Source organism: Hoplias malabaricus, chromosome 16 (assembly GCF_029633855.1).
Source record: "Hoplias malabaricus isolate fHopMal1 chromosome 16, fHopMal1.hap1, whole genome shotgun sequence".
Lineage (NCBI taxonomy): Eukaryota > Metazoa > Chordata > Actinopteri > Characiformes > Erythrinidae > Hoplias > Hoplias malabaricus.
The window spans coordinates 10,753,583-10,816,413 of record NC_089815.1 but is presented as its reverse complement, the minus strand read 5'-3'; the positions used below and the strand labels follow the sequence as shown (position 1 = coordinate 10,816,413).

The window sequence follows — 62,831 nt, the reverse complement described above, 5'->3', positions numbered from 1 at the left end:
CAACTCAAAAAGTGTCCATAGGCGTGAATATGTGAGTGTGTGTGTCATTTGTGAAGGACTGCCGCCCCCTCCAGGGTATGTTTCTGCCTTGCGCCCAGTAAGGGTAGGCTCCGGACCCACCGTGACCCTGAACTGGATAAGCGGTTACAGACAATGTGTGAATGAATCCATCTATTTCTCTGCATAGTTTTTGGTCCCCTTTCACCCTGTTCTTCAATGGTCAGAAACTTCACAGGATCACCACAGGACTGCTATGATTTGGGTGGTGGATCATTCTCATGCTGCAGTGACACTGAGGTGGCGTGTTAGTGCGTTTGTATTGTTAGGAGTGGATCAAACACAGCAGTGCTGCTGGAGTTTTTAAATACTGTCCACTCACTTAGACAGACCTTCCTTGTTGGTCTAAAATCTAAAAAGTTTGATCTAAAATCTAAGACAGTAGCTCACCTGTTGCTGCACAGTTGTCCTCTAGTCCTTCATCAGTGGTCACTGGATGCTGCCCTGCTGTGTCTGATCTACTTGACCAGCAAAACACGCACTAACACACAGCTACCACATCAATCACTGCAGCGCTGAGAATGATCCACCACAAAAATCATACTTGTGCTGTGGTGGTAGGGGTTCCTGCCCATTGAAGAGCAGGGTGAAAGGGGCAAACAAAGCATGCAGAACAACAGATGGACTGCAGTTTGAACCGAATTGTCATGTGGGGGAACATTGCGTCATATCCCGGGGAAAAGGAGGTTTTTGTGGGATTACTTGAGAGCGGAGCAGGCGTATAGTGATGAAATATACGATTTAAGTAAAAGCTCAGCGGCTGAACGAAGCACCACCTCAAAACAACCTGAATAATCACTCAGTGAAGCGACATTTCGGTAGCTGCAGGTAGGTGACAATGGTAATGGTAACCTCCATATGTATTATTATGAATACGTGTTCTACTTTTAATGTTAACATTGAACGGTTTATAATAAGTTCTAATAACTTAAGGATTCGTAAAGGTTTGTTTGGTTGGCTGGATATATTTAGACTGTTGTCAGAACAGTTGTGACAGTCTAAAAACTCCAGTAGCTCTGATTTGTCTGATCCACGCTGTAGATACTGTTATTTTCAGAGATTTCTTGTCCAGTGCGAATCCACTGTAAACATTACTGATGTTTTATGGAAAAATCATATTACACCAGGCCCACACGTAAAACTAATTCCGTCCGAATAGGGCTATAGGGTGTGTTTACACTTGGTCCGGTTCCCTTCAGTTCGGTTCCTTTGGTGCGGACCAAAAAATAAACTGAAACATTGTTACATTTTAGTCCTGGTTTTGTTCCAGTTCACACTGACATAAAAATAATAAAAAATCTAAAAATTAAGTCTAAAAAATACTACAAAGTACATACTTTGTAAAAAAGTATGTAAAAGTGCCTTTTGATTTGCGAATCGTCTGCGGGGCTTAAATGTGACATTCACGATTTTAATAAAAGAGTCTAAAAGAGTTAGTGAAACCCCAATGTAAATAGGTAAAAAGCAGGGTTTCATTCATTCATGGCAGAGAAAAGGCCATTGTTTATTGTTTATTTTGCTATTTAGGATTACTTAAGGTGGAAATGTCTCCAAAGTCCGGGGACAGCTACAGTGGGGTGCTACAAAACTAAACTTGAGCTACAAAGGAGTTCCTCAAACATATCGTTCCGCCTTAAAAGACACGGGGCCTAAAGTAAACAAACCAGAGTTTCCCCACGGCCGTAGGTGTCTCCTTTAACGTAGTGTGTTTCCCTGGAGTTAGTTTAACGAACCGGAAACTCAGCGAGGGGTAATAAAATGAATAAAGGATTCAAAACAGCGTCAGGAATTCCTCTACTGCACGTACCATACCGCAGAGTCCACTACAGAGAGAAGAGTTCATGTGGTTGGTCCTCGGCTCATTGTTTTTAACGCGCTCTGTTCCCCAGCCGTAAGAATATTGTTACATCTTGGGACATCACGTTGGCGTTTGGTTCCTATTGTGTTCACACTTGAAATAAACCGCACCATAGTTCATTTAGAAACTTGGTGTACATCATATTTCGAAAGCGAGTGTTCATAAGGAATCGCCCCAGGGTTTGTTTTAAAATGAATTGACAAAACTGAACAGTGTACGTGTATCATTCTCATAGCCCTTAGTTCTGAAAGATTATACAGACAATGTTTACGTCGCTATTTCTTTCATATGAACAAGTTTTTATTTCTGTTGTCCACTCTGTAACTTCTACAAATTATCCATGTTGATTTAAAAAGCGGGTTTTCAGTTGTGAAAGACTGTGGTTTTGGTTCAGTTTGGTATGTTAGCATGAAGTCCAAGCAGATCTTGATAACATATTTAACCTGGACATATTCTGACAGCTGATGAATGGTTTTATAAATCAGATCATGGCATGATCAGATCTCTCTCCAGCTGTTTGACTATGTTGTCCACATCTCGTAAATCTATCACCGCACACAGGATTTATCAGTTGTGCTTTGTGCTTCACAGAAAAGAAAAAAATAATGATTAGGTGAAGACTGCATTCTTCCATTTATCCCATATCAAAGAAGCCTAGTGCTATATTATGGAAGCAGGTCAGTGTCAAAATTAAAATGAAAATTCAATACATAAAATAGCCATGTAATCGAAGATTTGAATTAAAATTTCCCTCTCCAAATTCAATAAATTTCAATGGCATTTGCCGCAATAGTATTGCATATTTATTTACACAAGATGTGAATTTGAATTCTCTCATGCCATTTTAGTCTCAGAATGGAAATGAAAATGCAATAAATACATTGTCAATCAACTCATTAGTGTGGGGCTTCAGCTTGAAATGAGCCTGAGAATAGGGTACTTAAGCTTTTACAGCTGTGTTTACACTGCATAACATATAATAGAACAATAAATCTACATCTGACGCTCGGTGTGTATTCACACATGTCTCAAGGATAAACTTTATAGTTTGCTTTATCAGACTGTTTCTAATCTCAGTAAGGGCACTACAGCTCCACATTCTTTCAGGCACAAAACAATGAGTTAGGACACAAGCTCTGTAGCAAGAAGGGAGCTTGAGAGGGCAGCTTTATTTTTTCCTGTCCAGTTCTAGGTTTGCGTTCTGTTAATTTTTCATTTGTTTTAACTTTCATTTGACAGCTCCCTTCTTTTATGCGAGTGGATAATCTTATATATTTGGTAATCTACTTGAACTAAATGTTTGTTGGAACTGTAATTAAATAAAGGGATGTCGAGCTCTGACTTTTGTACATAGCTTAATGTAATTTGTAAATATTAAGAAAGTTGAAAATAAGTGAAATATTTACTTACGTAATCCTTACTACCAATCTCTGGATACATGAACATCTGGCCTTTCTTTAAAACGTCCAGCTGGTTCTGCCCTGTATTTCTAATTAAATTATTCTCAGAAGGAAATTATTTAATTATCATTTCTACTTTCAAGTCACGTCACTCCACATTGAGAAACACTGGAATAACAAGGCCGCTGTTAGTATTGGCCAGTGAAATATATACTCATTTTATATATATATATATACACACAAGTTTTTTTTTTTTTTCATAAGTGATCGGGGGATTTACTGTAGCATTCAGAGGGAAGCTCTTCAGGCATTGAGGACTAATAAAGCCCAGTCCATTCCTCAGTTTGGCCTTACTTCAAGAAAGAGGCATGCATCCAAGCGGAGGGGCCCTGGATAATTTCATTACTGCTGAAAAACATTTGGTGGACATCTCTCCCGGCTTTTTTCCCAAGAATTTACAACAAAGAAATAAAATGTAAACTAAACTCACCTCACTACTTTTATCACGCAAAGTTCACCCCAAGACTCAAAGGTGTTGAATGACTTGCTTTATTTCTCCTCCTCATAATTGAATTCCCATGAGTTGTTATCACAGATGTCTCTAAATTAGACATTAAAGATGTAAGGTATAAAATGACAACATTATGTCTCCCATATGAGACGAAGGTAAAGGTTTTCTGGGAGATGATCTTAAAATTGCTGTTGACATGTTCCTACACGAAAATTCAAACCAGTGTTAGTGTCCTTCCTTCAAGTATGGCAAAAATAAATATATATATATAAAGATATGGAGCTATTATGAAGCCCTTACTGAGAATAAAAATTAGAAAAATTTATCTTCTGGAAACACTTAATCCTAAAGAGTGTGGTGGTACACCCTGGAGACGGTGCCAGTCCATCACAGGGCATTACACACACACACCACAACAATGTGTGTTTCTGCGATTGTGAGAGGAAACTGGAGCACACGGAGGAAATGCAGAGAGAACAAGCTAAACTACTCACAGCTACCCAAGGCAAGGACCTCTCACACAAACACACATTTAAATATGTACACATTTGTATGTATTACATTTTATACAGAGAGAAAATGAGTTGTTGAGGCTGTATGTAAGCACAAGGTACTTTGTCCTAACTGTGCACTGAATTAAGCTAACATCTAAATTTGGTTTTTTAAAACCCAGCGCCCAAGACACTAATAAAACTCCCAGTAAACCAAAGAATTGTTCATACTTAATATCATTTACAATGTGCCATTTCTGGCAAAAACAAACTAAATCAGGTAAATAACATTTCTACCTAATCACTACATTTCAGTCTTGGCTGGAAAAATTTGGCACTTTCAAAACCGATGAAGTCAGCTCTGATACCATCTAAGGTGGTCATCTTTCTTAGAGTTATCTTTCTCCCGCTCTCAGTCTTGGCAAATTGAGTTTTCCTGCGGAGGCACTGTAAATCTCATCCCACCAGATACTTCCTCCCTCATCTTCACTGACGGCTTCCTGATGACACTTAAATCAGATCAGTGCTTGGGCCGGGTCGGGAGGAAAATTCCCCCAATACCTGTAGGATTACTCCCCTGATTGCCTTCGTAAACATTGGGGGATAAAGACAGGGTCCCCATGAGGCCGTCCTTAACACAGACGTGATGTACTAACGCCAGTGTTTAAATCTCTTTTTTGTACTCTGGAGATGCGGCTGGCCTCATTCTTACACTCCCTCAGCTTCTGAAACTCATTTGTAAAGACTTTTTAAAAGGGGTCATATTTTGCAGCAATTTAATGGTAATTTTTCCCTTCATTCCTTTGTTCGTCCGTCCGTATAAATGCCTTGAAGAACATTCAGCAGGGATTAGATCCTGCACGAGATCCTGCTTTTTGAATTATTTCAGAGCTAAGTGTAGGCCAAGCAGGGTGGAATAAGTTGGAGTGTTAGACTGTTGAAGTCGCCTCATTTTCCATGTTTTAAAGGAGCACTAGGTAGTATTTTTACCTTGAAATCAAAAGAATTGGGATACTTTACTGGCCTGTAATAGGGAGTATAGAGCCTCTGTTGAGGCTATGCTGGCATTGGCACAGCAGAAACTGCACAATGTTACTTTTGGAGGAGGGTAGGAAACCATCCCACCCCCCGCCCACTTTGATTTCAGGATAATGTGTGTGTGTGTGTGTTTACATGCACTTAATATCCCAGTAACTGCACAAAATCAGATCTTGGGAGTAATCCATTCACCACTGATTGGACCCATTTTACTTGCAAATATGGTCCTTCTTGTTGGTGAGAAAAATTAAATATGTGCTGGAAACTGCTCTACACATTCTGTCGGGTTACGTTTGCATGAATCCGCAGTCTGAGAAATCAAATAAAAAACAAAATGTAAATCGAGGTATGATTACACGCCCTGAGAAAACAGATTACTGAGCTAAGAGTCCAGGATTTTAAACAAGTTTCTTACTCTTACTTTTAAACAGAAATCAGAGCATGCTGTTTACGAGACCATTGTATAATCAGATAACTCCAGAAATATTTGATCAAATTATTAAATTCATGTAAATGCACTCAGTGCTGTAAAAGTTAACTTAACTTTGCAACTATAGGGGGAGCCCCAGAGCAAAAATAAAATAAAAACAAATCTTACTTAGTGTACCTTTAAAGAAGAATCTACTCCATTTTACATTAAAATGTGTCTTCTTTAATGTTTAAGAGAGTGGTTTGATGTGAACTGCTCCTTTCTAGACACACAATCAAAACTGTCCAAGATATTAGTGAATATTAGGAAGCACATTTACTGTATACAGTATAATGCCACTAAAAGTTAAAATATACATCTTCAAAAACGAATTGAACTAATTCAAGAATAATCTATTAGTGATGTGTGTTCAATAGTGCTCACATGAATCTTATTCAATCACTCTATCAAAAAAAACACTAGGTTTAGACGCACTGGAGCAAATGCACTATGCCCATTGCCAGCAGGAGCTAAACAGGTATAAAGTCCCCTAAGATTGATCAGCAGAACAGTGGCACTTCACCCTCTGGAGTGATTGAGGGCCACACCTTCAGGATGAGAAAAATAACAACAATCGTATCTGACCTAGTGTAGAATCTTACTGCAGCACAAGGAGACAACCCCCTAATAATAACCTTGATTTTTAAACGACAGATATATTACTTCACAGTTTTTGCATCAATCCCTTATGAATACACTGACTGATGCATTGTTTTGTGATAGTGATAGTTTTGCTTAAATCTCTGTGACACAGGATTTTCTTTAAAAAAAAAACAATAATGGTGAAATTTCCCTTTTTGCAAAATCAGTGTGGAGACCAAAATACATTCTGAACTGTTGCCGTGGACTGTGATGAGACCCATCAGGGCTTTCTCTGTACATGAAAATCTCTTCCTTTTTCTGCTGGTTATTTTCTTATTTTCCTTATCTTTCCTTGTTGACTTGGTCAGAGAGTTAAATGAAATGTCCACTATTTGTGATTAATACATATTTCTGCCCTGGATTCACTTTGCAGGTGCTTCCCAGCTGAATAATTGTTAATTTCATAATTAACAATTCTGCAAGTCTCATCAAATTGCAACAAATCTATTCTGTCATACGTGAAAAAGGAGGCTATTGGTTGGAATTGTTGCAACTTTGCTGCAGAAAAAGCATCTGCTTCTTTGAGAAGACGTTATTCTGTAAAGCCCATCTGCTTGAAGGTTGGCTGCTGTGTAAAATGTAAATAAAAACAGAATGAAATAAATCACATGCAAAACATTTAAAACCCATATTCCATTACAAATGGCACAAAGACAATATTTCAAATGTCGAAACTGAGAACTGTGTACACAAAGTTAAAACTCAAAAATGCAAACAAATAAACCATATATAAACAGGACCCAGACAAGCTGCCAGCCTCTGGGCCTGAGCTTATTTAAGATGGACTTGGTAAAGTGCAAAAAGAAAATAACTTCATCATTTACAAACATTGTCTTTGTACTATTTTAAACCAAATATAGGGTTTAAATGATTTGCATATCATTGCATTTTTTATTTAATTTACAATTTGCACAGCATCCCAACGTTTTATATTATGGGGTTTTAGATGTTATGGGTTTTTTAGATGTTAGGACATTGCAGTAGTAATTTAATGGCATTCTACCACAAGTCACTTAGTGCAGCTGGTGTTGGATGACTAATTCTGCATAACAAATTCCCAGGGATACAGTTCCACTGCTCAACACACCAGTGCTGGGGGCTTATACCATATTATTCCATGCTTGGAATGGGGCATGGTGACATTATACTCACATGCGGCTGCTGAAATGAAGTAGCTACATTCACTAAATAGAAGGGCTTCTGGAACTTTTTCGCACTATCCAGTTTAAAATGAATATAAGTCTGTAATACATCCAGCATGACTTTACATTTCATTATGCACCTGATCTGGTTGTGTATTGCTTTCCTGCCTTTTTATGCATGACTGATGGGGTGGAACTCGTTGCTGCCACTTTCTTTATGAAATTCCAATCTGTCAAAACAGATGTAGCCACGGGCACACAGTAAATAGCCGAAAATGTGCCACATACTTTTCGGTGCCCGGCACATTTAATCCTTTGTGTTCAAGAAGGCCTGCTAGTCCTCAGTCGCCAGAAAAGAAATCAGACCTAACAGGATAATAATGGGACACCACAAAGTGAACTCTGTCAAAGAACGAAAGGTCGAGAGGAGGAAAAAAAAGCCACCTGAGTGTAAAGAAAAAGTAATAAAATACTTTCTGACCAGTGTAGCCGCCCATGAAATTGAGGTTTTAGTGACTGAATGTTGCTCTATTCTTTTGGAACTGTACTGGTTGGAAAGAAGGAAAACTGATTGTTTCACTCCCCTTTCAAAAAACACAATCCTTACCATTAAAATGTGGCTGAAGCTTTTGGGGCACTTCTAGATTACATGTGGTTCTGGGGTGCACACAGAATTTAAAGGGGCAATGCTGTACCCTCTTCTTGCCAATAAGTCATAGGGGCGCAAATGTGCCTCTAGTAAAAAGCCTGTTAAACACTAACATTTTTGAATGATTTAAAACTAAAGTGTGCCTTTTGGATGAGAAATGAAGTTTGAATTATTTAAAAAAAATTAATTGAATGCATTCAATTTGTTTATGTGCACTTTTTAAAAATATATATATAAAAAAATCAAAACAGTATAAATCTCAATTTTCTTGCATTTTCCAAAACTGCGTGTTTTCTCTCTTCATAAAGGTGCTACACAGTGTTCTTTGAGCAATGCCATAGAAGGACAACATTTGGTTCCCTAAAAAAACATGTTTGTTTAAAAGAGGTGAGAGAGTGAAAAGCCTTTTAACGATTTTACAGTCCATCACTTGATCTTAAGGTTCTTTACCCATTTAAATGTTTTAGCAGAAAAATATATTTATGAAAAAATATGTTCTTCTGGATATACACATTGAGTACACCGAAAATATGAGAAGAATTTGTTATTAACCTTCTGCCGCTCCACATTTTTTATGACTTTGTCTAGACTTTGATGTGATTCTGTGATTCTGAAACAGCAGTATTTAAAATGAACATGCTCATGAGTTTTGTTGGGTGGTGTTACATGCCCTTAACATTATTTTCTGCGGAAACGTAATGTCTGACTGTTTGCTTTAATGGTGTTGAATTATGTATTTATTTGTAGATCAGTGGCTATAACCAAAATATATTTCTGTTAGCAATAATTACCATGTCTATTGTGTAGATGCCTGTCTTTAAATATTTACCAATGTCCATTAATCTGTGTAAAAATTGGGCCCCAACTGAAAGAGTTTGCTGCTCACCGTTTTGAAAAGCAACTGGGGCATTATGGGAAATGTAGTGTATATATTAAATGTGCCTGTATTAAATTTGCGCAACATATCTTGTAGTTCTGCTCAGCAATACTTGTTGTACCACTGTGATTTTAGTGGGGTACAACAACACAGCAATTGGGTCTAATAACGCCTCTGGCTTTTCTGAGCGCTTTGCAGTTTGAGGTCATGTATGAGCTGGGATACAGGAGATTGTCACAGCATTGACTGTACTAGATGCTGGACGGTGTCACTCTCGCCATAAGACAACCACATCTGAACTGAACTAAACACAACAAACTGCTTTCATTCATGACCTGTACTCTGCTCAAGTCTTATGTACAACAATGTCACTCAAAGTGGAATGTTCTGGCAGCTATTGTGTTAAAAAGTACACAGCGGTCGAAGATGAATCTTTGACTGGAATGTCATGACAACCGAACAAACTAAAACACTCCTGATTGAGAGGATTCGCTATAAAGACGAGAAAGCAGTGGTTTATAGGCTCTGGCCCTCTGTGTGGAGCACTTTACTATGGAAAACTTCTGTTGACCAGAACAATGCCTACTATTGCTTCTGGAGATGAAATCCTGCTTGTGCTCTGCTGTAGAATGACCTCCTGGCAACCCAGCTTTTCAGCTCCCTACATTGTGGGAGGAGAGAGGGGAGAGATCAGAGCATGTGGATGTGTACAAGCAAGTGACTGAGTCAGAGTGAGAGAGTGAGAAAGGGAGAGAGTCTTCTCCTCTTGCCCCTGCTGAATAGAACTTCAGCTGAGTCGTGCAGGAGCAACAGAGCAGCTTGTCTCCTCTACAGGACAGGGCACAAAACAAAACTCCAGCAGCAACTCCTGCAGTTCCACAGCAATGAATGACATCAAACTGGCCCTGCTGGGCAGCGAGGGAGCAGGAAAATCAGGTGAGTATATCATATAGTTTGCTCTTAATTCACACATATAGATATCTTATGGATACCTTATGAACAAAATTTTATTTTAATCATTTAATAGTTCAATAGTTTTCAGAGCAGGAACAGTTTGTTGGCTCATGCCAGATTACACTTGCCAAATGATGTGGTACACCATGCCCTCATTTGTTCGGTTCCACTGAATCTATACAGTAATGTGTGTCAACCTTCCTAAATGCAAAGAGGAATTATGTCTGCCTGGTGCACACCGTGAAAGCACTTTGTGTATTGGAGAAAGAGAGGGAGGCAGGGTGGTGGGGAGGGTAAGGGGGTGGAACGAGGTCACTGTTATTCAAATCACCTGAAAGGGAAATTTAAATTGATGGTTGTAACATGCAAGTAATTGCTAAAACTGATGAGGGATTATTGGGTTTTCTTTTTTTTTTTTTTTTTTTTCTTCCCCTTTCTGCAGAATAAGGACAGACTGAGCCCCTCTGGCTACATACCTGCGCCTGATGACTATTAAATAACCGGAAAATAATTAGACAGGGTCCCCTCTGACCAAAAAATTAAGAGGTAGCATTGGAGCACTTTTCTTTCTGGTGCTCTGCTGAAAAGAGACAGGGGATAAGATGAGGATAAAGGGAAATAGCATGGTATGTTTTGCTAGGTCTGAGAGGGATTTCAGTGGGGAAACGCACAGAACCGCAGCTGTATTCCTGACAGCTGTGGGGTATAGGCTAGTCGGCGGACGCGAAAATAGCCAAGTTCACGTGGCCACCGCAGCGGTGGGTCTGTTTCCGCATGGAAAGTCAAGCCCTGAGTAAGACAGGACAGCTTTATGGCTCTAAAATTTAATATAGACCAGGCAATGTGCTCACGATTTGGGGAATGGGCGGAAAACAATCTGAATCAAAACAAAACAGAACAAAAACCAAACAAAAAGCAACAGGCCAGATATACACCAGTACTCCACGTACACCCCGGCCAAGTCTTTAATGAGAACCTGGAATTCACCGTTTCCCCCCCTTTTTTTCCTCCCCTATCCTAAGGGTTCAAAACATTTCTGTACATCACGAGTTGAGATGATGGCTTTCAGTAAGAATCTCACTTCTCTTGTCTTTAGCGGTTTTGGTGAGATTCCTGACCAAGCGCTTCATTGGGGAATATGCCTCAAATGCAAGTAAGTACAGTAAAATTTCCCTCCAATGTTTAATGAGCTGACAATATGGCCAGAACCTTACTCATATGTTACACACATAATCCAGTGACTGTTTTAACTGCAGCCCTGCTGCAACTGGCATCACCCCAACAGTCTTAACTCACAGCACAAAGTCTCATTTTATGCCCTACTAATGGGGGACATGGTTACAAATTCTGCACAAGGCCCTCCATTACACCGAATGGAAAGGAGGAACAAATCTGACAGCTGACGTAATGTAAACACACACTTTTCAAAAAGTAGACACTTTATGAGGATTGCTTTTTTAAAGAGCCGCTCTCCTCGAGGCATGAGAATGTGTTGTCATGTGGAGGCACGATACTAATATACAACTTCCATCCATTCCATGTCTGGTCGGCCTTTTAAATATATTCATCTCTCCGTTCCATGTCTGCACTGGTGCCAAAGATTTTTTAACCACTGGTCTACAGCGTGCGTATCACATTACACGCACTTCTTCCTCTTTTTTCTCTGGAATGATGTTTGTGTTCCGTGTTTACAATTAACAGCCGTCTTTTTATACAGTACACGTGAATGTCGTAATTCTTGGAATTTCTTTCAACTTCGTTACAGACTCCTTATACCGTAAAAGGCTCTCCATTGATGGCAGACAGTTGAACTTGGAAGTCTTTGATCCCTGCTCACAGGTATAGTTAGTACTAGCTTCTCTGAAATCATCGTATCACAATACAGACACTGACATAGGGGTACAATCTTTGGGATGCCTCCATATGGGAAATGTATGTTATGTTCCGATCTGATTTATGATTCTTCCCCTCAAACTGCATATGCCCTGCACTTCCTTTGAAAGCTGAGCTTGACTCTACTTATACCCACTGCATCTGGGACCTCTTATTTAAGTCTTTGGGACTTGCTGGACTTGATTCACAAAGCCAAGGTTAAGACATGGTCACAGTCCTGCTTTGTAAATGTATTTGTGATCCGTATAAAGGGTGCAACATGTCTTTGCATCAGTTCAAACCCCTGCAAGGCAGATCTCTTGAAGTGACATCGGGAACCAAAGGGTGCTGTGAGCTTCAAACATGTTCAGAACTTCTCTATCATTGTTTTCCAGTCCAGCACTATTCACTAAAGAGAGTTAACTAACAAAAACCAAGACACAGCCATTTTTCCATTCAGTCAGGTATGTCTTCAGAGACATGAAATTTTATTTTGCCCCCCCCCCCCAAAAAAAGGCCCCATGTGCCCTTTCTCTTCCCGGCAGAGTGGAGAGAGCAGATGCATCCTGGAAGAGCCCATGGATTGGGCTGACGCTTTTGTGGTGGTGTACACCATCAGCGACTACATGTCCTTCCTCAGTGCCAAGAACATCCTGCATCAGATCAAAGAGAGCCGTAGGGAGACCTGCAAAGGGTGAGTAAAAGTCCCCACTGACCCCTGTTGACCTGACTGCTCATGCAGACTGGAATGGGAGGGCAAAGTTTTAATGAATTAATGAAGGCCATTTGTGGGAATGAAAGGGGAGGCAGTCTGGTTAGATCTGTGCAGACACAAGACAGCAAGAGACAGGCTCGCACATGCCACACTCTGGAAATAAACAGGACATGCATGTATTTGAATGTCTTTGATGAAAGTCAGAAAGGAGACACATTTTGTGCCCATTAGCTTAAATGTAGTAAATCATGACTCTAAATGGTCCGCTGGGTTTGAATAAATCCAATAAGCTTTTTCTTTTTCCTTTTTTTTCATACAAAGTCCCTTATTAGAGAGCTGTAAAAGTCAAAAAGGTTTGGGATTTCACTAGTTGCGTGTCATTTGAAAGTCATCAGGACACAGTGGTGACTAAGAGTATGAGGCTGGACAGCTGGATCCTATTAGTGCCCCCAAACAAGGCAATTGAGATCACATGGGTGGCTAGAACCTAGTCTTATCCAATGCCTTCCCTCAAAACACCACCATAAGGGTCCCAATGATTCCTCATAGGCTCTGGATCCACTGAGACCCTGAACCGAATGAAGCAGTTACAGAAGATGAATAAAAGAATATTGGAACCAAAAAGAATATTACAATAAACATTAGAACCAACACATTTATCGACCTTCCTCCAAAACCTGCATAGTACACTTTCTGTAGTGCTGAGGCCAGAGTAGTAATAACAGAGGCTCTGTTGCCCTTATTACAGGCAAGTGAAGCTTCATAATGATTTTGAGGCTATAATTTTAAAGTAAAAATATGCTAGGTTCTGAGAACCAAAAATACAGAATCCATAACCAATAAATGTCATTTTATAATTGAGAAAACTGTCATTACTATTGAGAGTTATAAAAACAGGTTTATAAAAAGAATATTTCCTTGAATAATCCGTTTTTGCTTCCATTCCACTTTTTCTCGGTTGCGCTTCTCTCAGTCTCGCTTTCGCCTCCAAGTTTCTTGCTTTTGACGGTGTCGGGATCTAGACAGTCATTGGCTGCTAAAGTTAAGCCCCACCTACCCAGCTGATTCTGCACACCCTAACCCTGATTGCAAAAGGACTCTAAGCCTCTCTGAGGAGCTGTGCATTACTAAAAGACATCATCGTTAAAAGTATTTGATATGTCTTACCTGTGTTTGCAGATCGGTCTTTTTCCAGTCAGGGTAAGATTGGCGCACTCTTGCTGACGTAGCGGGGTGTGCTATATCAGATGGGCGGGGCTTCACTTAAGCAGCCAATGACTGTCTAGATCCCGACCACCGTCAAAAGTCAAAAGCGAGAAACTTCTGGAAGAGAAAGCGAGACTGAGAGAAGCGCAACCGAGAAAAGGCGGAATGAAAGCGTATTCAAGAATATTAAACTGAAAATAGAGGATTATATACAGAAATATTCTGTTTGTAAACCTGTTTTTATAACTCTGAGTATTAATGACAGTTTTCTCAATTACAAAATGACATTTATTGGATATGGATTCTGTTTTTTTGGTTCTCAGAACTTTAGAACATATTTTGACGCCATACTTTACCTAGTGCTCCTTTAAGCAGCTCTTTGTCTAACAAACCTAATTGACCCTAAGGATTTTTTTTTTTTTTTTACATTTACTGTCTGTAACCGGTCACAGATGGAAAAAAAAAAGAACTAAAAGAACACAAACCTGTACTCACTCAGAGAACACTGTTTAATCATAATTTATCTCTTTTAATATCCAGTGTTTTGCGATCCTGCAGGTTTACAGAACATTGCATTTTATACCCATATTATGCACCTCTAGCCTGTGTTATAATGTCTGCTGTGTTGGCAGGTTCTTAACCTTGCCTTTCAGTTTAATACTGAACACTAATGGAATGTGTTCTGTGGTGGGCAGTTTTTCAAAAGCATACCAAAATATAAAGATCATCTTAAGTTCTGAGCGTTTACTGTACCACTTACTCTTTCATCAAATGAAAATGGTTGTTTTATGGTTGTTAGAAGACAAGAGTATTGATCTCATATCATTGGTTTGTATTTGATTTTTGGACAGTGAGACAGATGTACCCATTTGCCTGGTGGGGAATAAACAGGACCTGTGCCACAGTCGAAAGGTGAGCGAAGAAGAAGGACGGTCTCTAGCCCTGGAGCACAAGTGCATCTTCCAGGAGGTGTCTGCGGCCGAGAACTACCTGGACATCACGAACCTCTTCACTAAACTCATGCGTCATGTGATGGAACAGATGAAGTACAGATCAGACCGCAGACGCTACAGCGGTTCCAAATCCATGGCCAAGCTTATTAACAATGTCTTTGGAAAACGGAGGAAGTCTGTCTGAACGCAAACAAGACAGAATGGAAGACATAGTGGCTCGATCTTGACTGAATTGGGAATGTTTTTGTAGCTTGGATAAGTTCCACTAAACCTGATCTTTTCTGGATGTCTCTGTATGCGCAAATGGCAACTAAAGGTAATCAAATCTAGCCTGATTACTAGAGGATAGCAGCCAGTAGCATACTCTATTTAGGCATGATTCCTCCTACGTAAATTGCATAAAAGGCAGAAGGTTTGTATCGAGCACGGTAGCCAAATGGGCAAGCTGTCACGTATATAATCCCCGTTAACTTTTCCACCTGTCTAATGATGTTAAAGCACTGATTCTGGCCAGTGTTTTTAGAACATACCTTGGGAACAGTGAACTCAGAAAGTGTATCCACACACTTTGCTTTCATGTGCCTACGTGAAATCATTTTCATGCCCTCTTGTCTTTTAGTGAAAGCTGGAAAAGCCAAGAGCTCCAGGTAACCGAATCTTCCTCTGAAACCCTTTTCATCTGCAACATGTATGTACTTCAATCAGATTTCAAATATCATTACCGAAGATGGGGAATGTTTACAAAAGCTGGAGGTTTTTCCTCTTCACTTCAAAGTGCTGTGTGTATATTTTCTCTCTCTCTCTCCCTTTCTCTCCCTCTCCATCCCCTCACGCTCTAAAATCTCTCTGTGGTAAGGGTCTGGGTTTGCATCAAGCGATGCACAACTACGTCCTAGCAAATTTCATCTTTCTGGCTGAAGTAATGAGGTGAGAATTGTGCACAAATTGCCTCCCCAACAACAGCTTATGGCATTCGACTTCAAATAGATCTCCCTCGCGTTTCAGTTTGGCATTCTTAAGTTGTCTGGTACTCATTTTTGTGTTTCTACAATGGGTAAAACGACTTCTCTCAAGGTAGAACAAAAGTGGGCTTGAGCCTTTCTTATGTAGCTGAAATGCAATGTGTGTAGTATTAGCATTACAGATATATGTTTACTTATACCTGTAATACAAAATCAGTAGTGATCCTAATGTTCTTCGAAGACTGTTCAAAGAGTTTCTGCATGCAAATCCTTACTTTCTGATGAGTGATGAATGATTGTTCTTGATTTTTGTATGTAAAGTTGAAAGCATTAAACAATCATTGATACATCCACGGTGCTTCCCATTAATTATTATTATTATTATTATTATTATTTTATCCTTGAAACCACTGGTCCTAGAACTGATGGTCTAGTTTTCTTGACTGATAAAGTCCAATTTGCTGATTCACTATGAAGTTAATCTTTATAATCCACAGCACTGTTCAGTTGGCAGTTGCCAGAACTATAGTAATTAAGCCAAAGATGTTTGAAGTATACAAGGGCTTTAAAGACATTTGCATGCTCTGCTGCCACTCATCTGGAGATTGTTATCTTTTGTGGAGGGCAGAAACACTGGTCGACCTTGAGACTGTGTGGTTTTGGAATACTGTCGTGCAGAGATTTACTGCAGTTTGCTCCTTAATTGCATCCCATGGTTTTGAAATACAACCGCTCGGGCCTGTTCTCTGTACAAAAGCCAGTCATCTTATTATACTTTATCTGCTGCCTTGTAAAATTCAGCCACATGTTAAAAATAAATAACAGTTTTCATTCTTCACTCTTTCTCTCTCTCTCGGAAACACACACATGACCTATATATATTGGTCCTGTGCAAAATTCAGAGACCACCCTTTTTTCAATTACCCGTCCAAATGGTCATTAGTTCATATGCATACAGAGGGGAAATGACAAAGATAATACATGAAAATACATTGGCATCAAAACTGCCAATCAGATAAACAGAGCTGAAAAAAAAACATCAGACCAATTCACCCATGCGTCAACCACTGAATGTGTTTTGAATAATGCGGATCATGAGAAGAATAAAATTTGACTTGAAACTTCATTTTAAATAAAATATGTTTATGAGGGGATAATATGATTTAATTCAGAGCAGCATGTGTGAAATACAAAATAAATTCCAATGTGTCCAAATTGTTTGACATCTTTAAAAACATATTACTGTCAGTGCTAGTGTTTCAAGTTATTAAATCTCATTAATTCATTCATGTGTTTTATGTAACTGCTTCATCCTGTCCAGTCTTGCGGTGGGTCTGGAGACTACCTGGAACCACTGTGTGTAGGAAAATACCCTGGACATGGTGCCAGTCCATCACAAGATGTGCCACACACTCAATCAGTCTCTCACACATGTCTATGGACACTTCTACCAACATGTTTTGGACTGTGGGAGAAGACCCATGCAGACACAGGGAGAACACACCCAGCATCTGAACCCATAACCCCAGAACCTTGGAGCTTTGTGGCAGCAACACTACCTGTAGCTCCACATATTATTGAATTATTGAATCCCAACAAAACTAAATATTATGACACATGTTGTGATTTGCAAATACAACCATCACTAATGCTGTCTGTACCTGCAATGAATACATGCATGCTGTGGTTATGGAACAGCATTTATTGTGAATAGCACATGATTCCTGAAGTCCTATGTAATTTACTGCAACTACACTGAATCATGTTTTGCAGGTGTCGACCACCAGATGGAGACCAATACCAATGAACATTCACAACAGCAAGCATACACAAGCACATAAAGACAAGTTATTAAACTACATCCCAGTCATCAATTAACCCCCTAAAAACGCAACTCTTTTCATCACAATTGAATCTTTAGACGTTATTTTCAAGAAATAATAACATAATGTCTTAAAGCAGGCTCAGATGTGTCTTTACATCTTCGTCGTTTATATAAAAATCTGAATATAGTAATCTCCATCCACCAGTCTATCACCTGGATACAGATCGCAAGCCCCACCCTACTAGTCAGTGGCTGGATTGGGATTGGTTACTTAGGATTATGCTGTAAGAAATCTGGGTGGTCTGGATTTGTCTGTTAGACTGTGTCTGGAAATTTTTGATTTAGCTAGATTAATGCAACAAGGCTTCTTAAAATACAAAATAATATCTCATAAACGGTGACTTTATTTGGGAAAGCAAGTTTCATTTTTTAAATATTTTTAGATAATTTCAAGGGATTTTCGTGTTCTGCTATTGTTCATCTTGTTTAGCAAGTGTTTTCATATAGTTTCAGTGTTTAAAGAACTAAAAGACTGACATTGAGGTTGTGAGAGCTGTTGTTCGGACAGTTAGCCGCTGACCTGTGGGGAGTGCTCTTGTCCCTCAGCTGAGACCGTAGTTAAAGCCAAAGCTTTTGTTTGCCTTGAGGGAGAAAACTTGGGAGAGAGTCGGCGGAGTGACAGAAACTTGGCGCAGGGGGCATTTCGATGACCAGTGAGAAGTGCAGTGGAAGAACACATCCGTACATATGTTATGGGAGGTAAATATATGGTTATCAAAAATGGAAAATAAGGTTTTGTCGTGTAACTTCTTTATGGTTTCAGTTCTCAGCGGCTAGCGCTGGAGCCTGAGTCGAAGCGCGATAAGGCTGTTGTCATGGCAACACACGCTTGAGCGGTAGTGTGGCTAAGCTAGCAAGCTATTTTTTAACCAGTTAAAAAAGACCGACTACAAGAAGTCACCAATAAGTCTTTAACGCTGGGTAAAGTCAAGGTAGAAGTCCACTCTCGGGTTTATCGATGCGTATCTATAAAACTAGATGTATCTGAAGTTTTAGCTAGGCGGAGTGACTCACCTTTAATCTCAATTACACTAGTGATATCTACTTAAAGCAGAGCTGGCAAAAGGCTTTTACGTGTCTGAGCAATTGAATCGACCTTTTAAAAATATAATGAGGATTTTACACGCCTAACTTAACCTGGAGAAGCAGACAGAAGACAAACATTTGCGGTGCTCCTAAAACGTTATCTCCAGGCTTTTACTCTGAAGTTATCTAGTTTGTATTGAATACAACCGTAACTTTAAACCATATACGGACAACCTCAGCTGTTTCTTAACTCTGCTTCTACAGACTCCTAAAGACAAAGAAATGCGTTTAAAACTGTTTATAATATAGGTATCCTACCACCAAGGCTGGCAATGGATGTAATCTTAAATGGAAATTCCTTAATTTTTCAAGTTTATGCATAATTAATTCATTATAAGTTTAAAAATAGTTAAATTTAAATCATTAGTTTCAGAGATATATAGCTAGCTACTAAGTCAAAATCATTCACAGCAGTGGTGCTAGGAACCAGACGTCACAAGACTTTGAAGCCCCCTTCTGATCATTGATGAAACACAAAACATTTCAATGCTTATCAGTAGTATATTTTTATTTTCAAGAAAAAAAAAGTCCCCAAATGCCTTAAATGCAGTTAATGAGTCAGCAGGGTGTTTGCCACTGTGTGCCTCAGCATTCTGTGACCCCACGCTCTAAGTTTACATTTCGTGCTGAACTGTTCTTTGGTTCCAAGGGGGCGAAACCTTTCAAAACTTTGGGATTCTGGGACCTATCTATATTTGTGGAAATGCTCTGAATGTTAAAATTAGGTGCGCAAACTGGAACCAAACTCATTCAATGTTGGTGGGAAAGGGCTATGAGAGTATCAGGCAAAGAAGAGTTAAAATCAGAGCTTCTGTGTGTGTTGCTTGATGCTGCTGCTTGCTTGGATGTGAACTGTGTGTGGCTCATTGTCATTTAGAGGAACAGTTGCTGAAAACAATTCTGTGCAGGGCTGTTTACACCAAGTCAGTATGGTGCTGTGTTGTTAGATCCTTATAGTAGTATGACAAAAAGCATGTCACAAACATTTAACTAAGACTCTAGGGGACTGTGTTAGCTAGTAGAAAATGAGTATAACATGTCACACACTTCTGTGAGTTTGGGGGAAGTTAAGGAAAGAAGGTAGCATCAGTTAGATCCTCAGGCATTCCTCTCCTTTCAGAGTTTCCAGTGTAGAGTACAGAGTACAAATGGAATAATTCACATTTCTCATAATTAATGTTCCCAAGTTAGTTAGCTAGCCACTTCAGCCTAACACACACTGGCTGTTTTGAAACAGCACTGAGCATTAAGACACCTATTACTATGCGGGTTCTATGCCAGATAATTATATTTAGCTGGAGCAGGTCACGGGGAGTTAATTGCTACTTCTGTGAGATTTAAATAATTATTGGCGTCAAGCTGCTGAATATTGGTTGCCATTGCAACGTTGCCTCTCTTGGATTGAATTCTCTGTATTGCCCCAGTTTCATGTCAAATGAAATACGCTAGATGCTGTGGACAGATTAAGGCAGTTTAGTAAACACATTTCTACAAAGTGTTTTTGTAGCTTCAGCATATCTTACCTATAAGGTATCCCATGTCACATCCAATTAAGTCATAACCTAACATTGTCGTCTATTACAGGTCTACGATTGTCTTTCTTTGACCTGTACAGGTTGCCAGAAAAAGGTTCAAAAGCTATATAATGGAGCATAATTTTAGTTATTATAGGAAGGATAAAACTGTTTTGTTGAGTGGTCCTTCTTTTTCAGTTGTGCATAAAAGGTGTTGGAAAATGTACTTGAAATCTATTTGTGTGGTTTTGATTATGGTCACATGGGTCTCTTAGCAACTTGTAGTCTCGACTGGCCCTCAATGCAACTTTGGTTGAGAAACCTGATCTACCACCTCTCAGAAGAATTTGTACAGCCTCTACATCATGATCAGCCATCAGACATGTAAAAATGACCAGAGAATGCCGTGATAAATTAAGTCCTTTTGTGTTTAAACACAGTGATGTGTCAATACATTGTAACCACTGGCCTGACAGTCCTTCTTGTGTCACCCACAAATATATTTACTTTACAATGCACGTTCCTCCCATAACAGTCATAGTCATCATCCTCTTCTTTTCTGCTTAATCCATTTCAGTGTGAACAAAGAATCCCAGGTATCTCTATCCCCTGCAACTTCCACCAGCTCCTCCTGGGGTATCCCCAGGTGTTCCCAAGCCAGCTGGGAGATATAATCCCTCCAGCATGTCCTGGGTCTACTCTGGGGCCTCCTTACTGTTCGCAATGCCTGGAATACCTCCAGTGGGAGGAGTCCAGGAGGTGTCCTTATCAGACGCCTGAACCACCTTCACTGGCTCCTCTCAACTTGAAGGAGCAGAGATTCTACCCCAAGCTCTTCCTAATCGCTGAGCTCTTCACATGATCATGGAGAGTATGCCCAGCAACCTGCTGGAGAACACTCATTTTGGTCACTTGACTGATAAATTGAGAGCTTTGCTTTCGCTGCAAAAATCAATGCCACCAGGAACCCATGGACATTGTACTGCACCCCCTACTATAGATGCTGAAGCATTAAGAGATCCTTTCACTGAGTTGTTGATGTTTCCAGTCACTTCCACTTTGTTATATACCATTGACAGTTGACTATGAAATATTCAGTAGCGAGGAAATTCACAACTTTTTGCACAGGTGGCGTCCTATCATGGTACCATGCTGGAATTCACTGAGCTCCTGAGTGTGATCTATTCTTCCACAAATGTTTGTAGAAGCAGTCTGCATGCCTAGGTGTTTATTGGTATATTCCTGTGGCCATGGAAGTAATTGGAAAACCTGAATTCTATAATTTGAATGGGGATACATTTGGCAGAATAGTGTACATTCTTAGTAAGTCTAATAATGCTTCCCTATTAACAATTAACAAAAAATGTTAGATCTCCTAAGGTTCACTGCTTTGATCCTCAACATCAGCTTGAGTTTGTAAGCCCACAACCTTGAAACTGTCTCTTAAAGACATCTGCATGCTGAACATCCACACCAACATATCAGTGACAATAGCAGCAAGAGTTCTGAAAGCTGTGGTTTTGATGCAGTAGAGATAAGCCTCAGATTCCTAACCTCACATATGCAATTTCTTCTGTTACTAGCAAGCTACTAAAGGGTAGAATAGCTTAGTCCTCACGCAGTGGGGAAAAATATGATGCAAAGTGGATACAAAATTAAATTCCTACAAGTTTGTGAGAGTTTAGATTAGAACCCTATAGAGCCATTTGCTGTATACCACTGGGACATATAGAGCAAGTAACAGGATCACACAGTATACAAAAACTGAAGTGTCTGCATTGATGTGAAGTATATGGAGTGGCTTATACAAGGCTTCTAGAGCAGTAGCAATTCAAACTTTTTTCAGAGTTCTGTAGTCAGCAAATTGTTGGCCGATGTGTCTAATAGAAATCTATACGTTCACAAGTGAAGCAAGAAAAAAGAAGCAATTGATTGTCCCATTAACTTCTGAAGATAATACCTTTAACCTGTCAGACGTAATAGGAACTCTGCTTTTTCAAACAATAAAAAACAAATCATTTAGAGCCTTAAAATATTTGCCACTGAATGATTACTTTCAGAACTTTCTGAATTCTCTGAAGGTCTCTCGCTGCTGTTTTAAACCATGGTTTTAAGGGTGCCAGAGAAATCCAGACTCGAGGTGAAACATTTAGATAGAATGTTAAAAGGAATCCAATAACATTTGCAGTCTAGACATGCAAAGCACTCTGTCACTAAGTAATGTAATTCCAAGCTTCATTAGGACTGTGAAGTTTATCATTTGTCATCAAAGCCAGCTGTCAATAAATAATTAAGCTGTAGATGAAGAGAATGAAATATTTACGTAGAGAAAAAAGATGATGTCTGTGTGTTTTCTTAATATAAGCAGCACATTTATTTGTGCCTGCATTTATTACATAGACAGAGTTTGTCCCTCTTAAGTGAGATATAAAACATCAGACAGACTATTTAATTGCCTGCTTCTACATACAGCAATCAACACAGCATTGGGAAGTGAAAGAAGTGACATTTTTACTAGCACAGTTATTCTCATGTGGCCAATATATAAGGCTTGCCCCATTATTTTTAAGCCTAATTTAAACTTTATTAATGAGTCAATCTCATGTCACTGTTCTGATATTTCAATGAGATAGACAAAGACATTGAGCAGAGAGAGAGAGAGACGTGATGAAGAGGTAGAAAGGGGAGGGCAGGAGAGGATTGGAGGACAGTGGAGGAGAGAACTCTATTCAGGTCCGGTATTATCTTTGTGTGTCCAGGCCTCATACTGATGTCACATTTAATTTGCACTCGAGACAGAGGCACAGCATCTCTCTTGAAGGCAAAGAGGAACGTTGTGCACTTCCGTCCACAAACAATCGGTAAATAAAACGCTAATGGGGTTCTGACAGTTATGGACGAGGAATGAAAAATGCAGGAGGGGTGGTCAATTGCTGACATCCTATCTGCAATAATTACTTTTAGGCACTGAGTGCTTATAGGGATCTGGGGAACATGGAGGAAACACATGGTCCCTGGCTGGTGGGAGAATGCTTTGACGCAGTTACCATTTATCTCTTTGACGATGATTGTGTGATGTCCTTTATCTGCTTGTCTGATTGGATGTGCTTCTACGCAGGGATGGATTTGTCTTGATGTTGCAGTTGCCATTTGTAACCTTCAGTCTATAAAACTGTGTTTACTGTGATGTGTATATTGTTATATTGGCCACAAAGGATTCTCCTGGGGTTTATGTTTGCAGACTTAAATCTGAAATATTTTGTTTGTGTGTGTGTGTGTGTGTGTGTTTGTATGTTTGTTCAGGTCTAAAGTGCCGGGAGAGACGTTAATTGACATGGCCTTCAAGCAGACTTCAGCTACTTGGTGAGCACACATCCTTTCATTCCACTTAGCCTAATGGCACCTCCTGAGGTGACAGCACAAGCAACACTATGTATGGGATACGGAAGCATATCCAGCATTTCAGCACAGCCGGAGTGCTGTCAGGCTGTGCTATTACTCAGCCCTTGCCGTGCCATTTAAAATGTGGCTTTTATGTCATTTACACGAAGCGCAGTTCTAACACTTTGAGATGTGGATAAGTTGAGTTGACAGTAAATGTCAGAGTCAGTTATTTTGCTGCCTCTGCCTTTTCTGTTAATTCCTGTGCCATGCTGAGTCATTAATTAATTTCAGGTAATGAATGTCCAGTGCATTTAAAACACACTCTCTGAAGAAAAGGTACAGTACTGTACATTATTGTTCCTAAAGGTACATACCGTTTAAATACCATTAGTGGTGTCACGATACCAAAATTCTGACTTTTGTTATGATACCTGCCTAAATATCTTGATACCGATACTGGAAGGAGGATACAATGGCAAAACCTAAAACTTCAGAACAAGTAATGTACTTTTTTACAAGCTGAGGGCGGTTGGCAGAATCACTGGTATCTGCTGGTTAAGTGTCACGCCACATGTGATGTTTCGCCATTTCTGTGTCCAATCATGCAGAGTCATATGTTTATAAGACGTATTTACAGTTTAAATAATGCTGAATGCCTCAATCAATTATGCAATCTCAGTTAGTTCAGAAAAAGGAATAAATTTAACATAAAAGGAAGCAAACGTGTCTTTGGCAGCACTTTTTGCACATTCACAGCTCATTCTGATCTGTGTGAGCTGCCGTATGGGCCGGCTGTGCCGCTCCATCTCTGGAGCAAATGAGCCACGTCGAGGGAGCTGTGTCTTCTCTGGGAGCAGAGAAGCTGCAAAGAGAGAGCTGTGTCTCCCGCTCACGGTCAGTCCAGGTGTTCTAACAAGTTATGCTACCGGCGATTATCTTCTATAAATAGTAGCTAAGGTTTGTACAGAAAGTCGCTGGTGCTAGTAAGTTTTTTTTGTTTTTAAAATAATACACTAGAAAGTCTGAAAAGTCGCTAAACCTAGCAAAATTATCAAGAGAGGGAGAGCACTGCGTGCGCATACTGCCCCCCGTGGCACTCATTGGAAATACAGCTCTTATTTTAAAACACTCCTTAAAGTATCATTCTAGTATCTAGAACCATTAAAGGTACAACAATGGTTTTAAAGTCTAGTTGTGTTCCCTAAAGGTTTCCAGAAGGAGAGGTGAATATTTGTAAGATTTCATTATAGAACTGTGTAAAATAAAAGAGCATAATATAAATACTGGAAATGAAGTGGGGTGTATGAAAAAACACTTAATAATAACTTAAATATCAACAATTATGGTACAATTACATTCCCTGACTAAAGGTACTGAGTATGTACCCTTGAGGATGACACTTCAGTTACAGTTTTTCCGAGAGTGCACATAACACACTTTCTAGCCATAATTTATCCATCCTTCTTCATTGTCTTCGGCAATCTCTCGCAGCCGCTTTTCAATAGCTGAAAACCTACACCCTTCTTTTGGCTCCTGCTTGGGATCCAACACCGGGCAGCTTAAGGAGTGATGGGGATCGGCTCTGAGGTCACACACCTTCCTGACCTGGCCTCGATATCTCATTTCCCCCTCTGTCCCGAGGCCCGTGAGTCTCAGTTATACTGGAACCCAGCTCTTTGATACACTCATCACATGCCTCCGCCGCTCTTAAACGAGCCGTGATTGAGCTGATTGGGCTTTTCCAGAGCCTGTCACAATCGTTTTGATTAGAGGATTGAGGGGCAGTAATAGGAAGACTGCGCCGTTATGAGGGGGCCTGTCAGCAGGCCTAGATCATGCTGTGGAGAGAGGAGAGGTTAAAGACACCACTTCCTCGTTAATAATTAATCGGTGCCCGTGTGGCGGATCCACTCCGCCGCCTCCCAGTCATCACTCTGTAATTGCTTTACATTTAATTTGGCTTTGGAGAACGTTTTTCAAGTTGAGTAAATTGTGCTTAACTGGTAATGTGGAGATTGGAGGGTAAAGGGGGTGAGGTGAAATCCAGCTAATATGTGTGCTTTGAGACATAGACATGGGTGTGTGTTTAAGATGAGAGACATTCTCATTACCAGACTAATAAGTAGCTTTTGTTTTAGATGTTGTGCTTGCTCATTACTGGTTCTCTGTTGCTTACATCTTCGGCCTGTATGTATTCTGAATGTACCAATCTTAGTCTTGACAGTGCCTGGGTTTCAGACTTTACTTGTTTAACAGTATGGATTGTCTTTTTTTTGACCTGGAGCACATGACAAGCCCATGGGGATATCAATTTATACACAGTTTTGTTGGTGACTTTTAATATGCACTGCAGAGGGTGAAATAACCAACACCCTACAATCCCTCTTTCTTTAACTGTCAGATTTGACCTGTCCTTGCTCATAAGGGACTAGACCCTTCTTAGCCATTTTTTGTTTGGAGCTATTTATGAATATTTCACAAGTGCCCCTAATATAAAGTCGCATTCCTTTCTGAAGTATTTGCTTCTTGCAGTTTTAGAATGAACATGTTATTTACAAGAATTTAAAGGTAAAATATTTTATCTGGTCTTTATACTGATGTTTATATACAGGTCAACTCAGTTTTGAAAATTCCTATTTTATATACTGTCCCCCTTTAAGAATGGAAGTTTTTATGGTCCTGCTGTCCCCAGCAGACTATTATGGGCCTCACTGCACAAAGCCATGAGACAATTCTAACATATTATATTTAAATAGGTATTTCTCTGTTATAACAAGTTGTAACTGGGCTGTTCTAAGAAATTAATTTGTAATTATCCAAATAATCTAAATAATCGAACCAAATCTATTAAATGTACGTTTTTTTAGGAATATTTAGAATTTGGAAGAATTTGGAAAAACATCAACAACAACTACAACAACAACAAAAATCATCATAACTTTGTAAAAAAACAAATTTAAACATGGCTATTTGTTTAAAGTCCAATTAGTCAATTAGTTTTGACATCTGCATCTGGCTTATAGTGGTCAAGACATTAAATTCCCTTCCTTTCAGATGACTCAAGCAAATGCTTCAGGAACTGCAAAGAAAATGGCCTCCCAGTGGACCCGTGTGAACAGCGCTGAGAAAAAGGTGCCACACACTCGTATGGAGGATGAGGCTGACATACAGGTACCAGCTGATCCCCTGTGCTAGGAACTTGAACCATTTGAACTGTAGAAGGTCAAGTGCAAAATATCCCTCAATTCAAATGAAATGTTTAACTGCAAACTTCTGGCTTCTTACGACATGTAGTGCAATCCCTGCTATCTCCACATTTTGACCTGACACCACTCTCCGCTTGTCAGAGCTCCCCCAAAGGCCTGGAGGCAAATTGCACCTCTTTGTGCTTTTGATTGGCCTCCTCCTCTCTGGAGGCTTCTGACTGCTGTCTTTGCCAAATCCGCAGCAGGCAGTGCTCAGCCTTGCATGCGTCGAGATAATGATCAAGTTAATTAGACCTGAGATTGAATGAACTGCGGCAGCAACTTAATCATTTGTAACTTGATTAGAAATACTATATTCTCTCAAACTCCAGAGACTGGCAAACTTGAAAATTAAGTTCCACTTTAAGGATTCAGGTCTCGACTTAATGGAGTGTGGGGAGGCTGAAAAACAACTCCCCCTCACTCCCTCCCCTGCCCCGCCCCCACCGTGTTCATTGTGTCCCCATTAAGGGAGCAATGGAGAGTTGTTTACTGTTGAAAGAGTGGAAAGGAAGATGTGTAATGCTTGACCTAATGGTGCCCTCTTCATTTGGATCCCCCAGCAAATCTATTCCTTTGGGAGGAAATTAGGTCAAGGTAGCTTTGGGGTCGTCTGTGAAGCCACTCACATTGAGACGCAGAAGAAGTGGGCTATTAAGAAGGTGAACAAAGAGAAGGTAAGTTTGTAGTGATCATGATTCATGCCACTGTCTGAGATGATTCATGGAGGCTCATTTTTAGTGCGCATTTTCATGTCATGTGTATTTGGGGTCAGGCTGGAAGTTCTGGGGTGAAGCAACTGGAAAGGGAAGTGAGCATCTTGAAGAGAGTGAACCATGCCCATATTATTCACTTGGAGGAGGTCTTTGAGACACCAAAGGTAAGGATAAAAAAGACAAGGCACTGTTGAGAATCCATGGGTTGCAGGTGACGTCATTTTGTATAGTAACCGCCATACTGCATACTTACTCATTACTCAAAACAACAAATAAACACTGTGATAGTTAAATTGTTTCATGGTTTCTCTCAACAATTTTAGCCCTCATTTTGACCCATCAAAGTGAAAGAAATGTAGATATGGATCATTGACCCATTTATTCATATCACATTGGTAAACAAAGCTCATCTGTTCCTATCTGTGTACGTCTGTAAAGAGGAGCTTGGCCAAATAGCACTATATAACACGAGTAAAATAACACAATTACTGACGTTTGTATATTAGATACACAGAGGAGAGGTTTAATTGGATTCAAAGACAAAAATGCTAACATGTCTAACAAAGTAAATCAGCCTTTTTCTCCTCATTAAGCTACACTGTGGGATCCTTTACATCCCAGAGGCAGTGGGTGTCTATCCTTCTAAGTGTTGTAAAACTTTCTCCAGCACATGGAGAGGAGCTGTGTATGAGGTAAATGTATCCATCTTTCCCACCTGTTTACATAAGTGCTATGCTCAGAAACCAGACAATACGTCCCCAATATATAAAAAAAAACTGACTGTAAACAATGGATACCTGGAATCTGAGGTTTTATGTAAAAATATAGGCCAGTATTTTCCAATTCTGGTGAAGAAGTCTTTAACATTTTTGTGTTTGTTCTGCTTAACGCCCATACCTTTCAGGAAATAGATGTATATTAACAGATCTGTTGGACATTGTGCGTTGAAGCAGGAAAAACATCAACACATGCTGGGTAGTGGTACTCCAAGACTGAGGGCCAGAAAAACTGGACTTGTGTATTTGTTCCAGAAAATGTACCTGGTCACAGAGCTGTGTGAGGGTGGAGAGCTGAAGAGGCTCTTGCAGAAAAAGAAGCACCTCAGTGAGGAGGAGACGAGACACATCATCAGCAGCTTAGCCGAGGCTACAGTCTACCTTCACAAAAAAGGTAAAAAGCCTGTAGAGCCTGCTACTGAAATTTACATCACACAGCCTATGCACGGTAATCTAAAACTAGCTGAGCTGAGGTCTGCTTGGAGGATATATGGTTAGCCAGTGCTCACAACAAGCCCAAATGAAAAGAAGGGAGGTTCAATGTCTTTATATCCAATTAGTGCTAACATTCATATTCTCATATATGAAATCTTGTTATGATTGAATTACTTTAGCAATGCCTTTAGAAGACAATCATGTACAAAAATTGGTCACATTATAACCAGATCATATGGAGGACCTCAATTGTTTTGTTCGCATCTACGTTCTATAATCACTCTTCTGATTGCACCCACATTAAGGCTCTCCACCATTACCAGTTCCTGAGCTTGAGACTTTATTCTGGTCATGAGATAATAATGAACAACTGCCAGACTAAATATCAACTTATTTTAATTGAGTCTGAGGGGTTTATTTGAAGATACTCTGCAATTTTCCCCCCCTTTTTTCTCTCCTGCTGAAATCTCCAGTTAGAGGCAATTTAGGACGTTGCTTGGCAATGAGACACCATTACATGGGGCTAATGAGTCATTAACGACAAGCAGGGGCGGAATACTGATTAATAGGTGTGTTTTCCAACAGTCCCCAAGTGTTGGTGTGCCTCACATCTAGAAAAGCTAATGATGACAATAGCAACGTGTGGACTAGGGTGCAGTGCATGAGGTTATATGGGTTCACAGTTTTATTAACTATACACACTGCCCACAATTTTATTATCTTCATTTATTTTAAAGATCATTATTTGCAAAGTCGTAAAGCGATGTTATGATCTCCAGGTCACTGAGAAATGTGGGGTCATCATTAAAATATCAGCCAGCAAAGCACTGTGGTTTACTTATTAGTCTTCGCTTTTAAAGGGATATGCTTAAACAAATTTTATAAGTGTTGCTGTGTCTTAGTGTATTTGTTAATGATTATTATTATTTTAATTTTACTTAATGTGTAAAAGTCAGAAACTTCCCAAACATTTCTTTTAAATTTCAAGTCAAAACAGGCCTTATTTATTTCCAGTGTCAGGCTAAAAAAAAAAAAAATAAATAAATAAATAAAAAAAGAAAAATACATTTTACAGGAAATTGTGCAAATGTTTTAACAGCTACATATCAGTATTTATTGTTAAACTTCCAGTGTTTGGAGGAAACTTGCTTTTAGGTTTTTTAAATATATTTACAAGAATATGTCTTTTATAGGGTTTTAATTCTTTACGATCTAATAATCCCAAACACACTGAGCAATGCTAAGGTCTGAACTTTGTGGTTAGTCCTTTTGTTGTTACACACTGGCAGATTCTTTGTTCAATTTTGCAGATGTTATTCTTTTGTTTCTCTTTCCTTTTTCTCAATTAGGTCTTATTGATAACCTCACAAAGAGGCTGTGCAATTAATTGAAAAATTAACCGAAATCAACATTCAGAATCATCGCCTATGTCGATTATATAGATTTAAAAACCAATCTGTTCATCATTTTTTTTGGGGGTGGGTGGGGGTGGGGGGTTAATTCTGTTATGTCACCCACTATGTGTTTGTATTCAGGTGATTCCCCATCCAATCTACCATATGGAGGAGAAACTAAACACAGAAGCCACTTGCAACTTGAGCAGCTTGTACAAAAAAAAAAAAAAGTGCTGTGTCTGTTGTTTTGGACATGTTTTGACTCAAACATTCAGGTGTCATATGTAAACACTGACCAGGAATGGTTTTAGCAACCAAGGCTAATACCACCAGTCTGTTTCAATAATCACAAAAAAAAAAATCACATTACCAAATATAAACTGTGCAGGTGTAACTTCAGCACTAACTTCGCATCCTTTCAGACGCATATAACTGAAATGTCAAGCTTTTTTCTCTTAAAGACAAAATATTTTAGTGCTGTTTATCTGATGTGGCCAGTAATGGTGCACTGCTTTGATGTTTGATTTGTATTGTTGGGGGTTCCTTTCTCATTTCTTCCTTATTCATGTACTTTTTGTATATAATCGCTCCAGTAATATCTTCTTTAGTCATCTTAGATACCCATAATAAAAAATAGCAGCATGGCTAAGGTAGGTCTTGGCAGTTGTTTGAATGAATATTAATGCCTTTAAAGGCTAGCATGAGGACAGTGAAATATTTGGGAACACTTTTTTAGTTGAGAGGACACAGCTGTATAGTCAGATTTACTGTGAGAATAGACAAGTTTAAGAAACAGGACATTGTAAGCAATAGCAAGTGTGGACAAGCAAACGTTCATAGATTTTGTGTTTAACTGTGTTGGAGATTTTTGTGTATTTCTTTATACTGAAATGCTGTTCTGTCTGGAAATGAAACACAAAGGTGAATTTTCTTTCACAATGCTGTGTGTCATTTTTATTTAAGCTTTTTTTTTGTCATTATAATATTGCATTTATTGTTGTTCAAAGGAATTCCTCACACCTTTTTTTTCTATTTCCCTTTCTCTTCCCTCCCACCAGACATTGTTCACAGGGATCTCAAGCTGGAAAACATACTTGTGAAGAGTTATCACCACGGCGACGACAACGGCACGGTCAATATCAAGGTGAGGGCAACCATGTAAAAGAAGCAAAAAAAATCTTTCTCTCCTCGCCCAGGCATGTGGTATGGCATTCACTCTCGGCAGGACCTCCGCACTCTCTCCACTGTTGCTCGGGTCTCCCGCCGTCCCGCTTCCGTAACTGCTTTTTTAAACACTGTCTCATTACACCAGACCTCCCGCCTAACTCCTTTTTTCATACTGCGCCCTCAAAGAATAACGAATCTGTTCGTGGCAGCTTCTTGGAAACAAATGACCGGCCGGGCCTCAGCATGGCGCTGCGGTGGAGGGCCTGATGGGAGGTGGCGGAAGCTGCTACCTGGAGTGGAGGTTTGAGATGAGCCAGGGCCAGGGGAATAAATCAGTGTGGCCAAGGGGCCCAGGGACAGCACTGTCCTGGCCCTGTATAACAGCCTTTTATCTGGCAGAAGGTGGTCATCTTTCCTGGATATTTATTCTGCCCGCCCCTAACGGCCCAACTGAAACCATATATACTGCTCATATGTATTATTCATCGGGACCAGGGAGACATTGTGTGTGTGTGTGTGTATGCATGTGTGTGTGTGTGTGTGTGCCCGAGTGTGCTGGACTAAGGGCCTTTTGCATGAGCCTGTTTGGCCCATAAATATTCTAACCAGCATCTAGACATAAAGGGGAGAAGAAGACGTAAAGAAGATAGAGTGATCAAGCCCTGGATGTCTGCAGTATATTACATTAAAGGTCCAACATTATAGACTAGAACCTAATTGTGAAAAGCTTTAAAAGTAATAAAGAAGGAAATGGGCAGAGTAATCTCTCCTGCCAAGTGTGTGTGTGTGTGTGTAGAGTTATTGATTAGGTTTGTTTTAGCGTCATTGCCAGTGATATACAATGTTAATTTGTGTGAATTTTGTGTTTGGATCTTAATAACATAATATCCATGTTTCTTTCTCTCTCAGGTGACAGACTTTGGACTGTCCGTACAGAAAGGTGGAGTTGGCAGTGAGAACATGTTGCAAGCCACATGTGGGACCCCCATCTATATGGGTAACATATACTTTTAGAATATAAATGATCAACATTGTACTTGTTAATAGAGAAACTATTTGACAGATGCTACAAATGGTTACAAATAATTATTGTTTTATTTCCAATAAACAGATTTTATTTCGGTAAGCAATTTGCCTGCGTTAAACTGCAAATTGCATTTGATACTGGCCTACTCCTAGGTGTTTGAGAAAGTTCTCAGGCTGTTTACTTTATATACACCCTTATGCCTAGCCCCACCCATCAATACTAAGTTTCATGCTTCATAAAAGACACTTTTGAACATCTTGATGCATTAATGCACAATTCAGTTGATGTGTGCTTCAAATGCTGCTCAGAAAATCAGATTTCTGAACCGGAACAGATTTGTTTTATTATTGATGATTTCGATTGAGACTTGTCCCTGATTTTGGACTTGCCATTTAATGATTATTAATGATGGTTCATCAAATGATTTTGCCAAAATTGGCATCTCTAAAACACGCACACACATACGCACATCCAGCATGCTTCCATTTGCTTGTCATTTGATGAATTAATATTGGCTGATCTAATAAGTTCTATGAGAGCTGATTAAAACACAGCAGTGGAGCTGAGCTGACCTAATTTAAGTGATGTGAAGCTGATAGAGTTTCAGAAAAGAAGCTGCAGCTCAAAGCTGCAGACGGCATCAAACATCAGCCGTCAGGCTTCAGACACCAGAGAGGCCTCGGGCGTCTTTCATTATTGACGTGTGTCTTTGCCCTCACAGCACCTGAAGTGATCAATGGCCACGCGTACAGCCAGCAGTGCGACGTGTGGAGCATCGGTGTCATCATGTACTTGCTGTAAGAAGATCCTGGCCTTTCATCATCTTCACATGCCCACACACACAGATGCATATATGCAAAGGATCTGCATACATGTTCACAGGCACCTACATAGCTACATGTTTCGAGCTGGGAAATGATCACTGATAACCAATGAGTTACATGTACCACACATACACTCACTGGCCACTGACCATTTTATGGCCTGTAATCATATAGGTGCACGTTGTAGTTCAAAAAATACAAATAACAGTAATTTATTACCTCTGCTTAATCCATTCCTGTTCATTATTGGTCAGGACCCCAGTTGGACCACCACTGATTAGGTATAGTTTGAGTGATGGATTATTCTCATCACTGCAGTGACCAGATTGTTTACATTGAGGGTGAATCACAAAGGTGTGTGCTATGTCTGTAGGTGGTCTAATGGAGTTCAACTGTGTTAAGTGGTGATCTTATGAGGGTCCTGATTACTGATGAATAGGATAACCAAAGGTAAACAAATTATGAATATACAAAGAGATAAGACTAAAATCTGTAATTATACAAATCCCTTTTCCAAAAAGTTGGGATGCTGTGCAAAATATAAGCAAATCTGCAAATCATATAAACCCTATATTTAACTGAAAGACTTCAAATGTTGATACTGAGAATTATTTTTTTATATATAAAACTATGCTGTATTTGTATTTGATGTTAGCAACAGGTTTCTAAAAAAATTGGAATGGCAACAAAAGTCTGCTACAAAAAAATTAATTAGGTTAATTTGTTTTATGATTCGGTTGAAAAAGAGCATGTCAGACAGGCTTTCATAAGTGAAGATGGTGAGGTGTTCACTACTGCAAAATACTGCCAGGGCAAACTGAAACCATTTAAGAATCACATTCCTCCACGTAAATTAGCAAATAGCCTTTCTTTGTCTTTAGTACAAAATATCAGTAAAAATGTAGAGAATCCAGAGAAATCAATGCAAGGGACAAGGCCCAATACCAGCATTGTTTTTTGGGCCTTTTGTCACTGCATCCACAAACGCAAATGTAACACTATCATGCAAAGAAGAAACCACATATAAACAGGATCGAGTGCCTTCTCTAGACCCGCCTGAGGCATAATTGAAAAGTGCTGTGGTCCGACAAATCAAAATGTCACGGGAGACTGACAGTGAGGTCATGTTTCTTGATCCTCTTGGCAGTTTTTCTGTGGCTTTTATATTGCTCGTATCAATATCAGAATTATATTACATCGACTGAAATTTAGAAACATATCGTTACATCAATTTAGACCGTATCGTCCAACCCTAAGCACAGTTACATATTTTTGCCAAATTATTGCTTTTGCTGTAAATCTTCTCTGTCTATGTACAATGAAGTGATAGCTCTGACTGTAGCTGTTCTTCTGAAGGCTGTGTGGAGAGCCACCTTTTATGTCTGGTACCGAGGAACGTCTTTTTGAACTGATCAAGAAAGGAGAGCTCAGTTTCTCTGGCCCTGTGTGGGACACCATCAGTGATGCAGGTTAACTCATCTGTTACTGATATAACCAAAGCATGTAAATTTTATTACATTACTCGGCATCCCTTTTTGGCTGATGTCATAACACTTCTGTAACATGACAGTATTGAACATTTCTTCAATAGCTAAAAAGGTGCTGCGCTGTTTGTTGAAAGTTGACCCAGCACATCGCATCACAGCCAGTGAGCTGCTGGATAACCCCTGGATCAGGGTAAGTGCATTTAAAACACTTGATATCTTTGATCCTTTTGTCTGTCTTTATTCTGTGTATCTTTGGCTTCTTGATTGTTCTTTAGTTTTTTTTTTTTTTAATATTGTAAACAGTGTATTTGTCTTGTTTGTTCAGCATGTTACATGCCATACACGTGTGTGCTCACCAAGATGTGGCAAAATTCTTATGCGGATAAGAAGCCAGTTTGGATACAGACTGAGAGTGTTTTTTTTATTTTCTTCAGGGAGACACCTCCATGAACGCCTCGCCCACCAATGTGCTAGAGATGATGCGGCAGTTCCGAGACGCACCAGAGGATTTTGAGAGTGATGAACTGAGCACAGGCCTCAGCAGCCTCTCCCTTAGCCACTCCCAAAACAGCCTGGCTGAACCTGCAGCTTCCCCAGATCCTCCTGCTCCCACTCCATCTTCTGCTCCAACTCAGGCACCCAGCCCCAATGGAGACATGGACAACAACAGCAGCAAACCATCTACACCCACTAAACAGGTAAAGGCATCACTTTTATATATATACAGGGTTTAGACAATGAAACTGAAATACCTGTCATTTTAGTGTGGGAGGTTTCATGGCTAAATTGGAGCAGCCTGGTGGCCAATCTTCATTAACTGCACATTGCACCAGTAAGACCATGTGCATCCAATGGTTCAAACATTGTATCCTGAAGGCGGTGCCGTGTATCAGGAAGACAATGCACCAATACACACAGCAAGACTGGTGAAAGATTGGTTTGATGAACATGAAAGTGAAGTTGAACATCTCCCATGGCCTGCACAGTCACCAGATCTAAATATTATTGAGCCACTTTGGGGTGTTTTGGAGGAGTGAGTCAGGAAACGTTTTCCTCCACCAGCATCACGTAGTGACCTGGCCACTATCCTGCAAGAAGAATGGCTTAAAATCACTCTGACCACTGTGCAGGACTTGCATATGTCATTCCCAAGACGAATTGACGCTGCATTGGCCGCAAAAGGAGGCCTGTGGTCTAAAACCAGGTGTTTCAGTTTCATTGTCCAACCCCTGTGTATGTGTATATATATATATTTGTTTACACTACAAGTAACCAGTATCTATGTAAGACTATAGTTGCATTTTCTGGGGGTTCCACATTGGTTGTCATAGTAATGACAAACTGAGACCACAAGAAGCAGAATGCCTCAAATGTGGCTTGTGTTCGCTTGGAAAAAGTCCAATTCCATTTGACAATTTGCTGTTCCTCATACAAAAATCTGTTCGGCTAAAAGCAGATATGCCCAAAAATCACATTTAAGCTTTGTGTCTGAACAAAGCCAAGTACTCTTCTTGCCCTTAAATGGCCCATTTATGCACCTACTCAGTCACTCTGTGATGTGAGAGATGTCACAGGAAAAAAAGAGCATATATCATTTCTGCTGGCGTGTCGCAGCCACTCAGTCAGTTAGCACACGCCCTGTATTCAACTCAGCAATTTAGCAGTAATCTGTACCTTAGCCCTGATCCCTAAAACCAAGTTTCACAAGTTCACTCTGTTCCATTTGCAAAGCGTTGGTTTCTGTCTCCGATTTTTCTCTCTATTACTGAAACTGAACGCCTTGAACCATCTGCATCTTATTAATATCTCTGAAATTGATAAATTATGACACAGCTGTTTCATAACTCATAGCCTCTTTCTGCAGGCCCCCTAGTGGCCACCCTGCCGGTGAGATGGAAATTGAATGGCACAGATATATTTCCTGGTATAAATCTGCTGATAGAGGAGTCACAGTGAGTGCATGTTGATCTGGCACAGGATGAGATAAATCACAATACAACCAGAGCGTTTGGTGTGGTCCTGTCAATTCATACAAGGTTTTCTCAAGGTTTGCTGATGGATATGTTTTGAGTGAAGGCGAAAGCTTACTTAGAACATAGTTTGGAGTAGTAAGAGCTGTTTTGTTTAGCCATAATAATAATAAATGCAGCAGATGTGTTAATTATATTCCTGTCCAGGTGATTTTCAAAATGTCTGTTTCTGAAATCAACAAAATATGAATTTTCATAGTAGATCGTGTTCATTACACATCAAATAATACACATTAGTAACACATCATGTTTTTAACAGAAAAAAGTCGAAATATTAGAGGGGCCCTGCAGAAAGGAGTTAAACTGACAAGGGATCTGTGTTTGCCTGTGCTTCAGTTCTTCACTTGTACTTATTTGTGCTTCAGAATAATGAAACTAACAAGTATTAAGATGAACCCTTTAAGGCTGTTGCATGAAAATCCTTGTCACTTGATCTGCCCTTTTGTATTAAAGGTGCCGTTTGTAGTACAGTTGTGATATGTTTAAACAAGATCTAGCAAAGCCAAAAGAAAGGAATTTTTAATATGAGTTGATTTATAGTCCTTCACAAATGGGAACATAAGGAACACATCAGTTCCATTACATTGTTACTTTGTACAAACATCAGTAATAAACTCTTAGTGAACTGTGGTCTCAGTGAGCTCACGTAATCACATGGAAATAAAAATCACAGTACATCAGGAACAAAAGACTTGTAGTCACTGAGAAAAACATAAACATAAAGCACCATTTAATTTTACCATGGCCAGTGAAACTGTGTATGTGACGTAATTCCTTCATATTTGTGATTAATAGCTTAGTAATTAATTTGTAATTTAAGTTAGAGAAAGTTCAACATGTTGGAATACTTTTGTATTAACGCTCACCACAACTGTTTTTTTTTTTCTGTTATATCATTTACTGTAGCATCAGAAGAAGAAAGCCTCTTCCTCATCCAATGGCGTGAAGAGGAACGGACTTGCTGTGAAGGCTTGCAACACTCTTGGCTTGTCTAGCACACAGGTCAGTCGTTTATAGGTGTTTTGGTTTTAGAGCCAGGTTGGCGTAGATATATGCAACATTGGTGAGTATTTATATATAAATATACACCTGAACTGCTTGCTTATTATGAAAGTAGTGCTGCCATCACTGTAAAAGCAACCTACAGTGTGGAAAAGCTGCCACTAGATGGTGCCAGCATCACCCACGTGCAGCATCTCCCGCAGTTTGGCAGCCTGAGGCAGAGAGCCAGCGCTCGCTGCTCCTGTGCGCAACGAATGTGAGTGTCTTATCTTTGCAGTCCCACGCAGGTAACAAACCCTCCGCTCAGCCGAGTGCAAAGCGCAACGCCCCAGCGGACAAGATGGAGAGCATCAGCGGCGGCAGCAGTGCCTCTTCTCCCAAACCAGCAAGACCAGCTGCAGCGACCTGCCCAAGCAAGTGCGAGAACTCGTCACCACGCGCCCCTAACCTCTGCCCTGCAGACCACCGCCCCCCTAAAGCAGGCCCTGGCCAGAGGGCCAAGAAAAGCAGCTAGGCCCAGGGCTGAGCCTCACCGACAGCAGCAAACGAGGCTAGCTGTGGAGCAACTGCGCCGAGTGCCAAAAGAGAGGAGCTCTGTTCCCAGGGCTTGCTGGGGTGTGGTGGGCTTGCTGGACACATGAGGGAGGACCTTAGACACTTTAAGACAATTCCTCTGGCTTAGGAGAGATCACTAGTGCTGTAACTCTAAGTCCATCCGTTCACGCTTATATGTTTTTGTGACAGATGACTGAATGGATACCAGAAGCCCCACTTACCTGCCTGTGATTTCCCATGGACAGTCTTTGAATGAACTGTATATATCTCTCTCATCTGTCAAGGATAAGGTACTTTATCCCCTGCTTTCTCTTATTTTTGGCTTAGAAAAGAGAGCAAATACTAGCTGAAAGATAACCCAACTTGCTGCTTTAGGTCTGTGGACATGAGCTGGACTTGACAGCTGTTAGAACCCAGTAAGTATGTCTGGCTTGAGCCTCATTTGCCTGACCGTCTGCCATTGAGCGGAGGCTTGCTGAGGCACGTTAATTGAATATTTGTATGCGTGTATTTTCTTGGTCAAGGGAAATAAAGAATGTATCTGAGGTTTACAGGGTTTACAGTAGCTGTAGTTTTTGACTTTAAAACCAATGCCACAAGGCCTTTAATGAAATGCCACTTCAGGCAGAAAACCATATTAAATATTGATGTAACAGAGGCCACAAAATGCAACTGTCATGTAAATGTGTACAATCTGACTGCTGCTCTTGAGTACGTCTTTTTTTGCCAAATCATGAAATGGAAACTTATGTATGTGGGTAATTATTTTACTTGTCCAATAAACACTAATAATTAATGTTCATTTACTTTCATTTTCCATCTTAAAAAACTGAGCATTATATATATTCTAGAAATGCAATTAAACATGACATCCATCCCAAATTTAGAGGGATTCTGGGGAACCTCTGTTCTCCCTGGTTTGTTTACATTCAGAAGCTCCACGTCTTTAAAGGTGGAACATTGTGTTTGAGGAAAAAGAAAACCACCTATCCCATTCATGGAGTAGGAATAAAGCAGTGTCCTTTTCTCTTTTCATGATTTTCAATGTTTGAAGGCCTCTCTCTGCCTTCTAAGCACCTCCAGATGCCATTTCTCTGCTGTGAGCAGACACAAAGAAAGACCCGGTCCTCTTTTTTTTAACCTGTTTACTGACGAGGGCTTAGTAAACACATTAGACTGGTTTGCAGCATGCAAACAGAGTGTAGAACTAGCATCCTCTGAATTTTTTTAAAGTGTTTCTTCATTAAAATAGTGAATGTCACCTTTAAATAAAAGCATTAAGCCATATAGGATTTTAAAGTTAGCCATATGGTATCAGTATAAGCACAGAGCAGCAGGGTGGTTACCATGAAAAGTGCAGGATTGGGAGTCAGAGGGAATAGGACTTTAATCTTGTTTGGATGGGCATTGAAAGCAGCAGGGGATAGTTTGAGGACTGTGCTACTCAACCACTGGTCTTTCTGCTGGAGAGAATAATCCTTAGTATGGATACAATATTAAAGTAGTCAAGCAGAACTCACTGAGGCTGTATTAGAATCCTATTTGCATTCAGTAGTGTGCGCCCGTGTGTGTGTGTGTGTGTGTGTGTGTGTGTCAATGTCAGAAACAGTACTCTATGCTCCTTTTGAAGGCAAATGTGAGCTAGATTTCTGCTTCTGATGATTTGCATGATAAATTTGTTCATTCTGTGCCCTAGAACAGAGAATGTCATGTAAACTATATAGAGTCACACATCACTGGAGCTCACAGTGTTGAATTTACTTATCTCAGAATCATCATCAAAAGTAAAAACAATGAAGTGACACTGAGTTAGAGCAGATTTTCTCTTAAGGTTCAAAACAATTTTGGCAAATTTTTATTTGTATGTATAATATACTTTTCATTTTTTGTGAATGTAAACCCTTGAACTGAGTGGAACTAAGGTGGCAGTTAAAAATATTGTGTGTGAGAACACACAAAATGTGGATGCTTTGAGGACACACATTTATTTTAAATCACAGTCTTCGTTTGTGATATAAATAATACAACCTTAAGTTAAGAAGATGCAATTTCTGATTGGCTGCATTCTGTGTGACAAAGTTATGATTTTACCCTCATTTAAACACTATAATTTAAGCTGTGCCTCTTGATGTAAGTGTCTGTGGTGTAACAGGACTTTGTGGTGCAGTGGGACTTCTGTGTTACTAATTTTATACTAACTACTCTCAACATAAGGTTTAGGATGGACTTTACATCCCAAGCTACAGCATATTTTTCCTCTAAACAAAAAAAAAAGTTGAGTTGTAGATCACAAAAGCATTTGGGCATTAGATTTCCAGTATGTATTATCTTCGCACCTTCATATTTGATGGATTACGCCATTAAATAATTACAGTGTATGACTGTGTGTATTACCTGAACATGATGAATCATCTCAATAACTCCTGATCTAGGACGTTAGCATTCCGGATTGGTTTACCATTAAGGCACCATTCGCTGCTGTTGGGCGGCATTTCATCCAGACCTGCTCTGGAGTTAGCGAGGAGCGGGTGCTGCAGATAACAATGATTCATTCAGTTTGAAAAGCACCCCCCGCTCCACCCTCCCTCCACCTTTCAAAGCAGTGAGCAGAATTTGCATAAGGTCTGTTTAGACAACCTCCTGTATGGCTAATGTGTTGTCAGAGGCTGGGATGGGATTTCAACATATGGTCTTCATTTTCTCGTGCCAGAGCTCTAATTCATTATAGCGAGGAGTGAGAGAGAGAGAGAAAGAGAGAGAGTAAGACAGAGAGAGTGGTGGGGGGTAGCAGGGGGGGAACATTCCCAAATTGAATTGTGCTGGTGGAATGTGACCTGCAGTAAATTACGAGAGTGCATCTGCAGGCCTCGGGGAAAGAGAGACAAAATTTAGAGGGAGCCGTTGAATGAGAAACTTAGGGATAGAGCTGATATGTTTTATATTCTCCGCTATGAGGTCAGGTTTGTATCTGGCATCAAAATAAGCTCTCTTTTTGTCCCCAAAAGGTTTTAGGAAGGCTAAACTTTTTCTGTGTGCTAAAATTGGGAGAGCGCGACGCAACAAGCAGGGGAGCATGGCAGTTAAGAAAGGGGGCGTTTGTTTGGGACGAGCCCGTGGAAGCAGAGGAAATTAGAAAGGCGGCCAGTTGGAACAAGGTACTCCTTCCTCCTCTTCTCCAGCTGCAGAGCCTGACAGATGGGCACCGGTGGAGGGGGAGGGGATTAAAACTTGGTGGCTCCTTTTAGATCCTGGAGGGTGAGGCGGAGATCGGGCCTGTGGTGCAACCATGGGGATGATGAGGGGTGCAGGGGTTCTAATGTCATCAGAGAGAAAGAGAGACTCCCTAATGCCTCTCACCCCTGCCAAAGCCAGCATCTCCTCAGCCAGGGGAGCTGCATCTCAATAACCTTAATGGAGGCTCCCTTAATTAATCAGCTCATATGCAGAGATCCGATACCTGCAGATGAGACCCCCTCTATAACCCACCTCCTGATGCACACCATTCTCACCATGCGGCCCATGACATTGTAGTAATGAGCTAATGCGGCTACAATGTCACTCCCAACGTCGAACGGACTTTATCTGTGGGAGCTCATCGCACACGCTGATGTCCCTTATCCCCTTCAGTGTGTTTGTACCCTGTGGTCGGGAGAAATGGTTAATTAAATAAAATTAAATTTATTTAATAAAATTAAATAGATTAAATAAAAGACGCACATTAAAAAGGTTAACAGTCTTTAAACTGCAGTGTATAACTACAGCTAGTGCTAAACTTGTGCAGTACATTTTCTCATGCAATGAGTGCTTTATTGTATTATTATTGTGTTTATATACAGTATTTCCAGTCAAAATGAGATGTAGAGAAAATAGGACTCCATTTTGCAACACATGGCATCCTCATCAAACAAGCAATGCTCAAAAGCATGCTGAAATGACAAGGACATTTTTCTTTTGCTTGGTCATGTCCTACTACAGGATTGATGTTTTCCATTGTTTAAAATAGACATTTCTGTGTCTTCGTAATTGTCATTCCAAAGTGTAGTGAATATTTTTTCCCATGAAACTTCCCTCTTCCGTAAAACTTCAAAATCCACCCCAACCGATCAGAGACAACATTGAACTAGCAATAAAATGAACGACTCCTGAGTCGACTCTTCACTATACAGTCAGGAACATGGTGAGGAAATGTGAATTTGGTTGTTCGTTACCAATAATCATGCCTGCTTTCTCTAAAGTGTGGGCAGTGGCCTGGTGGTTGAGGAACTGGGCTTGTAACTGGAAGGTTGCCAGTTTGATCCCCAGAACTGGAAGGTCATGTTGGAAGTGCCCTTGAGCGAGGCACTTAGCTCCCAACTGCTCCCTGGGTACCATGGCTAGGGCGGCCCACCGCTCCAGGCATGTGTGCTTACTGCCCCCTAGTGTGCACTAGTGTGTGTGTGTAAATGTGTGTTTCACTGCACGGATTGGGTTAAATACTAATTCTAAATTACCCAATACCTTTTAGAATTCATGTTAGTTGGCTGCAGTTTTTCATTTTGAGGAGCATGCTGTTCTATTCAAATAATTTCAGGACAGACTGATCCAAGAATCACATTGAGCATGAAATGGTTAACACCCCAAAAATGCACCATGTGTCTGGACTGATGAAAATGCAGCAAAACGAAATCGAATCATTAGAATTGAACGATTCCTTTAAACTAACAGTACAAAAGAATTGTGGCAGGAATTTTGAAAACTTTTGAAATGCATATTTTTCACAAATTATTCAAATTTAACCAAATGATTTGTTACACTAAAAAAGCCCCTATTCACACATGCAAAGTAACCCAGAACTTGATTGATATGAATGCGTATATCCATAACAACTGTGCTGGACATTACCTGGATTTTATCTTCCCTGCACGCTAGTACAAAGTCTGAGTAATGTCTGAGTCAGCCCATGTGTGAACAGAGCAGGTAATTCTTCAGAATTCCTACCCTACTCCAGAAGGTACAGAGCACAGTTTCTTCAGTGCTGAGCTCAGATTAGCAACAGCAAATGTTCTGTTCTCCATATTACAATTAAAAAAAATATTTTGAAGCTGTAATTTTAAGGTAAAACTATTACATATAGTTCCTTTAAGGAAAAAAAATATACATCACAATATCTTAAAATCCTTAGGATATGACATACCGATGAATTTCAACATGTATGGATAAGAACACTAATTAAGCTATGTTAACCACCCAGAGAATGTGTTATGTTCATCTGAACTGTGGCTATGGCATCACTGTGGATTGAATTTGTGATCTTGCAATGATAGGACAGATGATTTTATAGCCACATGGAAGAATCAGCTTCTAAATGCAGTGGGATTTTCACTCACTGCAGCCTCGGTGCAAGTATAATCCCTGTGGACATGTCATTGTTGGTCCAGGTCCTATATAGATCTAGTCATCTTTCCAACAATCATCAAAAATATATTTAGATTGGAGCATAAAAGGAGGACTTGTAAGTTCAGAAGAGGCGTCTTATGTACAAGGCAAGGCACGTTTATTTATAGAGCACATTTCATACAAAAGCAATTCAAAGTGCTTTACAGAAGAAACAGATAAATTAAAAGCAAGAAGAAAAATCATAAAAGTCCAATAAGTACAACCATGAAAGTCATCATGAAGACATTAAAAACCTAATGTGTTCACCCCTCCCCCCTGGCTGAAGATTATAAGAAATAATGGACACCCCAACATCCTCCATTCTGTGTTTTTTTTTAACACCTTTGTGGTCACTGCAATATTATTTATTGGTAGAAACTGTTGAGACTGTGACAATAATATCATCTTTAGCCCAGTCTGTGGAACATCCTTCTTCTAATGATGAACTTTGTGTTAGAATCATGTGCACCACCTCTGCAACACTGCCGCGTCATGCGTCAGTTAAAGGTGTAGTGTGTTTGTGCATGTGATTTTACACTCGCGTAACGGTGCCGAGATGAAGCCATCCTTTTCTTAGATGTTTCCTAGCCCCGCCTCAAGTAAACATTTGAAACAGATGGCATTTTTCAAAGCAAGCTTCATCAATCTTTGTTGACACCACCCCTCTCCCTCTCCCCAAACCCAAACTACTCTTATTTGGGATATTTGCAATTATAATACATTAGCTCATTTGAATATCAAATTAATTAGGGAACACACTGGAGTAAATGCTTTTTTCATAAGTCCTTGTTAAAAGTGAAAAGTTCTCAACTACGGTCGGATGGCGTGTTAATTTACAGTGATATCTAATCCCATGTTGCCAGACATAAAAGGCATTACTATACATATTTTAATGGGGAGGTGGTTGTTTTCCAAGCAATTTTCTGCTAGAGTACATTTTTAATTTATTCATATTTAATTTATTGGTCTCTGCATACCCACTCAGTAAAACTAATCAACAGCATGTAACAGGCCTCTTAAAGATACAGCGTGGCTGAGAGAGAGAGAGAGAGAGAGAGAGAGAGAGAGAGAGAGAGAGTGTTCATATTTGAAGTGTGCTTTCTTTTGCTTTTTGAAACTCTCTCTCTCGCCTCCCCCTTCTCGCAGGCACTGAGGATGAAACTAAAACGCACGCATGAACTCCCCCCAAGGAGACTGTTTGATTCCTACAGTCAACCTTTTGATAATTCAGAGAGTGAGAGAGAGAGAGAGAAAGGGAGAGGAAGCATGAGAGAGAGAGAGAGAGAGAGAGAGAGGGGGAAGAAAAAAAGAAATGAAAAATGTGGTCAGCCTTGAATCACCTGAAATATTTCAATTTTGCGGGTGCTGACCATCAGGCCCAGGCTGCCAGAATGTCATCCACCGTGGAATGCTCCTTTCCTACTCCTCCTCCTCCTTCTCTCGCTTATTCCTCACTTTCTCTCCTCTAGCTCTTCTGCCCTTGAGTCTGCCTCTTCCTCTTCCTCCCCCTTCCCTCCACCTCTTGCATCGCTTTGGCAATCATTTAACACAGTGTGACTGGAGTTGTTATCACCCGTGTCCACTGTATGCTCCAAATACCTATCGACCCATTGACACTGCGGTGCAAGGAGGGACTTGGCCAGCCTTACGCATGGAAATGATTTCAATTAATTACCATTTCTCCAGAGGAGGGCGAGGAGAGAGGAGACGAAAAGGTCCAAACAACAAGAGCGTCCTCATCGCGCGATGTGCACCATGTGTAATGAGCACTGTAAAGGTCATTTGGCACGTTTCTGTGCTATGAAACAATGTAATGTTTTTGTTCCACCCTCAACTCCTTCCTCATTGCACGTAAAGAAGGAGGCGTGCCCACCCAAAATGTGGTGAGTGGGTGGGAGGTCACACAGTTGACTTAATAGCTTGAGGCACTCGAAGGAGAGGATGGAGAGTAAGGTGTATATGAATGGAGAGGCTGGACAAACTCAGTCACACCTGCAATTATCACCAAATCACAGCCATCACACTTAGTGTAATAGGGCTGGTAGTTTGAGGCCTGTGAAAAGCATTTGGACGATTAATGGGGATGATTCAGTAGAAATGTTCATGAAAATGAAACATTGATGGCTATTTTCTGACTTATAAATAACTTTTATGTTATTCTTGATTGTTGACATCAATGTTTTACAACTACACTGTTAATATATTGTGAACCTATTCGAATTTTTTTTACCCCAAAGCATTGTCAAACTCTTTTCCAGAAAAGTTTTTCAAATGTGATACAGACAAGAATCTGATTTGTTAATTCTCTTGAAACTTTATGTAACTGACACATTTAAATGGATCTGCACTGCAGGCAGGTCAGTCCAGCACATGTCCTGTTTCTACAAAGCCAGTAGCATGTGCAGAATGAGGCCAGCTATTGTCTTTTTCCTGGAAACTACATTGCCTTGATGGCAGTATACGTCTCTCAAAAATCCCAACATACACTTCCAGATCAATCATACCTTTAAACACATGAGAGTCCTCAAAGCCCCCACCACCACCACCACCACTGATAGCCCTGACAACAGTGGAATGGTCCTTTTGTTGTTGGCATGGAGAACTTGACATACGACTTTTTTTTAGATGAAATGTGGTCTCAGATGACCACATGATGCTCTTTTAAACCATGTGGGATGAGATTGATATATAATTCTTTTATGTAGTAGTTACAGGTTGCATAACTGTGTTAAGTGTCAACAGTATTTGCTGTATAACTTGGGTGAAATATTGGCATCACTTTTTACTCATTCACAGGCTTATTGTGGAATGAACTGTGGAAATCTTTAGGAGTGTGTTGTAGGCATCTAATTGAATGTTTTTTGCCGGAACGCTTTCCTAGAAAAGGCATTTACGCTTACTGACTGACACTTAATGTTGAAACGCGCATGCGCGAGTAGGAGCCGTTAGTTCAGCCTTATTTCACATTCCAGTTCGTGAACCGTTCCACGGTGACCAAACGTCCTCTTTTCCCCGGACAAGTACTCTTTTGGGACATAAAATGCGTCCTAAATCGAAAATGATTTCTAAATCGCCAAAAAGTTTGCTGTCTGCAGGCTTTCGCCCGTCCCATTTCTTGCCATTAGCCCTAAATCCGTCATTAAAGTGTTTACTTTGATGACGTTGCTGAAAGGTAAGCAGAAGGCACGAGGGTTGAAGTGTTCAAACGGTTAGAGTTGAGAGCTGAAATGGGACACGCTCGCGCCGGTTCAGTACCTCAGGTCCAGTGAGAACTCGGTGTTTTACTGGAGCCTCGAACAGAAATGTATTGAACGTTGTTGAGGTAATATTTATCTTCTTTGTTTTGTTTTCTTGTTTTCTACTAGCGATATATATTTAACTAACAAAAAATCATCTTGTCTGTCCCTATAACGACACGAATACAAAGACATCTCGCCGTTACTGACTTTCTGACGAGTAAATTACATCGGCACAGCAACTTTACACAAAAACGGACAAAATCTCCGGCTTATTAAAGCCAGAACACCAGAAAGAGATGTTACTAAAAGTAAACAGGTCTGTGAATTAGTTACAGCACCGTTTTATCAGTCAGACCCTTATAGAAATGTACGTCAGTAAATATATAATATCTAGTTCCCAGCGATGCCCTGTTCCTTTATCAAGTATAGATTACTTGGTTAATAAAAGGTTAAGGTGCTTGGTTTTAGAAATGTTCAAAAACTTAAATGTTAAAATGTTATCTTGTTGCTTTTTAATGTTATAGGTTTGTTTGAAAAGAAAATAACAGACTTTCCATCAGCAACTGACAAGATAAACCTCTTTTTCGAGATATTATTGTAAACAAAGACGTTGAAGCACCAAAGCTTTCCCAGACCTTCCAATGACAAGAGAATGTATTTCAGGCTTTCCTGTATTTGAACTACCAAAAACACCTCTGTGACAATGGCTATATGGCTAAAGGCGGTCCAGCTAAACTAGGCTTGCTTAGTTTATCACTGCTTATATATATATATATATATAAATTCAATCAGGCTGGTCAGTGAGAACCTTAAAAGTTATTTTTACTTTTGTCACTTCAATAAATGTTCACTTTACAAAATGGTCCAACTTTTCTGGAAAGTGGTACATACACACGCACAAACAAAAACCCTGCGAAATGTTTAACACCACATTACTGAAACATGGTCCAGTGTGTGTATAGACAGAGTGTCGCTGGAAATCACACCCCTCACTGTCAGCACTGGGGTGGGAGCTGGATTGGTAGATTCAATTTCGATTACCCAGAGAGCCATTCTTCAGGAGAGGCCCCACATCTAGCAGAGCTGCTGACAGAAGACAGACAGAGCCACCTCTGATCCCCTGCACCACTGCTCTTTAACATTGCTCCGGATCATCTGTGTCCACAGCTTTAACACAAAGACCAACTCCATCTACTGTTACAATGAAGAGCCATTTTGTATGTTGAGTGTTAATATTCATTTGAGGATAATGCAGTAAATCATTAAATTAACTACAGCTGTTAGCAGCCATAGACCCTGAAAGACAAGAATGCAATGTTGTGGTGAATTTCAAGGTGCTTCAAATATACCCAGATACCCTTTCTAACTTAAAATCCAGCTACTCCTGAATAATGTTGAACATTAGTTAAGGAAAAACACTTATAACTTAATTTAATAACATTTATTAATAGCCTTGATTTTTCTAGTTTGACTGCTGCTGACACACACACACACACACACACAAGTGCACTAGGGGCATTGAGCACACACAAACAGGCACACCTGGAGAGATGGGCAGCCAGTGCCATCCCCAATGAGCGACTGAGGGTAAGGTGTTTTACTCAAGGGCACTTCAGCCATGGATTGTGGTAGGAGACAGCAATGTTCCTATAAACCCCTGCACCCAATTTTCCTGCTGATCGTGGGCCTTGAACCCAGCAATCTCACAGTCAAAAGTCCACTTCTTTAACCATTAGGCCACCTTTTTCTGCACTTAGCTGTGTACAATTAACTGCTATTATGAAAACATTCAAAAAATGACATGTAAACATTGTTTCATCCAGAATTGCATTTACAATTTTCATATCTCTATGCAGTTGTGTTTCTTTCATTCAATCTCTAAACATGTCTACCAACTATAATTTACATCTTGTAAAACTGTTTTTTATGTGCGCTACACACACAAAAGAATCCAGACGCCCTTACGTTGTGCTACTTAAAGGTGCTGTCCACGATTTTAATGGAAAAACAACAACACATTTTGTTAACACATAAAATTCAGATGTTGACCAAGTGCTATCTGTCCTGTCTGTTTGCACACTGGAAACATGTCAGATGTTTTTTTACGAAATCCAAGCTTTCTCTCTGTTCATGGCAGAACAACGGCATCTGAAGGAGGTTAGACAGTGAAGAGCCCTCCAAACATTGAAAATCACGTAAAGAGATGAGGATATTGCTCTATTCTGGCTCCGCAGGTTGGTAACATTGAATTATTTTTGCTGATTCAGGTTGGAAGTTGGAACTGACTCTAAATTCAGGTGACCGCTCACTGCTGCAAAGTAAACATAGACTGAAAGTGCTACAAAACTAAACCACTCAAGTTACACATGAGTTTCTGTGGTAAATTGAACAGTAAATTAAAACGTTAATTAAAAAGTTATATTTCAGCCAGGTACAAAAAACAGTCCTATTTTCCCCCAAACATGGAGTTTCTGAATATACACAAACCAAAGAGAATAGCAGTTCCCCATCAGATGTTGCCTTTAAGGTGCACACGTTTTCAACAAACATGCTCACACTTCTTGTATGATCTCCACAGGAAAGCACTGGCAATGAATGGGACTCTCTGGAACATGCTTAAGGTCACTATGCACTGTGCTGACATGGCGACCTGCTATGTGATTATTAATCCCCCCAGCAATGAGGTGTGGACTGATGGAGCTCCATTTAATACCTTGGGTTTGAGATGCAGTGTTTCAATATCTAATGCCATTCCAGAAGCTGTTATTTCTGTTGGATAAGAAAGTGTCCACAAATGTTTGGACATATATAGACTGTTTGCTGAAGAATTCTTCATGAGTCATACTGACACCAGCCTTGTTTTCTGGGCAGATCTTTCAGACTAGAGTCTGGATAGTTTCATTTCTGATATTGAGCCTTCACAGGATAACATTGCAGAAGATGGAAGACTTATCTTTGTATAACAGGGAGGACATATGATTGCCACACACACGGACACAGTTTAATAACTACTGAATAAGTAGTGGCCTGAGTTATGAAAACATATTACCTCATATAGGTGGAGGCTACACAAAAAGTTCAATGCTGAGATACTGTATCTGGAGTTGACTTCTTTCCCTTGTGAATTACACAGAACACTGTAAACATTTGAGCTTCCACCAAAGGCGAGTTCAAGTCTCATGCACCCATTGTTTTGAATATACATTTTTAAATTTTACATAGCAGTTCCAAGTAACCTTTTTCCGCAGAGAGGAGTATAAAAACTCTGCTTGCGTTCATGTTGTTTATGGTTTTCCTGAATGCTCTGGAGGGGGATTTATCACAGTAAACCACAGTGAAAAATAACTCAAAAGCATTTGGTGCGATCAAAGCAGGGAATATTTAATATGTTTAGGTTTGAAAATGGAGGTATTATTCAAGTTCTGAGGGCTGTTTTAAAGAAAACTTTCTTCCAAAACAAAAAGGAACAAAAGGAGTCGACAGTTAAAAGGGCTGTGAACAGGAACAGTGTTTAGGCTAAGTGGAAGCCTGAAGTCACAAGCAGACTGTGCTCATGATATTCCATTCTCTTTGAAACGGTTTAAATACCCTCGCAACAAATCCACAAGTTTGCATCTGGAGCCAACTAATGACTGATCTTTTATTATTATTATTATTTTTATTTTTATTACTATTATTATTTTTTTACAGTTTGAGACTGCAAGCGCATTAAATATGAATACGATGTCATGATAAATATAATTGGGTTACATTTAAGGATGGTGCCTTGTTCAAATTACCCCAGTGAGTACACAGACTGTGAGCAACAGCAACACGTTCTTTCAGCTAATTACACAAACTAAAATGAAAGGGGAAAACAACAGGAAAAAAAAAAACGACAAAATATAAAAACAAAACAATCTACTCTACACTCAATGCAAAAAAGGGCATTGAAACAAAGTTAATCTTTCAATCTTTCTAGAAATGGTGGTTGAATACAAAAAAATACTCACAGCAATGTTCTGTCACAGTGTAGGAGAGTAGAAGCTGATACTGCTGCAAAGGATGACAAATTCCATATTAATAACCTTCACAGAAATACTGGAAAAGCAGGTATCCAGAAATCTTTAGTCATACATTGTACACTTATGGGTTAATTACAACCAGAAGCTTGTACCCTGGAAAAAAAAGTACCAAATCACATGTATGAAAGTGATTAATTATATATATTTTAAATCATTTTGACAAATGATGTTTGGATTTGCATACTTTATAGTTAGATATATAATGTGTGTTCTGTAGAGTATAAAATGGGCATTTGCTCTCCAGAAATGTAATTATGGGCAACATGAGTACAATGCGGGGTGGGTTTTCTTTTCTCCTCCAAATGTTACATAGTGCGGTTTCTTCATTGTTCAGCTCAGAGTAGCAATGACAGAGTCTCTATTCTAATAGGTTATGTATTCTATAAATGCTAACTCACAAGTTGAAAAATCACAAAACAACAACAACAAAAAAAAAACGTTTATGCTGCATTCCATTTGAACACCAATGTCAGAATTTCCAAATAGGAAATTTCAACTGGAACACATCCACAACTTTTCCTACTTGGAAATCAGGAGCTTAGAATCCAAAATGGCTGCCAACACATAAGCTGTGTGTAAAAGCAGTCGTATCATACAGTTTATTAGTGCTTTTCTTTATTTGTGTCTTAAGTCAATCAAACACACAGTAATGCCCAGCTGCTACATGTGGATGTGTTTCCATGGTGTTTGGATGCTTAAAATATTTCATAAAGCATTGTTATCAACTGATATCGCTAACAGTGCTAACCCTGCTAACAATGTTAATCTGGAGCATAGTGTTTTCTGAAAGTTTACCTGGAATGTGGTCAACTCAGATGTGAGGTCATTCTCAGCTCTGACAAGGTAAATGGAATGCAGAATCAATCCAAAATCTGTGCTACATCCTGGCCACTAGGTGACAGTATATTGGTTCAACATGAAGAAGTATCATTCTTTTAAGTAGACCCGAGTCGGGATAGATCCAATTCTGAGCAAAAAACAGAATGAATGGACCTTCAACACTGAGCAGAGCTTGCAGCCTCAGTAGGTCTTTCCAGAAATTATGTGAACTGGTTTCCTACCTGTGTGAGAATTTGGCCATGAACCAAAAGGCCATGCGTTCAATCCCTGCTAATAAGTCCCTGCGAGTGCCACTGAGCCCTTAACCCTGTGTTTCCACAGAAGGGCTGTCTATCAAATTATAGACAGCGAAAGAATCAGCTGAATGTCATACTAGTAATAAAAAATATTTCTAAAAGTGTGTGGTCATCTACTCATCCAGCAGTTCCTCAGAGATGAAGGGTAATAGAGATTTGGGGCAATCCCCATTAGCACTCCAACTCATCTGATGGTATTAGGTGTACAAATAAGTTTTAAAATAGTTTTTAATTAATAAAAAAAATATGAATTTTAACGTATAATTGAATTACTGAATTTAAATATTCTGCTCTTTTGTAATTTTATGGTAAGTTGTTTAGTATTAAAAATTACAACTGTCATTTTATTCAGTAAATAATAACCAAAATATTAAGTACTTTGAAAATAGCAAGTGAAAATAATTTATTCCTCACTGCATTTTTTAAAAGAGATTCATGAAAGAAATAGCGCTGGGGGGGGGGGGGGGGATGAGCTCTCACCCCTCGCTGCCGTTGTATGCTTAGCTGAACCTATGTGTGCTTTTAGGCCCTTTACACCTTTATTTGCCACACAAAACATGGGAATTTCTTTTTTAATTCATCCGAGAACTTACATTTACGTTTCGGCATAGCTGCTCGAGATGAGGGTAGGTACATGAGCTTTGCCTGACATAAACAAGGACTACTGACGTGCAGACTGACCAATTAAATGTTTACAGAGAAGGTTATCGACCAATAATGGTAGCTCTAAAGTCAGACCGTCCAATCAGAAGATTTTAGGCTACTTCACCACGCCCCCTTCTCACTCAAGCGAACCAATTGGAGTAGGGGAGGGCGGGACTAGTTAACGAAAGGCTTCTCGAAATTCTATGTAAGCTCTAGAAAAACAAAATCCCAGACGTTTGTGAAATTCCGCCCAGACATTTTTTTAAGTCTAAAAAAGAGAACATGTCTGGGTAAAAGAGGACGTCTGGTCAGCCTATTTTTATACCCCTCTAGCCCATACTTGGCATATGACCTTGATCTGATGTGCAAATGTTGTGTATTTTCATATGTAAGTTGTATGTATACAGTTGAATATCTGTGTCTACAACCGGTAGGGATGGGCAGTATCCACATTCTTCATATCGACATAAGGTCTCAATTTTATCGCGGTATACTGTATTACCATGGGGAAGGTGTAGGGGTGTGTGGAGGGTTGCACTGTTGAGCTGCACCAAGCCTTATAATTAAATCAAATCAAATTTATTTATATAGCGCTTTTCACAACTGATGTTGTCACAAAGCAGCTTCACAGAATTCCAGTAAGACAGAGATTTGACATGAAATGTAAAAACAAATGTAAAACCCTCAAGTGAGCAAGCCAGGGGCGACAGTGGCAAGGAAAAACTCCCCCAGCTGAGGAAGAAACCTTGGGAGGAACCAAGGCTCACAAGGGGTGACCCATCCTCCTCTGGTCAATCTACTGGTGATGATAGTTAGTAGTCCATGAGAACTTCAGTAAATATAAATATAGTTATATCTGTTAGCACAAAGTTGTGTTTCTGAGTGTTTGTGCTGTGCAGTTTAGCTCAGCACAGCCTGACAGTGCACACCAACACGTGTTGAAAATAATGATAATAATAAAAAAACATTTCTTAGAGAGCAGATTTCAGCAACTGGTTTTGGAGGAAGAGAAGTTCGAAAACAAGTGAGCTATTGTTTCTACACTGCTTAGAAGCGGAGCTGGCCAGCTAACAGGCACTTGGTTTAGCATACTACAGCACATAATTTTCCAGTGAACTGAGGCTCAAAACACATAATTAGAGGATAAAGCCTAACACCCGTGAGCACCACATTGAGTGAAGGGTCTTGTGAGTATTTTGTTTTCATCCTTCTTCCACTCTTAACCCAATCTCAATGCTAAACTCACAACTGTAGTGGGCTACTGTGATTGTTTTTTTCCCCCACCTGTTTTCAGACTCACATCTCCAGTCAGTGAGCTCCCACAGCGCTCCCTCCCTGTTGCTCACTTAAATGCACAAATATGTTTGGCCATTTTCTGTTCTTGACAGAACAGAAATTTGAAACAGCACACACACATCATAAATACTGGCCTCATTTTGAGTTACCGTCCACATTTTTAAATACCGCGGTATACGATATTAGGCACTTTGAAGCAGTGGATTTCACTAATTACAAAGGGTACCTAGAAACCACTATAACAGAAGTTTCTGATGTCTCCTTTTTGTCTGTTTCTTATAAGAAGTTTTAGGAGAAGCACCATAAAGTCACCTGAGCCATCAGTGAGCATCTTTTGAGCAAAAACATTTTCCTCTGGGGTTATTTCAATGAGAAATAATATCAAATTTCCTGTGATTACTGCAGGGTTCAACTTCTTCCAGCCTTAGTCTGAAGCTCAGAGGGCCACAAATGGAGCACAACGCCAGGCCCCACTTTCACCACTCCCCGTCGAGATTGGACTCGCTCTCTCTTCGCGCTTTCCCACATTATTGCCCATTATCACTCGCCCAGCCCTGTGTAGGGTGACAGTGGCTGGCTGATGGAGAGACGACAGGGAAGACCAGGGTTGCAATAACGCATTATTAGCTTTTTCACAGCTCCCCTGGGCTGGATTTAGACTGGATATCCACCAGCTCTCTGAGGGCAGCCCACTGTCACAGGAGCTGGCTGCCCACTACTGCCATCAAGTCCACCACAAAACAGCCAGTATGTATTCAGAGAGGATGTTTTTACAATAGACATTTGGATTTGCATAGGGACTTCATTGTTATATAATGTGTTTTCAGTAAAGTGTAAAATTTGCACGTGCTGTCCGGAAATGTAATAACGGACAATACAATTACATGTTAAAGTAACTCTAGGTAAGAAGTTAATCTGGCAGCTATCAATAATTTTCCCAAATTATTATTCTTCTGTTATGAAACATCAATTATATTAATACCTAGTGGTGTGGATGCATCTGGTCTTAACCTATTTCACCCTAAAGTCAAAGGCCACAACTCCTTTATTCAGGGACTACAAAGCAATTGTATTCTTCATCTGACATGACTTGCAATAATTTATTGTGGAAAAATGAATCGTACCTCCTTTAAAGAAACCCTAAGTAAAATTGTATATTTTTTTCTCCTGGTGTCCTCTACAGCTGCAGAATGTCATTTACTTCTACAGCACTGTCCTGATATCAAGGTGGAGCATGGGGAGTTGGAAGTGCTTTCTTAACCTCCTCCAACATGTACATAGTGAAGTTTCTGCAGTGCTGTGCCCATAGCAACAATGACAGAGATCCTTATCTCTTTATTACAGGTTAGTGCATCATAATGATTTTGAAGCTGTAATTATAAGGTACAAAACTACCTAATGTTCCTTTAATGCTGCCTGTTTATTGTATATACTGTAATGCCTTCCAGAAAATTTGAGTGTGTTACTGCATCAAAGATGGGACAAATGCTGTATGAATCACTTGGTATCAGGTGTCCACAAACTTTTGGCTGCGTATTAGCATTGTCCTCAACACACACCCCTCAGAAGTTCCAGCAGGGACAGTGGCATTGAGGCTCATCTCAAGCACAGTGACATTTTGCTGACACGCAGATTGCCTCTCTTCAATCTTTTTATGTAAAACACTCATATGGCACTCGCCAATGAATGGATGAACTTTGCGGGAATCAATGGTATCGATGAGCCATAGATCATACAAGTCAACAAGACTGACATCATAAAAATGAATTCATTGCTCTTGGAAAGTCAACATTAGAATATAATCATAACAGGGCAAAGTCAGTTAAACCTAATCAATAGCATGATTATGTTAATTGACTCCTGGACTATAAATGAGCTGAAGGAAAATGTGAGCTCCAGCTATATCTAGTCTATTCTGTATTATACTGTATAATACAATTCATGAATAAAAGATTAGTGGACATGCCTGGATTTCCCACAGCTGATATTGGTGCTAATAATGGGCAGTGGTGGACAAAATACACAAACCATGTACTTAAGTAAAAGTACAGATACTCAAGGTAAAATACTACTAGAGTAAAAGTAGAAGTCCTCAATGTAGACCTCTACTTGAGTAAAAGTACAAAAGTATTTACCTATGTACAGTATTGAAAGTAAAAGTACTATGACGTATTAAGGCTCTAATGACCTATTATTGTTTTTGTAACAAGTCTCATGATTAACACATTGTAGGTGAAAAGACTCTAGTGTCACTCTTGGTTCCCCAGTTTTTGATTGTTCTGCAGTCGGACAAACATGGTTCAAAAGTTCAGTAATATTAACTCTTAAATATTAAGACTAAATATTAACAAAGAAGATGTTTGAAATTCAGCCCTTGTAGTTTGGTGGTGTAATTGCAGAGCAACGCAGATTCCAATGCACAAGTATAAACTTTCACAATGACATAGGACACTTTCATAATATATTTTTTAACACTTGGTAAGTTTTGGGGGACTTTTTCAGCTCCTGGGGCTCCCCCCTAGTGCAATTAACTTTTACAGCACTGTACTAAAATTGGTAGGGAGGGGGAGGGAAGGGGTGGTTTCCTACCCTCCTCCAGTAGTTTCATAGTGCAGTTTCTGCAGTGCTGAGCTGAGAGTAGCAACGACAGAGGTGCTTTTCTCCCTATTACAGGTCAGTGAAGCATCACAATGATTTTGAGGCAGTTATTTTAAGGTACAAATATTACAAAGTGGTCCTTTAAACTCTCTGTTTTGTCTACATAGGTATTTCTGCAATTCTGAGACATCATTTTCTTAAACAGGCTATGGTTTTGATTTTCTGACTTTTTGCCTGATACCTGTTTTTGTCTATTGGACATGTACTGTACTGATATTTGGGTTTTGGAATATTTCTTCTGGTTTTGACCTCACTTTACATATTGTGTTTAATAAATCTCCAACTGACTCATCCTCAGTGAGTGCTTTGTGACATCTACAGATCTGTAAACCATGTATATGAATGAACAGTACTTACTGATGACTCAAATACGGTACAAATCATTTTGTTAATTCTAATAACTGAAAGTTACTACTTACAGTCTCAAATTTGAACAACAGTTGATAAAAACAAAGCCTGCCTTTGGTATTATTGGTTTTAGGCGGAGAAACCTTTTCACTTTTTTTAGTGTGGAGACTGTGGTCGTTTGTCTCCTAGCAACGGAGCCGCTGGGTGTTATGTGGAGAGCTGTGTGGAGCAGGGAGGCTTGATCATACATGTTATGGTTTTATTCACACAAACTAAAAAGTACCAGCAGATTTTCAGTTGAGTAAAAAGTAAGATATTTGACTATGAAATGTAGTGGAGTAAAAGTGAAAATTCTTCCACAGCTCTACTGAGGCAGCCATACAGCTCCAGGGACCTGGAGGTTGTCGGTTCGATTTCCGCTCCGGGTGACTGTCTGTGAGGAGTTGGTGTGTTCTCCCCGTGTCTGTGTGGGTTTCCTCCGGGTGCTCCAGTTTCCTCTCACAGTCCAAAAAACACACGTTGGTAGGTGGATTGAAAGTGTCTGTGTTGCCCTGGGAAGGACTGGTGTATTCCTGCCTTGCGTCCAATGATTCCAGGTAGGCTCTGGACCCACCGTGACCCTGAACTGGATGAGCGGTTACGGATAATGAATGAATGAATGACCAATGCATGACCATGAAGGTTTGTTGTGTTCTGTCCCCTAAATGTAATTTCTGCATGTCTTCTTAAAATGTTGCTGGAAGTTTAAGAGGCATTACTTTTGTTAGTCATGGACAGTTCCACCCATTGGCAGGGATGAAATCTACCACATGTTAAACCAAGGAATGTGAAACCACCCACCACCTCTTTCCAAACGGCTGCTATCAGAAGGAGTTCACTGAAGCTCAACATGCTTGGAGGAGAATAATAATGGCTATGTGCTGTTATGTTAGCTAAACCACTGTGCTGTGCTGTTATATTAGCTAAATTACACATGGCACATTATTATCATCATAGCTGAGTGTGTCACAGCTGGCATGAATGGCCGGTTTTCTTAGACGCTACTTCTAAAAACTTTAAAAGCACATTTGGAAAATAAACTCAGTAATATAAAATATGTAGCAGATAATATATAACATATTGTAATAGGCTAATATCATACTCCGTTTGACAGGCTAATAATTAAGCTAAGAATTAGCAGTTAAACATGTAAAAAGGAAAATTAATACGTATACCATCAGTATCCAAAACTTAAAGGGTTCAAAAGTCATTGATAATGCTTTATCTGAGCTATTTTACATTGGCTACCCATAAGGCGTATTCCCAAAATGGCATTTAAATACCAAGGCTGGTAACACAAATTGGAGTATGTTATATAAAACTTTCTTGTTCTTCCAGAAATGTGTGAAATATTGAGCGAAACGTATCGTTTTACTACCATCAACGTTCATTAAACGTTATGACGCAAAATAACACAAAAAATAAGTCATTCCAAAGTTTCAAACAGTAATGTTAAATGCAAATTAGCTGTCCTTACACATGTGATTCATGTTTTTAATGCTTTCATACTCTATGGCAGTACTATTGTAAAAAATGTTACAAACCTAGTAAGGACAAAAATGCTTTTCAATCAGAAATTGGTGATGATCAGTTTACAAGTCTGTACCTTATCTTACCACAGACTCATGACCTGTGTGTATATCTGTGTGCATATGTTGGTATGTGTGTATTTGGTGAGATGTATCATTGCAAAGCATTATGATATTGGAACTACTGGCTCCTCCATACTTTGGAGTGAAACATATTGGAAAAGGATTGTCGGGGGAGAGCACAATATATCTGCGAAAGCCAAGGAGACAATGGCATTTGATTGTCCTTTGGTGAACTCAGAGATATTGGCAGGATTCCTGGAGGTTTTAGTCCAGTATTGGAAATGGTGGTCTACATTTCATTACTATTTGTTGTGATATGTGTCTTAGAGTCAAATGAGGCAATGAGGCTATGACAGCAACTATAACAGGGTCTATCACTGCTTGGTGGACATTTTTTTTTATTTGTAAAATATAATTGTAATTGAATATGAAACATATTATTGTAAGTAAAAATTTAAATATTTTCTGGGTCTTTAGTTATTTTGTGGTATCTGTTACATAGCATTACAAATGACAATTGTCGTTTTATTTAACAAAAAAAAAAACCTAAATAATTAAAAAAAATGGCAAGCAATAAAAGTGTATTCATTTACTCGTCCATTAAAAACAAAAGTGCTGCAAAAGCATGTGCATCGATTGGTTCTGTTCTTAGGAATAATATTGTATGCATAAGTATGTGTTAGTTTGCTTTATTCAAATTAAAGATGGTGATTTTAATGTTAGCGGTTTGAATGAAGTGTAATAATACTTAATCAGAGGTAGGAAGTAACACACTATATTTACTCTGTTAAATGTACTTGAGTAACGTTTTGCATAAATTGTACTTACAAGAGTAGTTTTAATGAAGCATATGTTTTAAATTTACTATCTTTGAAGAAAAAGCTGTATTTTTACACTGTTACATTGAGCTACATTCTGCTTACTAATGGCTACTTATTTTTATTGATCCGTCCAATGCACAACCTTTTTGTTTTGTTTTGTTTTTTGAGACTAACAGAGGCTCTGTCACATGGCTGCATCTCACCAGTCAAATGTAGCCACTAGCTACGTTTGACTTAGTTTCACCAATAAAACAGAGCCAAGCCGTCACATGACCGCACCCAAAATCCCCGCAAACTCAGGCGGGAAAAAGAGCACAGTACAATGGCAGAGACAATGGCATGCATTTTGCAACAACACCCGAAGAGACATCATTTTAGTTGTTTAAGAGATCTGGTCTGAATTTGTTTATTTGATGTCCTGATTATTAAACAAAGGTTACTCAGCAGTTACTCAGTACTTGTGTAGTTTTTCACTTTTTACTGTTACTTAAGTAATTAATTGGGTGAATACTTTTCACTTTTATTTGAGTCATATTATTCTCAAGTAACAATACTCTTACTTGAGTAGGGTTTTTGGCTACTCTACCTGCCTCTTTACTCTATTATTATTATTATCATTATTTAACAAAATGACAATTGTCATTTTTAATACTATGCAACATTCATTCATTGTCTGTAACCACATATCCATTTTGGAGTCGTGGTGGGTCCAGAGCCTACCCAGAATCACTGGGCACAAATACTATTGTCATTAAATGACAAAAATAGGGAGAATGTTGGAATTTTTAATTGCAATTATTTGTTACACAAAAATACTTTAAAATTATTTTTAAATCTAATACATATCTATCGTTACAAATCTTTTTTTTTCCTCATAAATTTGATGTTTGAGTTCCATAAGAACAAAATTTATTTTGTTGGGGGAAATTTTACAAAATTTTCTCTCTGATATTGTCCATTTTCACCTACTAGCCATGCCTCCCATCACAAAATATTACCAAGCTATAAAGGTGAAGGCCAAGATGTGTTTCTTCTGTGTCAAATGAATCCATCATGCATCTTTTAGAAATAGCTGCTAATATCTTTGAACACGCTTGGTAGAGAACACATCGGACCATTGTATTACCTCAAATAATACATTTCCATGTTGACTAGCATTGTGCTAAATGATGGGGAAGAGTATAGACTTCCAAGTTCTCTAAAGCCCCTTTCATACATGCACATTAACCCTGAAATGTTCTGGATTTTACCTAGAGGAGCTGTATATGTGAGCACAAACACTTGTAACATTTGTCCCTGACTTTATACAGACTATATCCCACAAGCCCCTAGTGGACACTCAGGGAAAAGTCAGAGTCCCCTCATGTGAGAATGAAGCTGCCCGACACAGAAAATATCCCTGACACTAAAACTCCAGAGTTTCTCTGGAGTTCTTATGCAAAGGGGGCTTAAGAATGAGGTTAATCATGCTGCACTTTTATGGCTGTGGCCCCATTTAGAGATCAAAAAATTTCAGTCTCCTATAAATAAGAGCAGGGCTGAGACAGACTAATTTAAATTCTGGGCATGAATAAAGCATTATATGAATGGACACATGAAGCAACAATGCCATCTAAGACAAACACATTGTATCCCTCATACAAGACTTACACAAGTAATAGGACCAGTTCAGTGGGATTTGCTAAGTGGAACATACACAAGTACACACCGTAGACAAAATCATTCATTCATTTTCTGTAACTGCTTCATCCTGTTCAGGGTCTTGAGAGGTCGGGGGCCTAGCTGTAATCACTGGGCGCAAGGCAGGAACAAATCCTGGACAGGGCACCTGTTCATCGCAGTGCAGCTTCAAATTAGCTTAAGGTTAATGTCCAGAGCGTACAAGCCCAGGCAGAGGCTACAAGAGTATAAAGCCCAAGACCCCAAAGCTCATCATCCAACATTAATACTTGACCTTATTAATATCCTTGTGGCTGAATGCCATCAAATCCTCACAGAAATGTTTCAAGCCATCCCAGAAAAGTAAAAGCTGTTGCTACAACATAAAGGGACAGACTATGAATTTATACTCTCCATTTCAGAACAAATGTTGGATGAGCACAAACATTTGCCATATAGTGTACATGTCTTAGATGCTGCCATCTGTGTTCCGTGGGAAATTTGTTCTGGCACCAGATTTTGAGCCAATTACATAAACGTGTACATTTCACGTGCTTTGAAGCACAAAGAAAGGATTTATTAAAAGTGCTAATTGGCTGATGGCACCATCTTGCCAGAGTGGTCATAAAAACAGTACATTTTTGCATGTTTACATTTGAATTGTCACCTTGTTTTAGAAAATATCAATTGTGGCTGTGACAGGCATCCCACAGCAGCGGCTATATGAATGTAGAAATTTACTACTTTGAAAGTTCACTCACTGCTGATACAAAATTCAGTGAAGCACCCATAATCTGCATAAACATGGGATAGTCTGGAGTGGTCTTGCTTGAGTCCACTGTCAACATGCCAACTGCCAAGTATGGGATATAGGGGTTTAAAGCCTGTAGAGCAGGGAACTGTGTTATGAGAGCATTTTGTACCTTTGGTGTTGGTACAAATGCGTGATCAAATGCAGTTAGCAATGTTCTAGCCTCTAATCTAAAGCCTGGCCAAAAGTGGGATACAAAATACAATGACAAGTAACATTAACTACTGTTAACAAGAAACAACTGTTATTTTTTCTTGTCCTATTAAAAGTTAACAGAAGTCTCTTGTTTTTTAATATATATAAAAACTGACAAATTATTTGTATTTTTTTTTATTTTTTTTGATTTGTTAGATGAAGTTAGAACACACAAGAGCATCCTTAACATCTACAGAGCTTCCTGTATTATACTTTGTTTTTCACCTTAACTCATGTAAACTCCTGGAGCATGTTGCCTTCTTTAAAGGTAATGATTTAATCTCTCAGTCATTTGAAGCCTGTTTTGTAGACTTCTACAACAGTTCTCACACTTGCAGTAAAAGCATTTACATTTTCTTATTTCTTATTTCTCTGCAGCTCAAGCCCAGGACACACAAGTGCAAGTGCCTGTTTTTGAAAAACTTTTACCTGAATTTTTGGCATTGACAGATGTCAAGATTTTTTTTTTAACTCTTAGAAATATGGATCTACAAGTAGCCCATTAGTCTAGCCAAATATGTTAACAAAAATAAATAAATGAATAAAGTAAAAGGAAATACAGAAAAGAAATCCAGTAACTTTTTTCATTA

The 62,831-nt window shown here is 39.5% G+C and overlaps 2 protein-coding genes across 7 annotated transcripts; both read left to right on the top strand.

The window, feature by feature from the left end:
• The first annotated feature begins 10,018 nt into the window (after nucleotides 1–10,018).
• Nucleotides 10,019–16,054, top strand: rerglb (RERG/RAS-like b). The gene is made up of 5 exons (XM_066648227.1): nucleotides 10,019–10,070; nucleotides 11,185–11,241; nucleotides 11,854–11,927; nucleotides 12,506–12,654; nucleotides 14,733–16,054. The coding sequence occupies exons 1-5, from the start codon at nucleotides 10,019–10,021 to the stop codon at nucleotides 15,016–15,018; spliced, it is 618 nt and encodes a 205-aa protein (XP_066504324.1). The 3' UTR covers nucleotides 15,019–16,054.
• A 2,145-nt stretch (nucleotides 16,055–18,199) lies between these two features.
• stk33 (serine/threonine kinase 33) lies at nucleotides 18,200–39,102 on the top strand. Of its 6 annotated transcripts, none has more exons than XR_010795759.1 (14): nucleotides 18,200–18,380; nucleotides 26,720–26,836; nucleotides 27,474–27,587; nucleotides 27,686–27,790; nucleotides 28,658–28,796; nucleotides 31,290–31,375; nucleotides 32,308–32,395; nucleotides 33,147–33,222; nucleotides 34,606–34,718; nucleotides 34,841–34,926; nucleotides 35,171–35,434; nucleotides 37,673–37,768; nucleotides 38,513–38,613; nucleotides 38,699–39,102. XR_010795759.1 is itself a non-coding variant. In XM_066647870.1 (14 exons), the coding sequence occupies exons 3-14, from the start codon at nucleotides 26,720–26,722 to the stop codon at nucleotides 38,407–38,409; spliced, it is 1,638 nt and encodes a 545-aa protein (XP_066503967.1). In that variant the 5' UTR covers nucleotides 18,200–18,380; nucleotides 23,585–23,644; the 3' UTR covers nucleotides 38,410–39,102. The 6 variants fall into 6 exon arrangements, 5 of the variants coding, with proteins under 5 accessions (XP_066503967.1, XP_066503970.1, XP_066503966.1 ...); XM_066647870.1 differs by adding an exon at nucleotides 23,585–23,644 and having other exon boundaries at nucleotides 38,056–39,102; XM_066647871.1 differs by lacking the exon at nucleotides 18,200–18,380 and adding exons at nucleotides 18,545–18,613; nucleotides 23,585–23,644 and having other exon boundaries at nucleotides 38,056–39,102.
• The last annotated feature ends 23,729 nt before the right edge of the window (nucleotides 39,103–62,831 follow it).

What these genes read in the sequence shown, in the direction of transcription:
- rerglb (XM_066648227.1), top strand. Translation starts at nt 10,019, where the DNA reads ATGAATGACATCAAACTGGCCCTGCTGGGCAGCGAGGGAGCAGGAAAA. An exon ending in CGAGGGAGCAGGAAAATCAG is followed by an intron (nt 10,071 to 11,184) that starts GTGAGTATATCA and finishes TCTTGTCTTTAG; the next exon opens with CGGTTTTGGTGAGATTCCTG. An exon ending in CGTAGGGAGACCTGCAAAGG is followed by an intron (nt 12,655 to 14,732) that starts GTGAGTAAAAGT and finishes ATTTTTGGACAG; the next exon opens with TGAGACAGATGTACCCATTT.
- stk33 (XM_066647869.1), top strand. An exon ending in AGAAGGTGAACAAAGAGAAG is followed by an intron (nt 27,588 to 27,685) that starts GTAAGTTTGTAG and finishes ATTTGGGGTCAG; the next exon opens with GCTGGAAGTTCTGGGGTGAA. An exon ending in GGACACCATCAGTGATGCAG is followed by an intron (nt 34,719 to 34,840) that starts GTTAACTCATCT and finishes TTTCTTCAATAG; the next exon opens with CTAAAAAGGTGCTGCGCTGT.